Source organism: Camponotus floridanus, unplaced genomic scaffold (assembly GCF_003227725.1).
Source record: "Camponotus floridanus strain SB8 unplaced genomic scaffold, Cflo_v7.5 scaffold279, whole genome shotgun sequence".
In the NCBI taxonomy this organism is placed as follows: Eukaryota; Metazoa; Arthropoda; class Insecta; order Hymenoptera; family Formicidae; genus Camponotus; species Camponotus floridanus.
The window spans coordinates 190,782-253,306 of NW_020229413.1; the positions used below are offsets into that span (position 1 = coordinate 190,782).

The 62,525-nt window shown below is 27.9% G+C and overlaps 4 protein-coding genes and 2 pseudogenes across 7 annotated transcripts; 3 read left to right on the top strand and 3 right to left on the bottom strand.

Annotated features, from left to right (window-relative positions):
- The first annotated feature begins 11,890 nt into the window (after positions 1–11,890).
- On the top strand, positions 11,891–13,454 carry LOC112638271 (annotated as a pseudogene).
- Positions 13,455–32,285: 18,831 nt separating this feature from the next.
- Positions 32,286–33,716, bottom strand: LOC105254240 (annotated as a pseudogene).
- Positions 33,717–33,767: 51 nt separating this feature from the next.
- LOC112638277 (protein ALP1-like) lies at positions 33,768–35,462 on the top strand. Its single transcript, XM_025409662.1, has 4 exons — positions 33,768–33,792; positions 34,278–34,530; positions 34,661–35,220; positions 35,449–35,462. The coding sequence occupies exons 1-4, from the start codon at positions 33,768–33,770 to the stop codon at positions 35,460–35,462; spliced, it is 852 nt and encodes a 283-aa protein (XP_025265447.1).
- A 3,551-nt stretch (positions 35,463–39,013) lies between these two features.
- LOC112638272 lies at positions 39,014–42,612 on the top strand. Its single transcript, XM_025409657.1, has 6 exons — positions 39,014–39,750; positions 39,866–40,144; positions 40,728–40,874; positions 41,140–41,369; positions 42,033–42,192; positions 42,485–42,612. The coding sequence occupies exons 1-6, from the start codon at positions 39,546–39,548 to the stop codon at positions 42,607–42,609; spliced, it is 1,146 nt and encodes a 381-aa protein (XP_025265442.1). The 5' UTR covers positions 39,014–39,545; the 3' UTR covers positions 42,610–42,612.
- Positions 42,613–46,470: 3,858 nt separating this feature from the next.
- LOC105248602 lies at positions 46,471–48,712 on the bottom strand. Its single transcript, XM_025409663.1, has 6 exons — positions 48,126–48,712; positions 47,760–48,021; positions 47,230–47,392; positions 46,998–47,060; positions 46,766–46,914; positions 46,471–46,514 (listed from the first exon to the last, which is right to left on the bottom strand). The coding sequence occupies exons 2-6, from the start codon at positions 48,010–48,012 to the stop codon at positions 46,471–46,473; spliced, it is 672 nt and encodes a 223-aa protein (XP_025265448.1). The 5' UTR covers positions 48,013–48,021; positions 48,126–48,712.
- A 2,459-nt stretch (positions 48,713–51,171) lies between these two features.
- On the bottom strand, positions 51,172–57,203 carry LOC105253545. Of its 4 annotated transcripts, none has more exons than XM_025409654.1 (6): positions 57,183–57,203; positions 53,665–53,872; positions 52,693–53,304; positions 52,011–52,216; positions 51,750–51,909; positions 51,172–51,461 (listed from the first exon to the last, which is right to left on the bottom strand). In XM_025409654.1, exons 2-6 carry the CDS (start codon positions 53,867–53,869, stop codon positions 51,328–51,330), a joined length of 1,317 nt encoding a protein of 438 aa, XP_025265439.1. In that variant the 5' UTR covers positions 53,870–53,872; positions 57,183–57,203; the 3' UTR covers positions 51,172–51,327. The 4 variants fall into 4 exon arrangements, with proteins under 4 accessions (XP_025265439.1, XP_025265440.1, XP_025265441.1 ...); XM_025409655.1 differs by lacking the exon at positions 57,183–57,203 and adding an exon at positions 56,855–56,870; XM_025409656.1 differs by lacking the exon at positions 57,183–57,203 and adding an exon at positions 54,080–54,136 and having other exon boundaries at positions 51,750–51,867.
- Positions 57,204–62,525: the final 5,322 nt, after the last annotated feature.

Here is a 62,525-nt window from a genome sequence, read left to right on the forward strand (position 1 = left end):
ATTTACATTTATTTTAAAAGCATACAAATAAAATGCAAACAATAAAAAAAATATTCTACTTGTGAAATAAAATAATGTAAATGAAAAGAAAAGAAGAAAGAAAAGAAAAATATAAATAAAAATTAGGTTAAGTAAAGTTATATTCAACATTTGGAAAAGTACATTTCAAGCATCAGCATGTATACCCACTTTTTGTACTATTTTAACACTAAGTCCATCACCAGTAACATTCAAATTATAACGTTTGTTGTTTTGGAAAACACAAGAGACGTTGCAAAAATGCTGTTAGAGAAAGGAAAGACAGGCAATAGCGTGTTATAAAATGAAAAAACCATAAAATATGAAAGTATTGTAATGCAGGTCAAACAAAAACATTTGTGCAATAAATGTTTATAATTTTGTACGTACCAATTTCTGTATTAATTATAATTTTTATTCGATTATCAAAACCTAACCTAGTTACAAGTTAGAGTAGAGCAAGATTACACGTGTCACCAGTTTTGAGTGGTGGCACGTGTAATCTTGCTCTACTCTAACTTGTAACTAGGCTAGGTTTTGATAATCGAATCAGAGCTTCTGCCTTCTGCATACAAGATGCGTGGCGAGAGACGACGTGATACGTAATAGCCAATCAGATTGCCGCGACACAATTTTTTATTGGCTATCGCATCGCTTCTCGCTACGCGTCCTGTGTGCAGAAAGCATTAGATTGTGTATACTCTATATTCTCGATAGTATAAAATAAATAGTAGATGTCGATGGGTAACAAAAAAGAAAGAAAAAGAAATTTTTTAACAAATCGGTTATTCTTCGATTCTTAGGGTAAAGAATCGATTCGCAAGAAAATCGAATAGCAAAGAATCGATTCAAAAAATCGATTTTTTCGCCAAAAGAATCGATCTTTTAATGAATCGAATCGGAATCGAACATCCCTAGTGCGGTGAGACGAAAGTTGACGAGACGCAGATGCAGGCGCATTCAGGGCTACCACGCGATGTATCAGCAGGTCCGTCCAATGTTAATATGATGGCTTAGATATCCAGGAGATTGTGAAGGCGGTGGTGCAAGTGTTGGAAAAAAGACAGAAAAGGACGAGTGACGTCACGATAGCCATGTAAGCATCGAGAGAACAATGGGAAAGACCTCTTGGTGGAAGTACGACGAGTGCAGATGGTAACGCGGGTTTGCAAAACTGGCATTAAGTCAAAATTCGCTACCAAATTAATACCAGTCTTTGAGGGTAAAGAAGAAGAAAATGTCGCAAAATGGCTGGAAAGAATTTCGAGTGTCGCACATCTTTATCATTTCAGCGACAAAGTCTTGGTGATGGCAGCGATGAGTCAGTTGAACAATAGAGCGCTGGAATGATATAATCGACAGACACTGGAAGAGGTGGCTTCCTGGGAAGAGTTCAAGTTTCGCATAAGACGACATTTCGAAATTAAAGAGACATACACTGCAACTTTGGCAAAGGTGAGTCGGATAATATGGAAGTCGCACAGTGAGAGATTCATCGACTATGCCGAGGAAAAGCTAATAAGGGAAGTGTCACAACTGTCCGGAACTGATTTGATTCTCCTTCAAATATGTTGTTAAATACACAAATCTAAAAGACACGTATTTTTTATATGTGCGTATTTTGAGTTTTAAGGGGTAAAACATCCTTTTGAAAAAAAACGGTATTTTTCTTTAGAATCGAATATCTGCTAAACTATAAGAGTTAAAGAAAAAAAAGTGCAACAAATTTTAATGACTTGAAGAGTACTTTAAAGTTATATGAACAAAATTTTTTTATTTTTTATTTTTTATTTTTTTTTTAGAAATCCCCACCATTTAACTTCTTTTTTCAAAATTACAAAAAAAGGAATCGTCCTCTAAAAGTAGTACAAAGTAAATTTAGAAGAGTTTCATCTGAACGTCAGTTAAGGCGATGGGAAGAACAAATACAATCAGGTGGAAGTCGTATAGAAAAATTATCTTACATCTCCAAATTTACACATGATAAATTTACTGCAGCTGTTGAATCAGGATTTATGGTTCATGATATTGATCTAAAAAGATGGGCTTTACAAGAAGCTCTCTTAAGAAGAAATAAGAAATTTAAATCCTATATTTAAGGCATCTCACAGTTGGATAGCAAGATTTAAGAAGTCTCACCGAATTGTTTCAAGAAAAGTTACAAAGTTTGTCACTAGAAGAACATTAGAAGATTCTACTGATTTGTAACAATCAGCTAATGATTTTCTGGGAAGAGTAAAACCTCTTATTGAACAGTTTGGATCTGAAAATATTTACAATTCAGATCAAAGTGGTTTCCAATTGGAAATTCATTCTAGAAGATCATTGTCTAACCAGAGAGAAAAGAAAATAGAACGTGTAATCCATATCATCAACAACCCATTCATATACGATAACCAATAATATCCTATAATGGCAATTTGTTGTCACCTTTATTTATTGTATTAAAAGAAACTAATGATAAATTTGGATCAAGAATAAAAGAAAATTTGTTTAAACCAGAAAATGTTATTGAAAAAGTATTGAAATCTGATAAAATGACATCAGGTATTTTCCTTTTATAATTACTTCCTTTAACAAACTTATTTCATTTAATAATTTAATAAGAGTCATAAAAAACTATTAAATTAACATTTATATTTTTTACAGACTATTTTAGAATGTGGTTAGAAGAAGGCCTTCGGCACCCCCTCCCGCACCCCCCGCGTGCATGTGTGTGTGTGTACACATACATTTGATATTTTTTAATTGTATTAAATTGTATTAAACTCTTAGCGACATGGAAGTCACAACGAGCAAATGTAAACAAAAAAATATAAATACAGAACGAAAATATAATATCAAACCGTGTTGAGCAAATCTAAACAAAAAATGTGAGCACATAAATAGGATATAATGAAAAAATGACATGAAATTATGAAACCTCAAAATTGCATATCTCAGGAACGAAAAGAGAGCGTCACAAAATGCAAACGGTGTATTACTTAGAAATGTATCCTCTACAACATATATGAAAATAAAAATTTTTCGAACTGTGTGACGTAAAGTAAATATTTACCCACTTTAGTTTTGATGACACTTCAACAAAATGTAATATCGAAGATTGTAATAATATAGCTGTAGTAAGATGTTCTTGGTGCAAGAAGTCATTGCTTGAAACATTTTTTTGTCGAATATCATTATTGTAATGTGTATAATGAGTGAATAATATAAAATACAAATATATTTTCTTTTAAATCTAAATATGTACAATATATAGTTATAAATACATAGAAAACATAAATAAAAATTATACATAAACATTTTTTATATATCTCATTGTTCGACAGTAATTACTTACGCATATAGCACGAATGAGCGTATATACGGGAGCGTTTATAACTAATTTTCGAAAATGATATTTCGTAAAATAACTTTATTACACATGGTTGAATTCGGAAAAAAATAAGCTTTAAATTAGGTAGAAAAATTTTAATTTTGAAAAAAAAATTAAGTGGTGGGGGTTTCTAAAAAAAAATAAAAAATAAAAAAATTTTGTTCATATAACTTTAAAGTACTCTTCAAGCCATTAAAATTTATTGCACTTTTTTTCTTTAACTCTTATAGTTTAGCAAATATTCGATTCTAAAGAAAAATACCGTTTTTTCTTCAAAGGGATGTTTCACTCCTTAAAACTTAAAATCCGCACATATAAGAAAATACGTGTCTTTTAGATTTGTGTATTTAACAACATATTTGAAGGATAATCAAATCGGTGCCGGACAGTTATGACACTTCCCTTGTGAGTCTGATGCAGTCGCTTTCCCTTTCGGAGAAGAAGCTCGAGTTGCTGGCGGATGGTGTAAGAGATTCAATATTGAGAAAAATGATATTAAGTATGTGGATCACAAATATATCGGACTTTCTAGAACACGTAAGAGAAAAACGGAAGATACGGTAGGACATAAATACAATAACAATTCGCGTTTTGGAATCCAAGGTCGTCAAGTAGAGAACAATTACCATCAGTATCGGACAAAGTTTGTTTTCATTGTAATAAAGTTTGTTTTCATTGTAAGCGACCGGGGCATATTTCCAAGGAGTGTAAGCAGAAGAAGCTTACATGTTTTCATTGCGGCCAAGAAGGGCATATCAGTCTTCGTGTCCAAAGAGAGGAGCAAGCGGAAAAAACAACAATGAATCATCTGATCGAACTAAAGGACGAGGACAACGAAACATCAGTAATATAACCGAAGATATTTGTATGACAGAACTTGATGATAAAGACAATGAGTGCGTGCGAATATATAATACAGATAAACCAGAAATGGCTATAAAAGCGCTGATAGATACAGGCAGCCCAGTAAATATTGTTCGTTATTCTGTATATTTAAAATATTTTTCTTCTAAAGATTTATATAAAAGTAAAAGTAGCATAAAATTAAAAGGAGTAAACGATAATGATAATGGTTTTAGATAAAATAGACAGTCAAATAATGATTAAAGAAAATAATAAAACTTTTGACATTGCACTATGGATAGACGATAAGATTATGAGATATAATCTTTTATTAGATAGAGAATTTTTTAATAAATCAGGAGTAAAGCTAATATATGGAGACGGTAAATATTATTTGGAAAATAGAAAACCAAAGGATTATTGAAAAAATTATATTTGACCAAACTAGCCAGAAATTTCCTTTATTTAATATTAATACTAAAATAGAAAACCAATTAAAGATAATTTAATACATGAAATTTTCGCTACTATTGATGTGGCAGAAGAGCAAAATAAATATAATATAATTGAGGATATTGACAATATCCTCAATTATATCTTGGACAAATCGTAAAGATCTCTTGCAAATATTTCGGGAAGTAGAAGAACTAGAAACAGAACCTGTAAAAGATGATTATTGCGCTAGAGTTCACTTAAAAGATAACTGCATTTTTCGTAATGCCCCTAGAAGAATGTCTGTACTGGAAAAAAATGAGTTAGAGGAAATAATTAATGATTTGTTAAAAAGAAAAATAATTAAACATAGCGTTTCTTCGTACTGTGCGCGAGTGATCCTTGTATTAAAGCGTAAGGGGAAAAAAAGAATTTGTGTAGATTTGCGTCCATTGAATCAGCGTATACATGTGCAAAAGTATCCGTTTTCGATCATTGAGAATCAATTAGATAAATTATACAGTAAAACAGTATTCACGAAATTAGATTTGAAAGATGGATTTCACCAAATATCAATACATTCTAAGGATACTAAATGTTTTTCTTTTGCTACTCCATCGAGTCAATATTTTTAAAATTATCTTTTGGTTTTTCTGAAGCGCCAGTTGAATTTCAGAAGCGTATTCTTATTATTTTTAAAGATTTAATTCGTAACAATAAAATATTAATCTATATGAACGATTTATTGATAGCAATTGAAAATGTACAAGAAAATCTTCAGATTTTGAAGAAAGTATTAATTATTGTTAAAAAATATTTTCTTGAGCTTAATTTATCGAAATGTTTGTTTTTGAAATCGGAAATTGAATACTTAGGTTATTTAGTGACGGGAAAGGGTATCACTTTGTGTAAGCGGCATGTACAGGCAATACTCGATTACTCTTTGCCAAGGAAGGCTAAAGAATTGCAAAGTTTTTTGGGCTTAAGTAATTATTTTCGTAAATTTATACAAAATTATGCGTTAAAAACTAAACCGTTGCAGGGATTATTAAAGAAAGATACTACTTATAATTTTGATAACGAATGTAAGAAATATTTGCAAATTTGAAGAAAGAATTGTCTTCCCCCCGGTATTGTGTATTTATAATCTGATAGTATTAATAGAATTGCGTACCGACGCGAGCAGTCATGGATTCGGAGCAATATTGCTGCAAAGGCAAGCTGATAATTATTATGGGCCTGTAGCGTATTTTAGTAAGACTTCCACCGATGCGGAAAAAAATTATCATAGTTTTGAATTCGAAACATTGGCGATTGTTAGAGCGGTAGAACGATTTCATGTAGCATTTCATTTGCAGAGAATTCCATTTAAAGTAGTAATCGATTGCAATTCTTTGGTTTTGACTATGAAAAAAATAAATATTAAGCCGCGTATTGCTCGTTGGAGTTTAATTCTCCAAAATTAATCAATTTGAATTAGTACATCGCGCTTATAAAAGAATGCTTCATGTGGACTGTCTTAGCAGAAATATAATGATGGTTAACACAATTTCAGTAGAAGATGAATTAATATACAAACAGTTAATGGATACAAAACTTAAAGAAATTGCAATTAATTTAGAAACTAAAGAAAATAAGTATTTTACTTTAATTAATGGTATGGTTTTTCGAAATCATCATGATAAACAGTTATTTGTCGTACCGGAAAATATGATTAATAATGTCATTCGTATTTATCATGACGATATGGGTCACGTTGGTACGATAAAACTGTGTACGGCATAACAGAACATTACTGGTTTCTTTGTCTTAAAGGTCGTGTCCGACAATATATAGAAAATTGTGTTCAATGTTTGAGCTACTCTATTACTGCGGGTAAAACTGAGGGAAAAATGGAAATTTTTGACAGAGGTACTACTCCGATGTATAGTTTATACATATTGACTTTTTCGGATCTTTGGAAGAAATTGCGGATAAATTTAGACATATATTAGTTGCTGTGAATGACTACACAAAATATGTTTGGTTATATCCTTGTAAAACGACGGCTTCAGACGAAGCTATAGAATGTTTGACATCTCTTTTCAATTTGTTTGGTTTTCCCGAAAAATTAATTAGCGATCGAGGAACAGCGTTTACATCTAGAACTTCGAAAATGTTGGTAGAGAAAATGGAATTACACATAATCTGACTGCGGTAGCATCCCCTTGGGCGAATGGACAGGTGGAACATATAAATAGATTTTTTAAATCCACCGTAGCGAAAATATGCGAAGAACCGGCTAATTGGAAGGCAAAATTAGGAAAAGCGCAATTCGTTCTAAATAATACGCTGCATAAATCTGTAAATACTATATAATCTATACTACTACTAGTAAATTATTACTCGGCTATGAGCAAAAACATAAGAACGATAAGGAAACTATGTAAACTAATTGAGAATTTGACTGCGATAAATTGTAATATCGAACAGGAGCGTAAACAAATAAGAGACGCGGCACAGCTAGTGAATAGAACTGTGCAAGAATATAGACTGTGCAAGAATATAATAAAATTAAATACCATCAGTGTCATACCCGGTAAAAAATTTTTCATATACTCGTATAATTAAACAAAACTGATTATATCTAGTTATACAAACTTATATATCAATTTTGACCATATAAAAATAGATATGCTTATGTATAAATGGATATGAATATATTTATATATTATTATATAAAGATATATTTTTATAAGTCCGGGAAAAAAAGTCCATATAAAATTGACCATATATGGATTTTGTCAATATCATTTAATTATGTTTTGCCAAATATAGTCATATATGATATCATATATGAATAAATATTAAACCATATATAAATAAATATTCTGAACCCCAATAAGGAATCCAGCTTGGAAACTGATAAACAGTGATGTCAAAGAGGATGTGGCTCACATGCACATAGAGAACATATGTGTGAGCAGCGTCCTCTCTTTCGCACTAAGGGAAAAAAGACTAAGGGAAAGACTGCTAAGGGAAAAAAATATACTTTAAATCTTACGTTAATACAAGTTTTTTATATACATTTCATGATAAATATTGAATACGAGAAAAATTAAGAATGGTGTCGCCGCGTAGCGGCAAATGAAGAAACATGTCGCTCACACGAAAATCGAGTTGCGGCGTAGAAGTCGTCAATTCAGAATATATTCTTTAAGAATTTACAATTTTTTCAGTATATTTTTTCAGTGTACCACTTAGCTGCTTCTATAATAATATACATTTAACTGTTGTTTTTAAATACTGCATAATAATTAATTAAATATATAATGCAAGATATAATTTTTAGGAAAAATTATATTTGTCTATATAAAAAAAGATAAAATCATATATAATCTTAAATGATTATATATAATATCATATATGATTTATATCAAAGCGTACATGAAACTAATCTTTGCTTTGGTTTTATACATGCTTAGATATGATATCAGTATCTAATTATGTCTGATTGTACAAAAATAACGTGAAGTATCTAATATCATTTTTTATGATCAGAAATGGTCAGAGATGGACATTATATTTAAGCATATACAAAAACGTATGCTCTGATAAAATCATATGTGATATTATATATAATTATATAAGACTATATATAATTTTACTTTTTTTATATAAATAGACATGGACTTTTTTTCCCGGGGATCATTAAACACGAAACAAAATGTTTCACCTATCCGTTGTTCATGAGTGCATTGAGGGAAAGATACATATACATTTCGATCAAAATTTCTCGTTTATATAGAATCGAAATTATATAATACAATTATGTATCTGAATGTATCTGATTGTATCTGAACTATATTTGTTACTTATACAGTCTTGCGTCATATATATTTATATATGACGCAAGACTTACATATAATTATATATTAAACTAACAGAAATCCGTGTATAATTATACATAAAACATTGTGAATATTATATACAAGTAAAATGCGCACTTATATATAATTATATGTAAGAGTTATTGCACTTATATATAAATATAATGTCCTGTACTCTATTATTTATAATTATACATATTTTTGCACAATTATATATGGTTTTGTACAATTATATTCAATTCTGCATGAATATACATGAAAAATTTTTTACCGGATAAGAACCGACAACATATGCAGAAGGAGATTTCGTTCTAATTAAAGTTCTATAGTAAAAGCCAGGTGTAAATTTAAAATTAATAACGGCCCAAGTTTAAAGGGCCATATCAAATTAAAAAAATATTTAAAAAAACCGATTTATAGTTATCGATATTCCTGGATAGAATCCCAAACAGCACACAGATATCTATAAAATATTCTACAAATATCCTTCAAGAATATTGAAAATATCCATAAAATGTCCGTTTTATGTTCCTCAAATATACAGTGAATATCCATAGCATATCCAAATATGAAATTGGTGGACATAATTTAATCCCTGATGTGTCTAAAAGATATCCAATAGACGTCTAATGGATATAAATTAGTAATAACAGATATACAAAACGGACTTTATATGGACATAATAAGGAGATGAAAAATTACATACAAAATTTGAATTTACATATTAAAAAGATGAAATATATTTTTTTTTAAGCAATACATTTATTAAAGAAAATTTATATCACATACATATACATTAATGCAATATCACATATTATTTAAATGTACTTTTATTGCACAAAACGATTATAAAACAGATAATTAAAAAAATGTGTACTATATGTGTGAAAGAAAAACAATCTTTATGATCTAAACATACCATAATTTTTAAACGAAACATATATATTTCAATCCCTAAATAATAATATAATTTATCTATTTCATATAAAATTTTACATAAAAATTTTGTATAAAAATTTTATTTATAATTTATACTTGCATATTGCACTTTACATCTTAAATAGATAATGAAAAATTATTTTCGTTTATTCGCCGGACATTTACTTGTCCGACTTATAAAATCAATTTAATATCCGAAACCTGTGCTTTTAGATCAGAAATTAAATTGAACAACAAATTTTTAATCTTATTTGTTACCTTTTGCAAACTTTATATAATTCTCATAACTGAAACTTAAATACGAGAAAGATAGCGCATCGCACGTCGCGTAGCGCTACACGAACGAACTAATACATGTTTGTGTGCTCGCGAAAAACTTTGACCTTCAAGACCGGACATCTTGTGAACGTCCAATATTGACCGTTAATGGATATCTTAAATCGGATATACGATGGACGTTTATTTTGTCCATGGACGTGCGGACATAAAAATGGACATAAAATGGACATAAAATGAATGTCCATAGAATGTCTTGTGCTGGATAGTAACGAAGCGATACAGTGCGATTTTGATTTATATAGATAAATTGTTAAATAAAAGTCTGTCAATTAGTGGTCATTCTATGATTAAAATTCGGAGCGCCTTTACAAAATTTTAAAAGTTTTTTTATGGTATCGATGTACTAACTAATCACATTAATAATAAAATAATCAGTTCACGACTGAAATATGACGTCAAAATAATGTTATATCAAGACGTCAATATAAAGTTATGTAACAAATCAGTCATTTTGACGACAGATGACTAAAAATGACTAGTTTGGAACGTCAAAATGACGTGTGCTTGCTACCTGAGTATGTATAATTTTTATTTTAAAAATATATAAATATATTTTTTAACTTTGAAACAATAAAATATTTATTTATACAGGGTGTCAGGGAATTTTTTATCTTTACGAAGTAAGGAGGTAGATTGGCTCAAATTAAGAAGGAAGAGAGGACCTCTATTGTTTTGTGATTGTCGCAATAATTAACGAAAAATTAAATAAAGAAGATCGGCCAATGCGCGTGGCTAGAAGCACACGACGGCGAAGGTGGTCTGACTGTAACATAATGGCGACGCGCGGCGAAGCGGTGATTGGAGAAGGGAGGAGCCTTCGCCACGCACTTACTCATCGCTCCTGTACAAAATAATGAAAGGAATCAATTGGTGTAAAGAAAACACAATTGTTTCCAAGAAAAAATATGTAATTGTTAATTGCAAATTAAATATGTACATAAAAATATTAAGGTAAGATAATAGAAAAATGAATATTTTATTAGATCTTTTATGATTTATGTAAAATTAAGAATTAAGAAATTACTTAAAGTCTCGTAACTCGAAAAGTATTCAATGAAGAAATACTTTATTATAATGTTTTGGAAAGCTTTCGAAGTAAGCTACAAATATGCAATGAAAAATAAGGGATTCTATTTAAAAAAGTTGATCTTGCCCTGACCTTGGCGACGCCATTCAATGTCAAAAGGATGTTAAGATGGACAGTTAAATATCTTTTTAATCCTTACAACTTTTGTCTAAAGCGTTATGTTCCAAATGCATTCTATACGAGATATTCGACTGTATCCAGACTTTTTACCCTGTATATGTATACTATATTATTACACATACACCACAGAATATTGCAGCAATATTATTAATATTGTTGTAATATTGCAGTAACATTGCCGTAATATCACTGTAATATCGCCGTACTACTGCAATGTTCTGTTCTGTATGGGTATAATTGTAATTAGTATATAAATTGTACTTTAATTACATATATTAATTATATAAACCACGTAGCAAGCACATGTCATTTTGACGTTTCAAATTGGTCATTAAATGATTATTCTTGACGTCACGAATTGACGTTTTTCCGACGTAAAAGTGACGGTCTAGAGTGCGTTCGGGGAACGCACTTTTGATGTTATGAGGGCGCTAAAGCCGTTCGTGGAACCGCTTTGTAGCGCTAACAAAATGGTGATGACGTCATTGTTTGTACGTTATGACGTCATCATTTCCGCAACTCATGCTCATGATCTTGAGGTGAGGCACGGTATGCTTATAGCGTTCATAGCATTTAAATACGTTTCTCGAATGCTATGTACTATGCTGTGCACCAGGTTCCTCTGCACCAATATTAAATAGAAAATAAAAATGGATAATTTAATCCCTTTACGGGTGCGTTCGAGGAAACGTTATTAGCGCTACGAAACGCCAATGCTAATAGTGCCGTTCTGGGAGTTATTGTGGAGCTCACGGCTATAAGCTCCTAGAACGTACTTTTTATGTTTTGTGAGCGTTAACATAACATGGATAACAACGGATAAGTAAATATTGACGAAAACATGAATATTGACCTACCTAAAGCGCAACGGATTGCAATTTTACGTGGAATTACAACAATTTTAATGGACATTATTGATTTTTCTTCATCATTAGAAAATGAAGAAAGTGAAGATGAAGTAGAACATGTCATGCAATTAATGGAAAAAAGAAAGAAGTTGCCAAGATTGGAAAATTATGTTGAAAACGTTGTGTTTGCTTATAATAATCAACAGTTTAAGTCACATTTCAGGTTATTTAAAAATTTTGTGAATTGTACATTTTCTATTACATAAATTATGCACAACACACACACACACACACACACACACACACACACACACACACAATCTCAATTGTTTTGTATGCATTTATAAATTTGTTAAGGTTTATTTGTCTTGTGTTTTTATTTTATGATGCAGAATATCTAGAGGCACATTCGAGTATGTACTTGGTATTATTGCCCTAAAATTAAAAAAACACGTATAGGGCTGCCAATGATTTCTCCTGAAAAGCAATTTTTAATTGCAATATGGCGCATGGCAACTCCTGATTCTTATAGGTAAATGTTGTTCATAAAATTAATATTTTTGAGTATTTATATTAAAGTAGTTTTTGTCTACAGTCGCCAATTTGTCTTTTAGATCCATATGTGAAAAATTTGACGTCGGTCGAGCTACTGCTCTCAGTGCTACACGAAGAGTTATAAAAGCATCATTATATGATTTAGCACCAAATATCATCAAATGGCTATCAGGCAATAATATCAATGAAGTTTGGACTGAATTCGAAGCTGTTAGGTTGGTTTCTCAAAAGTTATCGGTGCTATAGACGGCACTCACATTAATATTCCAGCTCCTCGTATTTACCCAGCATCATATGTGAATCGTAAAGGACATCATTCCATTCAACTGTAGGTATGTCATGTTTGTTGCGACATGCAAATATTACTACTTATTACAAATTTAAACAAATGTAAGTTTTATCTGCATTAAAATATAATGATTAATGTAAGTTTTTCTGATTTTCAGGCAGTGTGTAATCATAAAACACACTTTCTTCATTGTTTCGCAGGTCATCCAGGATCTGTTCATGACCAACGAGTTTTCCGTTTATCAGAATTGCAAGAATGGTTAGGAAATCCAGAAAAATTTCCGGATGATTATCACATTCTCGGAGATGCTGCGTATAAATTACATCAAAATCTCATTGTTCCTTATCGTGACAATGGGCATCTCACTCCTAGACAAAAAAATTTTAATTTCTGTCATTCCTCTGCCAGAGTAGCGATAGAAAGGGCCTTTGGATTTATGAAGACAAGTTTTCGTAGTCTACGGACTGTTCTTGCAATGGATAGAGTTGATTTGATCCCAATGTTTATAATAGCATGTTGTGTCATGCATAATATTTGTTTGTTAAGAGGGGATGAAATTGAGCTTAATGAAATAAATGAAACAAAAAACAATAATCTGCATCAAAATGTTGCATCATTCGAACAAGCAGGTGTTGCTAAAAGAAATTTAATATGTGAAAGACTTCCTATGCGATGCGTTTAGAAAATAAGTGCAACTTTGTGATAAATGGTTTATATACAGATAATTATAAATGTATGTAGCGGTTATGAATTGTTTTGGAAATAATTATTCTATTAAATGTTTATAAAATATATTTATTTACTTCTTCGTTCTAGTATTTACAGGAATAAAGATATTGTATCTTATTAGCTACTTTCTATAACAGAAATAAAAATATTATTTTATTTTTCATAACAAATAAAAATACCTAATCTTTTATTATAAGTCTTATTTCACTTATTTTACTTTTCATAACAAATATATCTTAACTTTTTTCATAAAAATAAGAGTCATATTTTACTTATCTTACTTTTTGTAACAAACATTAAATTTTTTTATTAGAACAACATTTTATTTGTCTTATCTGTTTCATTATAAAAATAAAATTATTTGCTTATTTTTCATTACAGAACACAAACATTACATTACTTTTCATCACAGAAATAAAATTATCTTACTTTTAATCATTTAATAAAAATAAAGATATTATCTTAAGATCTTATCTTATTTTAATTTTCATAAAAAAATATCTTTTTTTATCAAAAAAGCATCTTGCATTTTTAAAGTACTCATTTCTATCACAGCATTGATTCCTTACATCACAGAATTAACTTCATAGTGTGCTTCCATTTTTCTACTAACAAAATCAAATTCATTGTATAAAATTTAATTTTAGAACAATCAGTCCGAAAGTAAAAATTAATAATTTAAGAGAACCTTACTTGCAATTTATCAATTGCTTATTTAAAGCTTTTAATACTCGCTGATCCATTGTTTGTTGATGACGCCTTGATTTATTTTCTTCAGTCATTTTTCGACCATCTTCAGCCATCTTTCGACTTTTTAATATAACTTCCGCAATTTCAGTATTTTTTCTTTTGCGTGAGTTTAAAGAGCCAACAGCGGTGTCATAATTATCGAGCGAAGAGGCGTCGCTTTCACTTTCTGTACAAGCTCGATTTGTGGATGAAGCCAGAGCAACGGGATTCATAAACGGTTTCTCTCCTAATAAAGATTCCATCATCTCAGTGTAAAGCCAAGATGGTGGATTATTGCCTGATTTGGAATTATGGTCTTTGATGGATTTGAATGTTCTCTTCATGCTATTAAATTTGCTTTGGCACTGCGGACCAGTAACATTGTGTCCATGGTTACAAAGAATATCACTTATTGCATTCCACACTCGTTTTTGCGACATCTTGCCTGTAAAAAAAACAATAAATCTGTGAGAAAGCTAAAGATCATGCACAAATCATTATAACAAATAATCTAATATAATTTTCTTATCTGATATAACATCTTCTTCTCGCTTTCTATATTCCTCAATGAGGAGGAGAATGGCCCGGTGTGACCATTTAAAAGCTGAATCTTCTGATTCAGGAGTTTCGGCATCAGGAGCATTTCCTAACTGAGCAACTCCTGTTGATGTCATTGAGACTATGGATGCCAAATTTGATGGTTCTGGTTCCCTTTTGCTTTTTTTTAATGAAGACAAAATTTTATAAGCAAAAACACTATCTAAAAAATGTAAAAAAATGAAAGTATTAGTGAAAAAATAGAAACACAATGTATTTTATAAGACTGTACTTGCATCACTCTTATTTTATATAAATTTCTATTTCTACATTAGGTTTGTTGTTTATAGCTGAACTAGTATAGCTATGAAAAACCGACTTATTATATTAATATTATTTTATTAATAATAATATGAATTTTCAATAATATAATTTATAATGTAATTATAAATATAATTATATAATTATAAATAACACTGATAACCTCTCATTACTTACCGATTTTTATTTTTCGCGCATCTTCTTCTGAAACATACGTTTCATATATTTCACCTGTGCACCAGGTTTCTCTGCACCAATATTAAATAAAAAATAATATTGCCTGTTTCGGCATCTCGGTGTTTTTTCTTTCACAGCATGCTTCTATACTCTAAAATGTTTATTGAAAAGGCAGAAGATGTAACAATCAAAAAATCATTTTTCTTCTATATTTTTACTTTCTTCATGAAACGAAATTTCGATTGATGTTTAAATTATACTCTCCCCATTCTTTAAAGCACACTCATTTAAAAATTACTAATATAAAAATAAAGATAAAGTAAGCAAAATTTAATAAGAAAAATAATTAAATCTTTTTTTTATTTTAAGTGAATAAACTTCTATCTATTATTTTTGGCTTTTTTCCAGCCTGAAAGAGCTGGTATGTTTTTGCGAGGAAATTTACCGGATATGACTCTTCGCACGTTTACGAGATTGCAAAGTCGCTTTGGCCTTTTTACGGGCGACAAGTTGTCCCTGAAATCTCGGGCGGCATCACCAAGAGATTCGCTGAAAGACTTCACGCACGAATGTTCGATTATGTTTCTTCCGCCGGACCACCGATCCGGATTTTCGGTTCCCGTGAAGTTTCTCGCGTGCAGCGACACGGATCAAAGCGTGAAACTGGGATTACAAGCGGGAATCGAGCCGACTCACGAAGATCGCGTCGCGACAGGTGCTTCTTGGGAGCCGCCACAGGTGAACTTGCATGATAATGTACCGGAAGCCGAGGAATCGATGCTCATCAGTAATCTTCATTAAGCAACTAATAACATTGTACGCGAATGCGTGCGTACCTCTATACATCAATCTGTGCGAATCTTACACGCGTCTGAGAGTTCCCTATACACATTTTATTCCGTTAACTCTTGATAAAGTTACTATTGTGTACAATTTTTTTTTATAATTATAATTCGACGAATTATCTGAATACATGGAAAATGATAATAAAATATTTTACGCAAGCTTCATCACTTCCTTTTGACTGCTAGGGTCCGCGGCCAATTAACGCTAATTACACACGTTTTATCGCAGATTATTTCAAAACTGTGTACAATTTAATTATCAACCGTATCCTTGCATTTATGTGTTAAGAGAGTTCGTACAATTTGCAGCATCTTCTTCTCTTTCAAGAGCCAAAAACTAAATAAAACATCGATTAAATACACCAATTACATAAAATCGATTTAATAAACATCGGACTGATTTGATTTGTTCAATCCACTCCGCATATAAACGATTATACAAATGCATCCCTAAGAGCGTTTTAATTGTCACGTGCATGAGAAAATCGCGGCATGCATACGCGTATACGCATTCTGCACGCGACGTACATTCTTGCACGACGCAGTGACCTATTGTTCTCGCGTTGTTACGCAAGCTTCATCACTTCCTTTTGACTGCTAGGGTCCGCGGCCAATTAACGCTAATTATTGAGAACTATTAATTCGCGGACGCGCGAGTACGCCGAACTTAACCCTCCTTCCTCCCTCCGGAGGTCGTATTATAATTTATTTGTTTGATAAACCGGAAGCTTGCAAATTCCTCGAGTATACCGCCTACATAAGAATGCAAGTGCTCATTAATTTGCCTCGATCCAATGTGCGTTATAATCTGATATACATATGCTTTATAATATTTTTCTTCAGTAAAAGAAAGCATGTAAAAATAAAATGGACGTGATTTATGATAAATTTCAGAAAAATATAAATCAAGTTCAAAATCAAGTTACATAAAAAAACTTTTTAATTAAAAAAAATATTAAAAATATCTTATTTTATTTATATTATATAATTTTATTTACTCTATTCTTTGAGTTTATCAGAAATAATATTAGCATTAAATAAAACATCGCTTTAATAAATCTTATCTCTTATTGTCTAGTATTCAAATGCCTTTCTATGCGTGTTCTATATCCGCTTCATTTCTTCGGCTGTAAGCGAAATAAACTTCACAATCGCTTAAGAAAAACCGCAGTTTGCTCGACAGATATAAAAACTCGCATTAATTCACATTAGCAATAATTTAACCAGTTGTAGCCGTGAGAAAAAGCAGTTATTGTGACAGATCGTCACAAATATATTTTTGTTTTATATATTTATTTATATATTTATTATTTTATAATTTCTTATTTGTTCCTTCGTACATATTTGTGTTTAAAATTTAAATATTAAATTTCAAGAGTTTGTTTTTAAATTTTATTAATAATAAATTAACTAATAATATTGTTTTACTGAAGGATGATGTATTTATATTTATCTTTTTATACATAAATGTGCATTTAAAATTTAAAAATTAAATCTCAATAATTTATTTGTTTTAATACATGAAAAAGTAATAAATACATAAAAATATATTTGTTTTAATAAAAACACATACATATATAAATATATATATTATTTTAATAATTTGTTTTTAAAAGAAGCAAAACAATACTCTTTGAATCTTTCGAGTATCGATTTATATTAATTAAAATATCTATTAGTATATTAATATATTGGTAAAATGCCAAGACGCAAAAAACAACGTACTTTAGAAGAAGTAGAGGAATTTCAACAACGAAGTTGTGAAAGGAAGGCAGAGAATCAACATCGTCGTCGTCAAATTGCAAAAGTAATAAATAATGTACCAAAATCTGTCGATTATAATAATCACACTATTTATGTTACTGGTACAATACATAATAATCGTGTAATAGAATTAGACGAAGAAATAATTGGACAAAATTCTGGAAATACAATATCAGTGTGCCAACAAGGCGCAGAATGTCAATCTCGTTATCGATCACGACAGAAAAATCAACCTCGTTTAATTGTTGATACTTTATTAATTAATAATGTCAGTGAATATTATATTGGTTCTATGAACATCTCTTGTGTTCATTGCAATGCAAAGCATTTTGCAGCTGAAAAAATATCTAATAGAGGAAGTTCATTTCACGATTGTTGCAATCACGGAGCAGTATATTTGCAACCATTACCTGAACATCCTCAATTTATTCGTAGTTTATTTGATGGTAGTCATATAAAATCTAATGATTTTTTCAAACATATTCGAAGTTATAATAGTTCATTTTCGTTTGCATCATTTAATGCTAATTTAATTAACTTTCAAGATAGACGACCTGGTCCATATTGTTTCAAAATACAAGGTCAAATTTATTATCAAATTAATACAGCATTATATGCTGCACAAAATGAAAGTCCCACTAATGGTCAACTTTTTATTGTTGATTCAAATGAAGCGATAGATCATCGTCTAAATCAAAATTCAAATTTAGATTTCGAAATTATACAAAATCTTGAACATATAATGCGAGAATATAATATATTTGCTCAGTCTTATCAAATGATGAGTGAAGAATTAGAAAATCAACGACGTTTAGAAATGGAATCTGGTGAATTATTACCGGAATTACAATTGTTATTTACTTTAAGACGTGGTATGGATCGACGTCGATATAATGCTCAAAGAATTAATGAAGTTGCTGCTGTTTTTCGTACAAATGCTGATGGAGAAATTCCTGAATCATATGTAACAATACGTAATAGAAATACTAAAATTTTACAAAATGTTAGTACTATGGATCCAAATGTTGAACCATGGATATATCCATTATTTTATCCATATGGAACTAGAGGCTGGCATTGTAATTTAACAAAAGTTAATAGTAATAAACGAGTAACTAGAAGTCAGTATATTAAATATCGCATGGCTATTCGTGATAAATTTAATGTCTTTTTATTAGGTCGTCGTTTATTTCAACAATGGCTTGTGGACAGTTATGTAAAAATTGAAAAAGACAGAATAAATTATTGTAAAGAGCATCAAAAAGAACTACGTACTGAAACATATCAAGGTTTAAGAGATTACATGCAAACTATGGCAAATAATTTAAATGGACGTATTGGAAAGATGGTTATACTTCCATCGACATTTGTTGGATCACCACGTAATATGTTACAAAATTATCAAGATGCAATGGCAATTGTTAGTAAATTTGGTAAACCAGATCTTTTCATTACAATGACTTGCAATCCTAAATGGCGTGAAATTGAAGAAAATCTTTTGTCTGGTCAACAAGCTTCTGATAGACCTGATATTTGTGCTCGTGTTTTTAATATTAAAAAAGATTATTTAATTGATTTGATTGTTAAACAAAAATTTTTCGGTGAAGTAACAGCTTTTGTATATGTTATTGAATTTCAAAAACGTGGTTTGCCACATGTTCATATGTTGATTACCTTAAAATATAATTTTAAAATAACAACTCCACAAATCGTTGATAAATATATTTCTGCTGAAATTCCTGATCCATGTGAAAATCGTACTTTACATGATATAGTTATGAGACATATGATTCATGGACCCTGTGGTGATTGGTGTTTAGTAGATGGAAAATGTTCGAAACATTATCCTAAACCTTATCTTGAAGAAACCAGAATGGATGAAGATGCTTATCCTTATTATCGTCGACGAAATAATGGTAAAAGTTTTGAACGTCCTGGTGGATATATTGTTGATAATCGTTATGTAGTTCCACATTGTCCTATTTTATCGATTATATTTAATTGTCATATTAATGTTGAAGTTGTTTCAAGTATAAAATCGGTTAAATATCTGTATAAATATATTTATAAAGGACATGATGCTGCTGCTATAACAATTGAACCAATAACAGAAAATATAATTGTAGATCATGATGAAATACGCAATTTTATAGAAGCTCGTTATGTTGGACCTGTGGAAGCCAGCTGGCGTATTTTAGAAAAGAAGCTACAAGATAAAAGTCATACTATTGTGCGTTTGCCTGTGCATCTTCCTAATGAACAAAATGTTATAGTTGAAAATGAAACCATTGAAGAAGCAATGACTTCTGCTTTAAATCAAGTTACAATGTTAATTGATTATTTTTTATTAAATTCTCGTGATGAAGAAGCAAGACAGTATTTATATGTAGAAATTCCACGTTATTATACATTTAAAAAAGAGAAAATTAATGGGAGAAATTTATCGCATTGGGTCAAACGCCAAAGTCATTATAATTGTATAGGACGAATGTATTCCGTTAGTCCATCACAAACAGAATTATTTCATTTGCGACTATTATTACTTACTGTAAAGGGAGCTACAAGTTTTAATGATTTAAGAATTGTAAATGGAGAAATATGTGAATCATTTTCAGCAGCATGTTTAGCTTTAGGATTGATTGAAGATGATGATGAATGGAGACGAGCTATGAACGAAGCTGTTTGCTGGATGATGCCAAGACAACTTCGTAGATTATTTATGCGTATATTGTTACATTGTCAGCCGTTGCATCCTGAAGAACTTTGGAAAAATTTTAAAATAGCAATGTCGGAAGATTATGTTCGACACTTTGGAATGTTACAAGGACAAAAGAAAGCATATGCACAAATCAATGCTATGCTTTGTGCTGAAGGTAAGAGTCTTACCGATTTTCCAAAAATGGAACAATTGATAGAAAATGATGAAGAGAATGATTATATGTTACTTGAAGAAGTTATGGAAGTTGGTATTAGACAATATGAACAGTTAAATAATAAACAGAAAGAAATAGTAGATCTCATTTTAAATAGAATAGATAATAAGCAGAATAATAATTGTTTTTATATCGATGGCCCAGGTGGTTCAGGTAAAACGTTTATATATACAACTATATATCATTTAGTCACAATTCGTAATAAACATGTATGTACTATGGCTTTTACGGGCATTGCAGCAACATTATTGCCAGCAGGGAAAACGGTTCATAAGACATTTGGATTGCCAGTTCCTTTATTTGCTGATTCATCATCTAGCATTAAAATTCAATCAAAGGAAGCTGAATATTTGAGAAAAACAGATATTTTTATTTGGGATGAAGCGCCAATGACACCACGATATGCTCTAGAGATTATGGATCGAACGTTACGTGATATTATGAATAATGATTTACCTTTTGGTGGAAAAATTATCGTATTAGGTGGTGATTTCAGGCAACTTCTTCCTATTAAGATACATGCTACTCGATGTGAAATTGTGAATCTCTCGATCAAGTTTAGTTCTATTTGGAGACATTTTATAAGTTTCTCTTTAACGGAAAACATGCGAGTTCTTCCGGAGGAAACTGAATTTGCAAAATTTCTATTAGATGTGGGAGATGGCATATTGAATGATTCTAATGATAATATACAACTTCCAGATTGTTGTATCGCTCCCATTAATGCTGATATTGTAGAAGATATATATGGTGATCTAATAAGAAATAAAGAATTTAATAAAATAGCTAAATGTGCGATACTTTCTGCAAGAAATGTTGATGTAGATGAAATTAATAAACGAGTTGTTGAATTATTAGATACGTTCGAGGAACGAATTTATACAAGTATAGATAGTACTGAAAATTGTGGTGATAATGGTAACATTGATGAAATTTTATTACCAGAATATTTAAATACTTTGTCTCCGTCATCTTTTCCTCCTTATGAATTGCGTTTAAGACCGAATTGTGTCATTATGTTGATTAGAAATCTCAGTATCAATGAAGGTCTTTGCAACGGCACTAGATTAATGATTATAGAACTTGCAGATCACTTATTGAAATGTAAAATCTTAACAGGTGATAAAATAGGAGATATTGTTTTCTTGAATCGTGTGACGCTGTATTGTGAAAATGTATATCCTTTTACTTTTAAAAGAAGACAATTTCCGATAAAATTAGCTTTTGCTATGACAATTAACAAATCACAAGGACAAACATTTGACAAAATAGGAATAGATCTTCGTAAAAATGTTTTTAATCATGGGCAACTGTATGTTGCCTTTTCACGAGTACGTTCTTGGCAAGCATTAAAAGTCTATCTTGGTAGTCAGCGCGACGATAGAAAAGTTAAAAACTATGTATATAAAGAAATATATATATAATTTTTCTCCTTTTAAATTTTTATGTGATGATAGTTTTTGATATAATTCTAGATATGTGTATTATATGTATACGTATGGATTTATATTGTGAAATAAAACTGATGTATTTGATCTTGATATAGATATATTAAAATTTTTTATAGTAATTTTTTAATGATATTGATTTATTTAACGATATAATTAAACAAATATGTAAAACATGTATTAAAACATTAATTTATAAACATTATTTAAATGAATTTAATTAAATTAATATTATTTAAATTAATACAATTAAGAATTATAGTTTTTAATAATATTTACAATTTATTGTTTAATTTAACATACAATTCATTTATAATATTAACAAATAATATTACAATTATTTTAACATATTAATTTAACATAAAATTGAACAATTTAATTAATATTATTTATATAATTATTTAAACAATATAATAATTTATATAATTACTTAGAAAATATAAAAAGAATTTCTTCTTATATATTTTATGAAATTTGAGAACTGCAATTCTTCTTATTCTGCAACTAAATGAAAGCATTTTAATATTTAATATTTTTAATATTTAATTTTAATAATTTAATCAATTTAGAGAGTCTGTCTAAATATATATGTATATACAACGGATTTGTAGCAAATTTAGCTTAAAAATTTCATAATATATTCTAAGAAAATGAAAAAATTAATAAAATTAAAAATTAAAAGAATAAAAAATAAAATAAAATAAATATCTTAAATGATTCTATTTTTGAGAGATTGTTCAAAATTAATGAAATTCTTCTGCAACTAAATGAAAGCATTTTAATATTTAATTTTAATAATTTAATCAATTTAGAAAGTTTGTTTAAATATATATGTATATACAACGGATTTGTAGCAAATTTAGATTAAAAATTTCATAATATATTCTAAGAAAATGAAAAAATTAATAAAATTAATAATTAAAAGAATAAAAAATAAAATAAAATAAATATTTTAAAAGATTCTGTTTTTGAGAGAATGTTTAAAATTAAAAATGTTTTATATTAAATGAAAGGATATTTATATTTATTTTATTTAGTAAATTTATATTTAATTTTATTATATTTATTTTGTTTTATTTATTAAAATAAAAGAAATATAATTTTTTTTAAATGAAGGAAATGAGGGCTAATGAGAGATTTATGTTTGAGATTTGTTTGATTTTTTTATAATTTTGACAAAAATTTTTTATACGTTTACCTCTTGTGAATTTTCTTGTAAAAGTCTTTTTTTAGGTGTACGTATTCCTTTTAATAATTGAGACAGAGCCATATGTCCTTCTATTTTTTTAATATCCTTTAAATTATTTACGATCAAATATGGTGGATCAACTATTTTTGGAAAAAAAGGAATATATAACAATATATATGGTATATACACCGTGGCCCATTTTAATCGACGTACTTGAATATTTCGTAAAGTTCAAAAGATACGAAAAAATGTTTCAGACAAAAGTTGTATGGTTTCAAGGGGGACATAAGATGGTGTCATTAGTTTGATCTTGAAGAGCCACCTGAAAGTCACGCGAAGGTCAGCTCCAACTTTTTAAATGGGACACCCTAGATGCTTTAGCATATTCTTGTAGCTCATCTCAAGAGCTTTCCAAAACACTATAATTAAGTTAGTTTTCATTAAGTACTTTCTAAGTTATGAGGCTTAAAATTATTTTTTAATTTTACATAAACCGTAAATATCTTGTAAAATATTCATTTTTCGATTATTTTACCTTAATACTTTTATGTACAAAATAATGAGAAGAATCAATTGGTATAAAAAAAACTCATAGTTGTTTCGAAAAAAAATGTAATTTGCAATTAACAATTATATATTTTTTCTTAAAAATAACTATGTCTTTTCTTTACATCAATTGATTCTTCTCATTATTTTGTACATAAAAGTATTAAGGTAAAATAATAGAAAAATAAATATTTTACAAGATATTTTACGGTTTATGTAAAATTAAAAAATGATTTCAAGCCTCCTAACTTGGAAAGTACTTAATGAAAACTAACTTAATTATAGTGTTTTGGAAAGCTCTTGAGATGAGCTACAAGAATATGCAAAAGCATATAGGATGTCCCATTTAAAAAGTTGGAGCTGGCCTTCGCATGTCCTTCAGATGGCTCTTTAAGATCAAACTAATGACACCATCTTATGTCCTCCTTGAAACCATACAACTTTTGGCTGAAACATTTCTTCGTATCTTTTGAACTTTACGAGATATTCAGGTGCGTCGATTAAAATGGGCTACGGTGTATATATATATATATATATATATATACAAGGTGATCCAAAACAAATGTTGATTCTTAAAATGGAGAATTCTGGAGTCTATTTTGGGATGATTTTATCTTTAGTAAAACTTTGTCCGAAATTTAATTTTTATTATAAAAGAAAATAGAAACTGGGTGAATTATGAAACGAATACAAGAGAGATTATGCAATTTATATTTATAATTATATATTTATATTTATATAATAGATATTTTTATACCTGCATTATAAATGGTTCCAATAATTTCCACTTTATCTCCTTTTATTATATTTAAATCGATATAATCTACGTTTGTAAAATTTATAATGTGTACTTCTATTTTATATGTTCCATCAGTTAATGAGCCGTATCCAATAATTTTATTTAATTTATTATTATACATTTCAGCGAAATTAGATTTAATATATGCTTTCAATACTGTAAGATAAATATAAAATTATCAAATTAATATTAGAAATATTATACATATATTACATATATTATATATATATATATATATATATATATATATATATATGTATGATATGTATAATATTGCCTTGTATATATATACATATATATATACATATACAGGGTGAGGCATCTAAAACAGGCCACCTGAATAACTCCGTTGGTAAGCCGAATACAAAAAAATTGTTCAGACAAAAGTTGTATGGTTTCAAGGGGGACATATGATGGTGTCATTAGTTTAATCTTGAAGAGCCACCCGAAGGTCACGTGAAGATCAGCTCCAACTTTTTAAATGGGACACCTTATATGCTTTTGCATATTCTTGTAGCTCATCTCAAGAGCTTTCCAAAACACTACAATTATGTTAGTTTTCATTGAGTACTTTCCAAGTTATGAGGCTTGAAATCATTTTTTAATTTTACATAAACCGTAAAATATCTTGTAAAATATTCATTTTTCGATTATCTTACCTTGATACTTTTATGTACAAAATAATGAGAGAAATCAATTGGTGTAAAGAAAACACATAGTTGTTTCTAAGAAAAAATATGGAATTTGCAATTAACAATTCCATATTTTTTGTTAAAAACAACTGTATGTTTTCTTTACACCGATTGATTCCTCTCATTATTTTGTACATAAAAGTATTAAGGTAAAATAATCGAAAAATGAATATTTTATAAGATATTTTACGGTTTATGTAAAATTAAAAAATGATTTCAAGCCTCATAACTTGGAAAGTACTTAATGAAAACTAACTTAATTATAGTGTTTTGGAAAGCTCTTGAGATGAGCTACAAGAATATGCAAAAGCATATAAGGTGTCCCATTTAAAAAGTTGGAGCTGATCTTCACGTGACCTTCGGGTGGCTCTTCAAGATTAAACTAATGACACCATCATATGTCCCCCTTGAAACCATACAACTTTTGTCTGAACAATTTTTTTGTATTCGGCTTACCAACGGAGTTATTCAGGTGGCCTGTTTTAGATGCCTCACCCTGTATATATATATATATGTATATATATATATATATATATATATATACATATATATACATATACAGGGTGTTTCAGCTATCAATGTCTATTGTGCCAAAGAAAAACCATAAGTAGATCTCGCTGAACTGAACTAAATAGTCTTATATCATTTCACGAACAATCACGTAAACCGATTTATCATGATTTACAGATTTTAAAAACTTAGATCTTGAATTATATAGATTTGAAAGCCTTTCAAATTTGAACAGCTTTTCAATTTGAAGTTAGTTTCCAAATCTTGATTGCATAGATAGAGTAGAGAGTATAATAATTTTAAAATTTTAAATGAGAATTTCGACTTGCTATATATGAAAAAGTTGTGACTTAGCTATATATGAAAAAGTTGTGAATAATCACACGAAAGTCAAATTACAAGACTCTTCTATGATTTATTTAATTTAATAATCAAAGTATCCATCATAAATTTGTAAACATTTATTTATTAGAATTAACAAATTATTTATAACGTTTGATAACATTTTCTAATTTTCAAAAGATTCCACTCAAATTTGAAAAACTCTTCAGATTCCATACAATTTAAAACCTAAACTTTAAAATCGATAACATAGATTCCAAGATATCAAGCAAATAGTGATTGCCTTATGTAAGATGTATCTTATATAATATTTATTATTGTTAAAATAGTAATGTAAAATAATAATGTAAAATTATATAATATTAAATGAGAAAAGTATATAGTAATCAATTATTATAATAATTTTATTATGTTTTTATTATTATTTAATTTTTATTATTATTTAATAGTAATGTAAAATTATCATATTGTAAAAATGTATAAATAATAACCCAGGCAACAGAAAGATGTCGAATAATATCTTAATAATATTTTAATAGCAATTAAGACATTTTAAACATCATCTTGCTACCTGTAAATGTAAATAATATAATAATTTTGTTATATAGGAAATTATAGAACTTACTTATAGTTTTTTGTGGGATATTTAAAATTTCAATCAAATCAATATATTCCGGATTAATATTTGATGTGTTTATAGGCTCATATCTCCCTAAGGTAGAAATTATGCTGTTGCTTTTTATATGCAGTTCAAACGGTACATTACCATTATTGAAAGCAGCAATTTTTGGTGCTCTTGCTTGCACACCATCTAGATGTATTATCTATTAAAATTATATATTTTTTTAATAAAATAATAATTATATATATTTATTTGGCATATTTATTTGTTAGATTTATATTTATATTTATATTAACATAATACATAGAGGATATCACATTTTAATTATCGTATTTAAATTCCTTCAAAAACATTCGAGATATTGAAATTCTGTTTTTACTGTTATGTAATATAAAAAGAGATATATTTTGATAAAGAAATTTGACTTTGATTATTGACGGTTAAATTTTTAAAAGATGTCTCTTTTGTTTCAATATAACCTTGTGATATTATTGCATATTGCATTTGTAATAGCAAATATAATTTATACATTATATGTTACAAAAGAAAATATGAAAATAAAATAAAATATAAGATATTAGAAAAAAATAAAATAAATAACATAATAAAATAATCAGAAATAGAAAATAGAAAAAATAATAAAATAAAATAATGAATTAATAATAAAAAATACTAATAAAATTAATAAAATTAGGAAAATAATAAGAGTAAATTTTTTTTAATTCATGTACACATATATAAATTGTGCATATACTCATATATATGAACACATCAATTACAATATGTACATATCTTATAAATGAATGTAATATAATATATTTTAGTTAATATTAATAAATTATGTTTAGTATATTATTAATAAATGATATATTTATAAATAATGGCACTTACGCAATTAGTGCTTATTAGATGTTCTACATTTTCAATGTCGTCATTCCATGCCACAATTTGGACACGTCGACCACTTCCGTTATTTATATAAAATTTAAATATTTTATATTGATTATTATTACCTACGTAACGCGATGAATCGATTCCATCGACATATCCGATTATTTCACTATAATGCATTTAATAAAAATAATTAAGAATTATGTATTAAATAAACAATATTATATTTTGAAAAAAATGAGGTTTAAATTTTGTGATAAATTTATTTTTAAAATAATTTCTAACAATTAAGACTTCTAAACTTTGAAAAATTTGACTTCGAAATTAGACTTCAAAACTGACATATAATATTAATTATACATAAATTATTATGTGTAAAAATGTCAGTAAATGCATTGCAAAAATATTATAAAGACATTAATGATTTTATTTCGAATGTCAAGATCAAGAACGTAATAAATTTAAATTTTAAATTAATTTTAAGTTAATTAATTTAAATAGACAATTGAGTTATTAGAAAAAATAAGAAAAAATAAGAAAAAAGAAATAAAATTTTAAAAAAGAATCAATAGAACAGATTATTTAATTATAATGCATTTAATAAAAATAAACAATGATTATATATCATATAAACAATATTATATTTTATGGAAAGTGTAATATAAATTTTCTCAGAAAATTAATTTTTAATATAATTTTTAATTTTTAATTAATAATTTCAAACTTTGCAAAGGTCGATTTTGACATTAAAACTACAAAAATGATATATAATATTAGTTTTTACATATAATATTATATTAATTATAAAAAATAATTATAAAAAATTTTTAGAAAAATCGAAAAATATTAAACTAAAACAGAAAAAATATTAAATACATGTCTATGAAAAGAAAATTAGAAGAGAATTTTATTATATATTATATATTATATTTTATTATAGTATATTTTATTATATTATATTTTATTATATATTTTATTATATATTATTTATTTATATAGTTTCTTATTTTTAAATTATTCATGATTTTATTTGAATTTAGTTTTTCGAAAAATACGAATAATGTATAATAATTTTTAAAATTGAAAATTAATTTCACAGTTATAAAAAATAAATATAAAAATTGTATTTTTTACAAATAACAAATTTAAAATGAAATTTAAAGAAAAGTTAAACTAGAAAACATAAATATAAAAAGGATTTGAAAATATTTCAGGAAAGGATTGTAAAAATATTTCAGACAACTAGACAATATACTCTAAAATATATTTGATAAATTGAAAATAATATATTCTTTTAATAAAATAGAAAAACTGTTTCTAAATCTGTTAAAAATGTTATGATTTGTTAAATCTATATTTTATTTAAGTTATAATCTCTATATTATTGAAATTATTATGCATAAAAATGTCACTAAATGCAATGTAAAAATATTATAAAGACATTAATAATTTTCTTAAATTAATTTATTTAAATATTCAATTTATTTCTTAGAAAAGATAATAAGAAAAAGAAAAAAGAATTAAAATAAAATCTAAAAAAAAACCAATTATAGAGACATAACCAATTATTTCACTATACGTCTAATAAAATAATCAATGATTATGTATCAAATGAACAATATTATATATTAAAGAAAAATGAAATTTAAATTTTATCATAAATTTATTTTTAAAATAATTTTTTTAAATTATTAAAAAAATAATTTTGCCGGGAAGATTAAGATTTCGAAATGAAGACTGTAAAACTGACATATATTATGAAGTTTTACGTATAACTTTATATAATTTTTATTATAAAAATCGAAAAATATTAAACTAAAAAAACAAAAAATAATAAATAAATGCATATGAAAGTAAGAAAATTAAAAGATAATTTTACCATATATTTTAGTAAATTTTATTTTATTTATATATTATTTTTATATTTTATTTTATTAAATTTATATTAGACTTACACAGTTGAGTCGAAAACTTTAATAGTATCTATTGCATCATTTGTAGAAAATAAATTTACTGGATTCTCATTTTCGATGGATTCATTGAATTCATTTAAATTTTCATTAGAACTATATTTTTCGGTCATTTTTCAGTATGTTCTGCAAGGAAAAATTGTAATTTATTGTTATTATTGATATTGTTATTATTATTCCTATTATTTATTATTATTATTATTAAAAATATGCAACAATGCAATCGTTAATATATATATATATATAAATATAAACAAAAAATATTAATACGTAAAATGTATTTATAAAATATTACTATATTATGAAAATGAATTATGTATATAATAAATGTATATAATAAATTAACAAAATTTAACAGAACAAAGAATTGATAAAATAGGAAAGCTAGAAATGGATAGAATAGAAAAGATAGAAATAATTTAAACGATAAAATGAGAAGTAAATGAAACGATAGAATTCAATTTCAAAAGTAATAGAGCTAAACAGCAAAAGACCGAGCGCGAAAATGAAAGAATGATAAGAAACATTAATGAGTAAATGAATAAAGATATTTAAAAATACTAAGTTTTCTTACAAACCTTTATCAAAGCCGTATTATGTCGTATTAGATCTCAAATTTAATCGACGTTTGGTCTTTTATCCGCTCACGATTTGATGTTTAATCAATAAACAAAAAACTAATTTAAAAACAAAAATATATCGTAGATGAATTTACATGCATATCAAGATGCATGTAAATAGAATGTAATTACAATCATATGTATATATAAATAATGTAACATTAGTATTATATATATATATATATATGTATATATATGTATATATATATATATATGTATATATATTAGTTATTTGTATATTTAAATATATATAATTATATATACATTTTTTTAATTATATGGTAAAGTAGAAGGAAATAAATGGCGCGCGCGAAGCGCGCGCAATGTTGTATACTAGTATAAAATAAGAGTGATGCAAGTACAGTCTTATAAAATACATTGTGTTTCTATTTTTTCACTAATACTTTCATTTTTTTACATTTTTTAGATAGTGTTTTTGCTTATAAAATTTTGTCTTCATTAAAAAAAAGCAAAAGGGAACCAGAACCATCAAATTTGGCATCCATAGTCTCAATGACATCAACAGGAGTTGCTCAGTTAGGAAATGCTCCTGATGCCGAAACTCCTGAATCAGAAGATTCAGCTTTTAAATGGTCACACCGGGCCATTCTCCTCCTCATTGAGGAATATAGAAAGCGAGAAGAAGATGTTATATCAGATAAGAAAATTATATTAGATTATTTGTTATAATGATTTGTGCATGATCTTTAGCTTTCTCACAGATTTATTGTTTTTTTTACAGGCAAGATGTCGCAAAAACGAGTGTGGAATGCAATAAGTGATATTCTTTGTAACCATGGACACAATGTTACTGGTCCGCAGTGCCAAAGCAAATTTAATAGCATGAAGAGAACATTCAAATCCATCAAAGACCATAATTCCAAATCAGGCAATAATCCACCATCTTGGCTTTACACTGAGATGATGGAATCTTTATTAGGAGAGAAACCGTTTATGAATCCCGTTGCTCTGGCTTCATCCACAAATCGAGCTTGTACAGAAAGTGAAAGCGACGCCTCTTCGCTCGATAATTATGACACCGCTGTTGGCTCTTTAAACTCACGCAAAAGAAAAAATACTGAAATTGCGGAAGTTATATTAAAAAGTCGAAAGATGGCTGAAGATGGTCGAAAAATGACTGAAGAAAATAAATCAAGGCGTCATCAACAAACAATGGATCAGCGAGTATTAAAAGCTTTAAATAAGCAATTGATAAATTGCAAGTAAGGTTCTCTTAAATTATTAATTTTTACTTTCGGACTGATTGTTCTAAAATTAAATTTTATACAATGAATTTGATTTTGTTAGTAGAAAAATGGAAGCACACTATGAAGTTAATTCTGTGATGTAAGGAATCAATGCTGTGATAGAAATGAGTACTTTAAAAATGCAAGATGCTTTTTTGATAAAAAAAGATATTTTTTTATGAAAATTAAAATAAGATAAGATCTTAAGATAATATCTTTATTTTTATTAAATGATTAAAAGTAAGATAATTTTATTTCTGTGATGAAAAGTAATGTAATGTTTGTGTTCTGTAATGAAAAATAAGCAAATAATTTTATTTTTATAATGAAACAGATAAGACAAATAAAATGTTGTTCTAATAAAAAAATTTAATGTTTGTTACAAAAAGTAAGATAAGTAAAATATGACTCTTATTTTTATGAAAAAAGTTAAGATATATTTGTTATGAAAAGTAAAATAAGTGAAATAAGACTTATAATAAAAGATTAGGTATTTTTATTTGTTATGAAAAATAAAATAATATTTTTATTTCTGTTATAGAAAGTAGCTAATAAGATACAATATCTTTATTCCTGTAAATACTAGAACGAAGAAGTAAATAAATATATTTTATAAACATTTAATAGAATAATTATTTCCAAAACAATTCATAACCGCTACATACATTTATAATTATCTGTATATAAACCATTTATCACAAAGTTGCACTTATTTTCTAAACGCATCGCATAGGAAGTCTTTCACATATTAAATTTCTTTTAGCAACACCTGCTTGTTCGAATGATGCAACATTTTGATGCAGATTATTGTTTTTTGTTTCATTTATTTCATTAAGCTCAATTTCATCCCCTCTTAACAAACAAATATTATGCATGACACAACATGCTATTATAAACATTGGGATCAAATCAACTCTATCCATTGCAAGAACAGTCCGTAGACTACGAAAACTTGTCTTCATAAATCCAAAGGCCCTTTCTATCGCTACTCTGGCAGAGGAATGACAGAAATTAAAATTTTTTTGTCTAGGAGTGAGATGCCCATTGTCACGATAAGGAACAATGAGATTTTGATGTAATTTATACGCAGCATCTCCGAGAATGTGATAATCATCCGGAAATTTTTCTGGATTTCCTAACCATTCTTGCAATTCTGATAAACGGAAAACTCGTTGGTCATGAACAGATCCTGGATGACCTGCGAAACAATGAAGAAAGTGTGTTTTATGATTACACACTGCCTGAAAATCAGAAAAACTTACATTAATCATTATATTTTAATGCAGATAAAACTTACATTTGTTTAAATTTGTAATAAGTAGTAATATTTGCATGTCGCAACAAACATGACATACCTACAGTTGAATGGAATGATGTCCTTTACGATTCACATATGATGCTGGGTAAATACGAGGAGCTGGAATATTAATGTGAGTGCCGTCTATAGCACCGATAACTTTTGAGAAACCAACCTAACAGCTTCGAATTCAGTCCAAACTTCATTGATATTATTGCCTGATAGCCATTTGATGATATTTGGTGCTAAATCATATAATGATGCTTTTATAACTCTTCGTGTAGCACTGAGAGCAGTAGCTCGACCGACGTCAAATTTTTCACATATGGATCTAAAAGACAAATTGGCGACTGTAGACAAAAACTACTTTAATATAAATACTCAAAAATATTAATTTTATGAACAACATTTACCTATAAGAATCAGGAGTTGCCATGCGCCATATTGCAATTAAAAATTGCTTTTCAGGAGAAATCATTGGCAGCCCTATACGTGTTTTTTTAATTTTAGGGCAATAATACCAAGTACATACTCGAATGTGCCTCTAGATATTCTGCATCATAAAATAAAAACACAAGACAAATAAACCTTAACAAATTTATAAATGCATACAAAACAATTGAGATTGTGTGTGTGTGTGTGTGTGTGTGTGTGTGTTGTGCATAATTTATGTAATAGAAAATGTACAATTCACAAAATTTTTAAATAACCTGAAATGTGACTTAAACTGTTGATTATTATAAGCAAACACAACGTTTTCAACATAATTTTCCAATCTTCTTTCTTTTTTCCATTAATTGCATGACATGTTCTACTTCATCTTCACTTTCTTCATTTTCTAATGATGAAGCAATCCGTTGCGCTTTTAGGTCAATATTCATGTTTTCGTCAATATTTACCTATCCGTTGTCATGCATGTTAAAGGCCGCAGCACACACTTTTGCATAATGCATTATGCATAAAGCATAAGCCATAACGTAATACACAGCAACGCACAAGCTTGTGCATAAGACATAAAGTTTTAACCTCAAAGTTACGACACGGAATGTGCAAAATCGTATGAAAAGTGATATTTTGTGGCGTAAAGAGTAAAATATTTTGTCTGGAATTATATTTAAAGGTAAATATTTTTTAAATAAAGCAATTAAATTTATTTTAATAAAAACACACTATATAAATATGTTTCATTAAATATGTTCTACTAAATATGTATTTACATCGTAATTTAATTAAATATATATTTATATTTTTTCATTTTTAGGTCTGTTCTCTCTTACACATAATGAGACAGGATCATACATGGATAATGAAGATTTTTTAATTTTGTCTCTTTTTTATTTGTGCTTATTAGCATTATTAAAAAAGAGGAAAAAAAGATGGTTAAATCGGAGATGGTGGGTGAGACCTATCTATTTAGAACGTCCTTGGTATGGTGATTATGAACATCTATTTCACGAATTAAAATATGATGATCCTGATATGTTTTTTCGATACGTACGAATGACAAAGGAAACTTTCCACTTTTTATTAAATATGACAAAGCCTTTTTTGACGAAAGCAAACAAAAGAGCTTTTAGTCCAGAACAACGATTGGCCATTACTCTGAGGTACTTATTTATTTTGTCATGCAGTATTAAATATAAGAATAAAACAAATGTAGCATGATATTATTTTTGCACATATTTTATGGTAATATCTTGTTTTATAATATTCATATATTTTAATTATTTTTTGTAGATTCTTAGCAACTGGAGACCAAATATTGTCCATTGCATTGGCTTTTAGATGTGGAGAGTCAACCGTACGGAACATTATTCATGAAACTTGTTCAGTCATAGTCAAGGTATTACAATTGATTTACCTTCGTTTACCAACAGAAGAAGAATGGAAAAATATTTGTACTGGTTTTCTGGAAAATTGGAATTTCCCTCACTGTGTTGGGGCTTTCGACGGAAAGCATGTGGAGATACAAGCTCCGCCAAATTCCGGGAGCTTATTTTACAACTACAAAAAGACACATAGCATTGTGTTGATGGCTGCATGTGATTACAAATATATGTTTACACTAGTTGATATTGGCTCGTATGGTGGCAATAGCGATGGTGGTATTTTTACTTCTTCTAACATTCATTTGGCACTGCAAGAAAAAACATTAAATCTTCCCAAAGGGATTACAAATCTTCCTGAAAGTAATGTTAAAATGCCATATTTTTTTCTTGGAGATAGTGGTTTTCCAATAAGTCCTACTATGATGCGACCTTACGCCGGAAAAGTACTTGATGAAAGAAAAAAAATATTTAATTACAGGTAAGCAATTTATGTATTTATTATTACTATTAGTATCGTTATAAGATTATAATGCTAATGACAATGAGAGCTTTTCTGCAAGACACTGTGCAATTAATGTGAAAGAGAATATATCAGTGTATCTCACTCACACTAGTGGACACTGTGTTACCCCTAACAGCACATGATATCATTCGAATATTCTATTCGAATATTCATACTGTGAATATACGTTACAGATGTAATATACTGAGAACATTCTCATAACATCTCTTGTAGTATATTATTTCTCGTATATTCTCAGAATATATTTTGAATATCTTTTATTAAAATATTATTTTTTGTATATATTCAGGATGTATTTTTACTATCTTTTACCAGCTTTACAGTAGTCTATTATTTGTCGTATGTTCTGAGGATATACAAAATATAAAAATTAAGTTTCATATTTATTCTATGATTAAATCTAACATACTGAAAATATCCTTATACCATCTCTATGATATATCGTTCATACATATTTTTCGTATGTTCTTAGAATATACTTGGAATATATAAATTAAATCATTATAGCGGATATGATTACATACGCCATATTGTATACATAATTACAGCCACTCATCGCCGCCGAGCGCCACACGTACACGGTTCTTTCTTTGTGTGCGTAGCGTGCAGCGGGCCGAAACTGGCATCTATGTTGCTGGTTGCTGGTGTCGAACTCTTACGGCGTCTTTCAACTCTTCTCATGCTCCTTGCATATTCTTTGTGCCATGTGTCGCAAATGTGATTTTAATCCGAGGTAATTATTTATTTTTCTATAATAATCTTATAAACATATAAAATATAATTTCTAAAGATACCTTATTTGGATATATTTTTACAATATTTTTTATAAATATTCTCTATTTAACGAAAAAATTGTGTTATTAACAAATTTAAGGTTATCTTTTGCCAATAGACATATTCTTATGTCCTACTCATTAGATTAATCCAAAGTAATTCTTTTAAAATTATATAGTAAAAAGACATAATATAATAATTATTTCTATAATTATAATTTCTAAAACAATTTCTAAAAATATATTCAGATATATCTTTTTATTTCTTTTTGCATATTGAATAATTTATGAGAAAAGTATTTATGATTGGTGTATTGTTTTTTTTACAGGCTAATAGATTATAAGAGTAGCGTATTGATCGCATTACTGACACAGCAGACCTGCTGTAATAAAGTCACAGACGTGTTATACGTCTTAATATATTGGAAAGGAATTCTCCGATTCCATCAATTCAGGTAATTATTTTTTTAAGAGGTTATTTATTTAACTTTCTAACAAATAATAATAACAATAAAACAATTTTTGAAAATATGTTTAGACGTATTTTTTATTTCTGTTTGCACATTAAATAATTTATGAGAAAAGTATTTATGATTGGTATATTCTTTTTTTTACAGGCTTATAGATTATAAGAGCAGCTTATCATTCGCATTACTGACACAGCAGCCCTGCTGTAATAAATTTACAGACGTGTTATACGTCTTAACATATTGAAAAGGAATTCTCCGATTCCACCGATTCAGGTAATTACTTTCTTAATGTTATTTATTTAATTTTTTCATAAAATGACATTTTATCTGTATTTTATCTGATATTATCTATTTTATCTTATATTTATTATATATACAATTTTTACTTTAATATGTTTTATAATATCAAAACATAATTCTAATTTGCTGATATTTTATATTATAATTTAAAATAAAAGTTATTACTTGATAAACATTGTAACTATAAAAAAAGAATTTTATTTCAAAGAAATTATTAAACTATGAAAAGATATTAATTGAAGTTAGTTCCTTCAATAATTAGTACATTTTTCATTATATTTTGTTACTTGCACTTGCTTATCTCGCACATCGGATACTTTATAACCGATCCGGAACACGAACAATCTTATCTTATTTAAAATATTATTTAAAATTTGTGTCCATATTATCATGATTCTGTTTTTATGTAATATTTTCGATTGATAATTTTTCTTTATTACAAACTTTTTATATTAGACAACTTTTTGCAAGTTTTAAGAATCAAATCATTTTGAGTTAAATTTAAAACTCTTTGGTCTGTTTATAATTATAACTATATTGTAATCATAACTATATACAGATAAAACATTTATAGTACAGATAAAACATTTATTAAAATGGAAACATATGGAAAACGTAAAAAAAAAGATACATCGTGTGTATCAAATCGGCACTTAAAAAGATTAGCTGCACAAGAATCCGAAATTATTTCTGATATTTTGTTATGTTTCGACGAAAGCTCGTCATCATGTGTTAATATGAATAATGAGTGTACAACAGATTTGAACAACGATTGTACAACAAAATTTAAAATTAATATCGAACAAAATACGGAATCGAATGAAAATAATGAAATACTTGTACATTGTGAAAATGATAACACGCTCAGACAATCGGATGAATACGATATATCAGATTCAGAAGAATCTCCTGTTAATTTTTCTTATAATGAACCAAATGATATAAGATTTGAAATTACAAGTAGCAATTTGCAACATAATCTTGCTATCTGGGCTGTTGAACATCAAATTACACATACTGCTTTAAAAGCATTGCTGCAGAAATTAAAGAAACACTCTTGTTTTTCAAGATTATCATTAGATGCACGATCGCTTTTAAAAACACCAAGACAACAAGAAATACGTACAGTTGTACCAGGATCATATTATCATTTTGGACTATCAAATTCTATAAAAGAAATATTAACATTTGTAAAGGATAATATTAGTTGCGTTAAAATAGCTGTGAACATTGATGGGCTGCCATTATCAAAATCGTCCCAACAACAATTTTGGCCTATATTAGGTTCAGTTTTTTCATATGATAACGTATTTATAATTGGAATTTATCATGGCAATGAAAAACCGATGGATGCCAATGAATTTTTACAAGATTTTGTTAACGAAGCTACAGAAATATGTACAAATGGAATTTTCGTCAACGGTCGAAACATACAGTGTAGAATTGCAGCTTTGATTTGTGATACACCAGCGAAAGCATTTGTTTTGGGTGTAAAAGGGCATTCTGGGTATTCAAGTTGTACGAAGGAAGGAGAATATATAGGAACCCGACTGTGTTTTCCACAAATTGATGCACCACTTAGATCAGATGATAACTTCATACAAAAAATAGATGATAATTATCACAAGCCAAATATAACGTGCAGCCTCTTAAATATACCTCACTTCAAACCTGTTACACATGTTCCATTGGATTATATGCACTTAATATGTTTGGGAATCATGCGTAAATTATTATATTTATGGCTTGATGGAGAATTACATTTTCGATTACAACATAGAATCGTTGACAACATTTCTACACATTTAATAACTCAATTAAAACCATCAATACCTATGGAATTTGCACGAAAACCACGAAAATTGGATTGTCTAAAATTATGGAAAGCAACGGAATATAGATTAATATTATTATATACAGGTCCATTGGCATTTAAATCAGCATTAAAAAAAAATGTGTATATACATTTTATTACATTACACGTGATTATGAGAATCTTATCTTCAGAAGATTTACATGAATATCTAACATATGCACAAGATCTTATTCATTTTTTTATCAAAACATTTATAAAACTGTACGGAATTCAAAACATATCACATAATGTTCACAGCCTTATTCATCTTGTGGATGATGTCAAGAGATTTGGACCTGTTGATAACTTTAGTGCCTTTAAATTTGAAAATTACATGCAGATATTAAAAAAATATTTGAGAAAAGCAGAGAAACCTTTGCAACAAGTTGTGCGAAGATACGTTGAGAAAAAAGTGAATTTATGCACATCATCTGCTTTATCAGATTCTGTTCGAATATATCCATTTTTGACATCGTTGCATTATGATGGTCCTCTTATATTGAATTGCCGCAATCCACAATATAAAATTGTGAAATATAATGGATTTACATTTAAAGTTGGAACACTTGCAGATAGTTGTTGCGGCTTAAATTGTGGTGCAATTGTTTGTATTAAAAATGTGGCATACTGCACACGGCGAAATATTCCTATAATTATTGGCTACAAATTTTTGGAAAAAGAAGACTTATTTACTGTTCCTTGTGCATCTTCTATGCTTGACATTTATTCTGTACATTTACGCTCTGATTTAAGATCATGGCCATTAAAAAATATAGTTAAAAAATATGTACAGTTGCCTTGCGGAGATGATAAATATGCAGTTTTTCCACTCATACATTGCAAAATGTAAATGACTTTTCTAATTATGCAGAATGACAGAAAGAAAGTATTACGCAGTTGTTGAGTTTGAAGATGGTTTGCAAGTGATACCTGATAATTGGTTGAATGAAGATTTAACAAAGGCTGTTTGGCCAACCTTCACAAATAATAAACGATATTACAAGGCTGTAAAATTTATGGAAGAACCATTATCTACTTGGTTAGAGCATCCAATCTGTAAAATATATGGAAAGTTTTGTAAGTGTCTTGTCAAATATTTAATTTATCATTATATATATATGTATGTATAGATATTTTTGAATTATACAGTAAAATAACATTTCTATTAAAATATATATTATTTCTTTTTCAGTAAATTATGCAGTAGCAAGGAAAAAATTAAAAGATGCTGAAGCGTTATCTGATATAAATTCTGATACTGATAGAAATGAATCTTTAAAAAAATCTAGAAAAGTCAGAGCTGCTAAAATTTTTGATAAAGATACGAGTAGCGATGAACAATCGGATTCTTCACTTATTTCGGAACTCCCAAAAGTCCCTGAAAAACGTGCAATAACTGCATTGAAAAATAACTGTATTGAAAAACAAACATGTACTACTAAAACAAAAAATGCAACATTTTCACAAACAGGTAAAAATATAATAAAGTAATATTAATGGAGTAAATAGTAATAAATTATGAAAAAAAAAAGGTTAATAATAAAACACTGTGGTTTCTAAATTATGGATGTAATTATATAAACAACTCCACAAAAGAATACATAGAACGAGATAAATTAAATATAAAATCATAGGAAAATTTTTCTAAGTATATGTTTTTATCTAAAAATATAAAATAAAACGTATCTCGTTTGAATTACAATATAAAAACAAAAAAAATTAACATTAGCTTACGTATTGCACTAACTCAAAAGATATGTATATGTATGTATATGTACATCTAATTAAAAATATTTTTTATACCTTTATATAAAATAACTATAACTTAATATAATTTGGAATATTAATAAAGTGGAATATTAATAAAACAGATTAATATAATGTATCTAATATAAATATTTGGTTTATATTAATTGAGTCTGTTTTGTGATATTATTGCATATTATGTTTGATTATAAATAATAATACAAAACTTAAAAGTGCCTATATATTGATGCTAATTAATATTAAAAGTGTATTAAAATGTTATAATAAAAAAAATTATTTTGTTCTAGATGTACAAAATGACACTGAAGATTTACTTTATGCATCAGACACAGAACAATCATTTACAAAGGATTTTGAATCCGCTAACTTTACTGAAACAGCAAGTATGCCAATCCAACAAGCAAAGCTTGATTCGAGTTTCAATTGTAATCAAGGTAATATATTAATTGTATTTAATGTTTAATTTTACAATTTACTTTATAGAATATAATCCATTACAGAAGACTTCATATTGTATCCAATGTACATTTGATTGCATATATTGAACATTAAACAGTGAATTCTGTAATGAATTAAATTTCTTTAATTTTCATTAAAGAGCTTCTGCACACAGGACGCGTCAACGCGTTACAAGTGTCGAGATACAAAATTATATACAAATATAGTATATGAATACAACAAATTTTTAATATTTTACAGAAACTAAAAATTTTCGACGTTTTGTTGTTGGAAAGTTGATAAGTTTGGAATTAAAAAATAATTCTATTGAAAGACATCTAAAGCTTATTATAGAAAAACTTCCAATTACTAATTTTGAAGAAAAAGAAAATGTTGTAGACATTTTTCAAGACTTGCCATTGCAAAATAAAAATGATCTTGACGTAATCGAAGCAAAACTAATTAATGATAAAAGTTATCGAAGTCAAATGGTAAGCCCATATTATTATTTTGATCTTTTTCTGAACAAAAAAAATATTTTTGAAAAAAGTAACAATCTGATGGAAAATACAATTTTTAGTAAAAATATTAGTTTAAATTGTCGTTAGAAAATTTTATGTATTGTATTATATTTTTTGAATGTTACATAAATTCTCGTTATAATAAAATTACTAAATTTATTATCTGCTACATTATTTAACATAAACTAATCTATTTAATGTACATAATTTTTTGAGAACAGTAGATATATATTCAACAAGCTTTTTTAATGATTTTATAAAGAAGTTTTTACATTAATTTATTATTGAATGTTGATCGAATATTTTCATACAATTTATTAAACGTTTATATTTATTAAAAATTTTACAATTGCTTTTCAAATTTTAAATTGACATCTTTGTTGAGGATTACTTTATATAAAGAATTTTAAAAAATAATTATATAAAAATATTAAATTATATAGATGTAGCTAATATGTTTCAAAAATAATTATTGATAGATAAGTTTTATACCAATATGTACAGTAATTTTATGTAGAATAGTACTTGAGAGCATATTATTTTTGTACATATTATCAAACAAATATGATAGTTTAATAAAATTTTTATAATGCCTTTTTATAACAATATAATAACTTTTTATAACAATTTCAGATTAAACAATTGACTCGTGTTACATGTAAAGATATAAAGACTTCGTGTACACATTTGATGAGAAAAATTTTTTCCAACGATTTGGCAGTACATTACAGCTGGTATGGGGCAAAAAAAAAAGAAAAATTTTCGCAGCTACAAATCTGCATAGTGATCATGTGTAAGTAAAGTAAATTCAAAAACAATCTATTTTATTATTATTCTATTAATAAAATAATGATTTCTTAAAAATTAAAAATTATTTCACAAGTATCCAGTAATTTTATCAAATAACAAGAAAGTAGTTATACAAATGTTGATGTTTTAAACATTCTCTTTTCATATAGTACAAAGAAAGTGTACAAGCATTTCTTAATTATTTTAACTTATATATTCTAAATTAGAGTTATTAAATGAAATTTGTTTTAAAATTTATTAATAAACAGATAATTTTTAAAAATATATTTTTTTAGGTGTAATAAGAAAAATATATGAAAATGCAACAGATGAACAAATTTCCTCTCCAATAAAAATATGGCTGGCCCACGCAAAAGAACGTATGGAAAGAGAGAAAGAACATCAAAATACAATAGATTAAGAAGCTGGAATTGTTTCTTCTTGAAGATTGTTTTTTAATATATTTTTAGTTTTATAAACCAAATTAATATTTTGTGCAATACTTTCTTTTGATTTGCAATACTTTCTTTCTTTGGAATAAATAATAATTTTTTTAAATGTATTTTTAGTTCTAAATAATTTTTAGTTCTAAATATGATAAATGATTAATAATAATTAATAATAATAAATATGCAAAATGTAAATGCATTGTTATACACATACTCTGCGACAATGGATCGTTTGTAATAAGTGTGTTGTGATTTTTCATTGCTGACAAAACGTCTATCATAAGTTATGTTGACACATTTGTTACTTAGATTAACAAATATATAACATATATTTGTTCTTGTTGTTACATATGTAATGAATATTAATTTGAGTTATCTTAATATAAATATTTATATTAATTTTTAAATTCCTTTAATATTAAGCATTTTTTAATTTTGCGAAATGATAGTAATTAATAAGAAAATTCAAATAATTTAAAAAAAATAAATCACTAAATCACATAATCTATAAAAATTTATTACAGTGATTATACGGATAAAAACTATTTAAATGAAATATTATAAAATGCCAAATGTACAATGTGTGATAAAGCATTATTTAATAAATTTAATACATTTTAATTAATTCCTATCTCACTTTATTTTAAAATGTATCATAATTATAAGTACAATCGCTAGCTTTTGTGTAAAAACGGTATGTCTTTATTTACTATAATGAAAATAATATGTTTGTAATTAATTGTCTCACGAATGATATATATATATATATATATATATATATATATATATATCTCATTCGTAGGACAATTAATTACAAACATATTATTTTCATTATAGTAAATTAAGACAAACTGTTTATATATATATATATATATACAGGGTGAGGCATCTAAAACAGGCCACCTGAATAACTCCGTTGGTAAGCCGAATACAAAAAAATTGTTCAGACAAAAGTTGTATGGTTTCAAGGGGGACATATGATGGTGTCATTAGTTTAATCTTGAAGAGCCACTCGAAGGTCACGTGAAGGTCAGCTCCAACTTTTTAAATGGGACACCTTATATGCTTTTGCATATTCTTGTAGCTCATCTCAAGAGCTTTCCAAAACACTACAATTATGTTAGTTTTCATTGAGTACTTTCCAAGTTATGAGGCTTGAAATCATTTTTTAATTTTACATAAACCGTAAAATATCTAGTAAACCATTCATTTTTCGATTATCTTACCTTGATACTTTTATGTACAAAATAATGAGAGGAATCAATTGGTGTAAAGAAAACACATAGTTGTTTCTAAGAAAAAATATGGAATTTGCAATTAACAATTCCATATTTTTTGTTAAAAACAACTGTATGTTTTCTTTACACCGATTGATTTCTCTCATTATTTTGTACATAAAAGTATTAAGGTAAAATAATCGAAAAATGAATATTTTACAAGATATTTTACGGTTTATGTAAAATTAAAAAATGATTTCAAGCCTCATAACTTGGAAAGTACTCAATGAAAACTAACATAATTGTAGTGTTTTGGAAAGCTCTTGAGATGAGCTACAAGAATATGCAAAAGCATATAAGGTGTCCCATTTAAAAAGTTGGAGCTGACCTTCACGTGACCTTCGAGTGGCTCTTCAAGATTAAACTAATGACACCATCATATGTCCCCCTTGAAACCATACAACTTTTGTCTGAACAATTTTTTTGTATTCGGCTTACCAACGGAGTTATTCAGGTGGCCTGTTTTAGATGCCTCACCCTGTATATATATATATATATATATATATATATATATATATATATATATATAATACATACATGAGATATACCGTTAACATTCTATAGATATCTCTAGTATACACTACAAGATATTCTCAGTATTTGCTATGAATCAAAATAGGCGGACATTAGAGAATTCTTAGTATATACTTAGTATATCATAGTATGTATCTCGAATGTTCTAAGAATATATGCATTGTACTTTTGCGATATTCTTCGAACATTCTCAGTATCTACATGTACTGTTAGGGACATAATGTTTTACATAATGTTTTGCTGGAAAACTTCCAAAGATGTATGTATGTTACTCGTATTTATCTTAATTTTATTACACATTTTATTAATTTTCAGATTATCTAGAGCAAGACGTACTATCGAAAATACTTTTGGCATTTTGGCTTCACGTTGGAGAATATATCGAAAACCAATTAATATGCATCCTAAATATGTGGATACAGTTGTCATGGCAACAGTATGCCTGCACAACTTCATAAAATCCGAGGAAAATCTTATTGAAGTAGGGAAAAGAATATATTGTCCTGCTAATTTTGTGGACTCTGAAAATGTGACAGGAAATATCATTCCCGGAGAATGGCGACGAAACGTTCAAGGTGCATTCACAGACATTCTTCCCACTTCAACGCATCATAGTACAATAGTTGCATATCAACAACGAGATAAACTTGCTAATTATTTCATGGCACCACCTGGTGAAATTCCATGGCAGTATGAAGTTGTAAGAAGAGGGATACATCACGATAATTCATGGTAATTTCAATTAAAGTTGTATACGTATATATTGCGCTTATTTTAAATATATTTTTTCCTGGAACTTTTTTCTATATTGTTGCTATCTTTTGAAGATTGTGGAATCGAAATACATTAATATTACATTAATTAATTGTAATTATACAAATTAAAGCCTATAACAGTAAGCTAATGTTAATATTTAGAAAAAAAAAATAAATTGAAGAAATTGAAAAATAATAAATGTATTATATAATATATAAAAATATATAAAAATATTGTTTTTATTTATTACAGATGAAAAAAATGGCTTTTGCTGTCAATGTATAATGTATATTATATATTTAAAATATATAATATACCTTTTGCCGACTGACAGCCGACTAATAGTCGACTCGGTGCTGTTTGGATATACAAAAAAATGTGTTCATCAAGATAACAAAATTATAAAAATGTTGTAAAATATTGTTTTATTTTGTACTTTTAATATCATTATAATAAAAGAAAAAGTAACATATAATAAACTTTTACAAAGAAGCAAAAAATTGCAGTGAAAGTAAAGCTTAATTCCCGGATATACTTATCTATATGTAATTAAGCTCATAATATAAATAAAAATATGAATAATACATTAATGTCGATTCTTTTTAACATTTAATGTATGAAAAAAGAAAATTATAAGTAGTACATTTTAAAATTTGTAACTGGCAGTATTATTAAAGAATATAATTTTTTTATAATAAAAATACTAATAAATAAAAGTATTAATTCTTTTTTATAATAAAAAATATAGTGTATTTTAAATATCACAGTGTGTAGTAATACATCACAGCGTCATCAGTATTACATCAGTATCACAGTGATATACAGAACACCGATTATCCGAAAAATAGAACGTCCTGAAATAAATTATATATGTATTTACTATTTATTATATCATAATCATAACAAGAAAAAAATCGTAAACAAAATCTTTTGCAGCAAACTTGGATAACTAATCGTCTGAATAATCGGGGTTCTATTAAGATTTTAGATTTTAAATATCGTATATAATACGTAGCATTTCTTTTTTTTTCTCTGCATTTTTTTGTGGAGACATCGCGTTAAGTGAAGATAATATTAATTGGCAAAAAGCCATATTTTCTGTTATTTCTAGATTTAATATTGATGATGATGATGCAGCTGTTGGAATGAATTTGTTCTCTAATAGAGATGAAACTTTACAAATAGCATTTTCTATGACGTCCGGTGATTTTCCTTTGATTTTTCGTTGTACAGTAAAATTTTTCTTCCTCAAATCATTAGAAATATTTAATACTGATGAAGAGGTATTATTTGAGCAATCATCTGAATCTCTAAAAAATATAAAGCGTTTTAAACATATAAATCTTTGTCTGTATGCGCATGTATATAATTTGCGCCAAATAATATTAATAATATTAGGATAAATGAAAGTTATGGCAAACTAACAAAATAAATGGAAATATTTACTTTATATTATGTGTCAAATCTGTATCTTTTGTTAAAGATTGCTGAACTAAACTATTAGGTATAGGAGATTTATTGATTTGTTTTTCATTAAATCTATTTTCAGTTAAATCTATTTTAATTATATTTTTTTCTGAATCTGTTTTTTCACTGCTATCTTTTGAAGATAGATTTGTTTTTTCACTGCTATCTTTTGAAGATGGTAAAATGAAAGTAGACTCGATCATTGAAGAAGTTGAGTTTTCTCCGCCACGTGAACCAAAATTTCTATAATAGAAAATTGTAATGTTATTCCTGATATAGAAGCGCTTTGCATTTTAAATAAATATTAGAATTAATATTTTACACACTTTTGAAGATTGATACATTTTGTTGATGGAGGTATGTTTTTCTTATACACATTGGATATTGTTCTAAAAAAGGAAAAAGTAATCAAAAATCGCTTATATTATACAAAAAATGCTATTGTAAGAAGAATATAAAATATAGTCATAAAGTATTTTTTTGTCTTACAATTAAACTAAAAATACTTTTTATTATTTATTCAATATAGATTTTTTCAAATTTTATTATTATTATTACCTTCTTCTCTTAACAAATCGTTCTAAGAATTGCATATTTTCAAAAAATTCGAAAGACTTCCTCTTTGAAGCACCACTTCCAGTAGTTGTTTCTTCCTGTTTTTGCTTTTTCTCTCTTGCATATCGTTCTCTTAATCGTGTCCACCTAGATTGACACTCGTCCGCTAGCAATGAAAATGACATTAAATTGCTTATAATCTATAAAACCTTAGTAAAATTAGTAAGGTCTCAAGTTTTGATACTCAAACATGGAACATGTTTTTAATTTTATAATAATGTTTTTTTCAATATTTATTTCTTATTATTAATCTATTATTACTAATTGTAGCAGATACTTTTATGTGTTTTTATATATTATTTCTTGCAAATTGTTTCCGTAACAATTTTTATTTAAGATTTGAAACACAAGATTTATTACAGAAGACAAAACTACCACTGAACAAAAAACATCTTAAAATTATATATCATTCATTCTGTTAAAAGACTTATAAATTTATAAAAATAAAACAAATGTAAAAAAATATTATGTACCTGTCATATTTAATATATTTCCTATTTCTGTCCAGGCATTCTGCTTTTTAATAATATCTTTGAAGTCAGTTAACTCTTTATTATATAAATAGGGATAGTTGCGCACTAAAGATATGAGCAAAGCATCTCCATCTATTCCATTTTGATCTATTCCATAAGAATTCTCCTTTTCATTTTGTGAATCATCTTCATTATTTAATTCATTAAAATCATTTTGATATTGAGAATCATAAAAATAAAAACTATGATCCATTTCAATAACCTAATGGTATATAAAATATTCATAATTAATTTGATTTAAAATAAATATCAAAATATATATAAATATGAAAAATATTTATAAAATTAAGACTTTGTAATACTAACCAATATTATTTTTCTTTTTAGATTTGCTAAATGAAATCTCCTTTGCTAGATGAAATCTTCTAAAATAGGTTAGAAAAATTAGCACATAAGACAGTAGTTTCTTGAAATCTGCTTGCACGTAAGAATTCATCTTTACGGATTTTTCGACTATTTATGCATTATGCTTTGTGCATTATGTGAGATCCGCAGAATGAGAAGGAAGGATGGAAATGAAGGACTCTGATTGGTTGATTTCCTTATGCTTTATGCATTATGCGTTATGTAAAAGTGTGTGCTGCGGCCTTAACGCTCACAAAACATAAAAAGTACGTTCTAGCAGCTTATAGCCGTGAGCGCCACAATAACTCTCAGAACGGCACTATTAGCATTGGCGTTTCGTAGCACTAATAACGTTTCCTCGAACACACCTCTAATGTCACAGATTCTTGACGTCATAACATGTACCGCATTTTGATATCATAAAATGTACCATATTTTGACGTCTTTTTCTTAGCATAATAATATATTTAACAATGTTGTCGAATAAAGCATTGTCTGAAAGTGAATCAGTGCATTATCACTAAAAAACAGTAAATGATTAGTCACTGATTACAGCAGTTATAACTACAGCACTCTAATGCCCGATTTCATCAACAGCGTTTAACTTTAATCTTAGTTTAACTCACTCTTTATCTCCTTTTAATTCTTCCTTTAGAAAGAGACAAAGAGTGAATTGAACTAAGATTAAAATTAAACGCGGTTGGTGAAATCGGGCCTAAATCAGTGATATTTTATTGAAAGAATCAGTTAATAATTTTGACTATTCCAATCAGTAATATCTCAGTAATATTTCTTTCGTTATTGCCACTAATATTAAAATACAATTCATCTCTCTATCTATTTCATAAATATAATATAAATATAATAAATATAGAAATAAATAAATAAATATAAATATAAATAAATATATATATATGAAATTAAAAATTTTATTTATATTTACTAAATATTTATTATATTAAAAATTTTATTTTATTTATATCCCCAATAGCCAAGTCTGCTAATGCAGATCTTGTCAGGGAATTTTACAAATTGTTGTCGACAGAAAGATTACAGAATCGATGCAGGTTCTGATATATCATGTGATGTCAGCAGAATGTCAACAGAAATATAACAAAGCTTGTTAACATAATCATTTATCAGATTGGCAGCAAAAATCGAACAGATTCTGCCGGCATAACTTAGTGGCAGATTGATGGCAGAAATTGAACAGGATCTGTGCGATGCAATTTGACAACAGATTGTCGGCAAAAATCGAGCAGGATCTGCGCATATAATCTCTGATAGCAGATTGATGGCAGAAATGGAACAGGGTTTGCATGATTCGATAGTTTCTTCACTTACCGCTACGTGAGCTGTACTTTCTCGTAATTGAATTTCTGTCAGAAATATAATGTCGTGCCCGGCGGGGCACGGGGTGTGGGGTAGCCGGGAGTATAAAATAGAACCGTATTATCCTTTAGCGTTTTTATTGTATTTTTAGTTTACAAATATATATTCGCTTAATATCTTCTATTCTTATCAGTTTCTTTCGAGCCTTCTCTTCGTTGTCCTTTCCTCGAATCGTTCGTAAATAGATTTAGAGCGTTTACAATTTCTTTGGGTGTCTTCGTTGCACAATTTTAACGGTTTAGCACTCGGCACTACTTTAGTGATTGATTTATTGCTTGTGACTGTCCGCCGCGGATTTGCGGTGGACGGCTTTTATTCCCTCTGTTTTGAAGGGTTTTTTGGAGGGGATCGCCTGGCAACATGACCATATATGGTCATGGGGTTTTCTGTGGCGTTCATAATCAAAATGCAAGCGAAGGAAGTTCAAAGTCGAATTCCTTCGTTAGCGTCTTTCGCGTTTCCGGTGAGCGACGGTAGTTCGCTGAGTTAGCGGTTCTTGGCGCGGCTCGCGAATGTTCTTTACGATATTCGCGAATGTTTTATATAATTACTAAAATAAGTTATAGTCTCTCGGGCTATAACATCCGTCCCCCGTTAAAAAAGAAAAACGGAGGTTGTGAACGAAGTTTTTCTATCTCTTAAATGTACGTATACTTATCCATATTTTAATTACAATATATTTCCCGTGTACAATGTTTATTATAATCGTTTTTATTTCTAGTTTATTCCCAGGTAGCACATAATCGTTTCAAAAACGTTTCTCAAATGTTTCTTCGAAACGTTTCATAACCGACTCTTGCAAACGTTTTTGATTGGTTAAAATGTCCACTCAAGAAACGTTAAGAGATACGTTTCTTGTTTGGCAAAAAAAAACGTTTAAAAAACGGTTAAAATACGTTCTCTTCTTTTATTCATGAAAAGTTTGTTTTCTCATGGAATTAATAAAATAATGCATTAATACACACATACACACACATTTTTTAAATGAAATTAAATAAATCATTAATATACATACACACACACATATATATATTAATGATTTATATAATTTCATTAAACAAATGTGTATGTATATGTGTGTATATAAATGCATTATTTTATTAATTCCATAAAAAAAAAACTTTTCACGAATAAAAGAAAAAAATGTTTCTTTTTCCTTTATATATATATATATATATATATATATATATATATATATATATATATATAGTCATATAAATGCAATAATTTATTTGACTTTAATTTGAAATTAAATAATATATTTTCTGCAACGTTATAATAAAAAGTGTTACAATTGAATATCACATAAAGTATTTAAATAAATTTTTAATAAGTAATTTTCATTAATGGAATTCTTAGATTTATGTGACTAAATTAAATTCTAAAAAAAAACTAAACATTATAATTATATTTATCAACAAATTAAAATGTGTGTAAAATTGTGTATAAAAAAATTAATTAATTAAGATATTTAATGATATAAAATTAAATTAAAAAATTAAAACAAATAAAATTTTATAAAATTAACATAAATATTTTAGTTTTTTCATAAATATAAATTATTTTTTCTGTACTTATAATTAAATCTCAACATAACATAAATTACTTTTTCTGTACTTATAATTAAATCTCAACATAACATAAATTATTTTTTCTGTACTTATAATTAAATCTCAACATAACATAGCTAGGATATTATGAGGTTATTATGAGTATTTTGAGATCTGATGAATCTTTTTTTCAGTCCATTATTGTTGCTTTTTTCAGTTCATTATTGTTGCTGAAATGTCTTTAATGCCCTAATTTCTGCTAAAGCGACACGAGTAGATGACAACTTCAACCAATCTTTGATAGAATTTTCAATTGTGTTTATTGCAGCATTTGGTTCAACATGTCTTACGGTAGCTGAAAATTATACAAAATATATAATAGTATTATTATAGTATATTATAATTATTTATTATATAGTATTTATTTATTATATAGTATATAGTATCTTATAATTACACAGTAGTTATACAATATTATATATTATAGAATATTATAGAATATTGGCAGCAGTATTGTGGCAATATTGCAGCGTTGTAACAATATTAATAATATTGCTACAATATTCTATGCTGTATAGGCATATAATAAACACATTTAGTAAATATTATTAATGCTGACTGAATGCTTAAAACAAGTACAAACCTATAATCAAATCTTTTATTTTTAAAGCTTTGAACGCTTTTTTAGGTGCTCTTCCTGCCCAATTAAATTTCTTAGCATAATTATTTGTTATTACTTTTTCTAATGTTCTTCTTGTTATCTGTACAATCGTTGTACCACCAGATACAGATAAAATATTCATCTTAAAAAGAACAATGATAATCTTAATTTAATAAAAAAATAGATTAAAAGAGAAAAAAAAATGAGAAAATTTATAAAAGCGACTTAATGAGTTATATTTACCATATATTCAAAATTTTGTTTTGTATCTAAAAATCTTTCCATATTTTCCAAATGTTCATCGGTGTCAACTGGTAGTTCAGGAACATTTTCCATATGGGGTATTTTTGATTTTTGAAAATGTGATACAAGTTGTTTGACCATCGGAAGAAGCAAGTTCATAGAATTTTCTAAGCTCATTAATTTTGTTAGAATGAGATAAGGGAAGTCTAGAAATAACATTTTATATTAGAGCTTTTAAAAAATAGAAAAATTAATTTATTTTTTCACTGTTATTATTCTCTTTATCGGTCAAATTATTTTTATTTTAATATATTTCGAAAGTGTGTGTGTGTGTATGAATTGTAAACTAGTTTTTAATTTCATAAGAGTAGCTCCTGACTGTAGAAGTATAAAAAAATGTAATATAAAAAATATATAATATAGAGAAATTGAATGGTAAGTATTGCACAGTACGTGGGAATAGTATATAAATATTCAACCAATACGTAAAATTGATACTTAATTAATTTAAGCACAATTATTGAAGAGAACCGACTTTTATATAGATCCAAGTGCAGATTATTCAGGATATTATTTTATACATTATTTCAAGAGCAAAGTTATTGTTAAACTATAGATAATTTTAATAATTACTAATATTATTGCAATAATTTTGTACATACAAAAAAGTTTAATATCTTACCTGATTTGTGGAATTCTGAAGTGGTCAATGTAGTTCTGAATTCTTTTTTTTGTGGAGAATTAACTGCTCTTTCTGAAAATCTTGGAGGACTAATTGCAACATTAGATGTACATTTTGAAGAATTGTCAATATCGGCTGTCGATGTTGATGGTTTGTATGAAGCAATTGTAGGTTTTTTCGATAAAATATTATTTTTTGTAGATGTTATTTTAAATGTAGGAGGAGAGATAGTTCTGAATTCTATATTCTGTGGAAAACTAATTATTCTTTCTAAAGATCTTGAAGGACTAATTGTAATATTAGATGTATATTGTGAAGAATTGTTAATATCGGCTGTCGATGTTGATGGTTTGTATGAAGTAATTATAGATTTTTTCGATAAAATATTACTATTTTCTGTAGGTGTTATTTTTAATGTAGGAAGAGATGGGATTTTGCATGATGTTTCTTCAATTTCTGAAGAATCTGAAGAATCCGAACAAAGTCGGAAAGGTCTTTTCACGTTTCTTTTTGGCCGTTGGTATTCAATAGTTGGTTGCAATTCTACATCAGTTTCTAAAGTAGATGTAAATTCAGCATCTACTAATTTTTTCCTCGCATCATCGTAAGAAGCTAAAATAATAATGAAATAGTAAATTATAAATTTTTTAAATAATGTAAAATCCAATATCATCAATTCAAAAATTGAAAGCATGTATAATAAAAAATGAAAATTATACTCGTAAATATTTTATAAAAAAATTGTATATTGCAAATATACACAATACTAATCTCCGACAGTACATAATAAAATTACATTATAAAAAAAAAGAGGAATATGTAGTATATATTGAGAAAAAAAACAAGAGATTTAATAAATACGTAGATGAAATTTCCGATATATGTTAAATATTGATATAATAAACAGTATAAATGAAGAAAAAGTATAAATATTTTTACTTTTTCATAAAAAAATAAAGTCAAAAAATTTACCATATGTATGCAATATTCTGCATTTATACTTTATCCAATTTTTGTCCGGTAAGTAACATTTTTCGATAGCCTTACGAATTTGTTTGGTGGAAATTGTTTGAGGCCAAAAACAATACCATATTTCCTTCTCTTTTTCTAACCAAATATTAGGGACCACTTCAACTTCAGGTTTTTGTTCATTTGCAAATTCTATTAGTGAATACATAATCTGAAAAAATAATAAAATGTAAAAAAATAAATGAGTCCATTTCGTCAAGTCAAAATTCTTAAATATAAAATCAATATTGCACAGAAATATTTTTTTATAAAAACTAACTTTAAATTTCAATAAAATAAAATAAAACATATAAGCTTTTATATGATTATAAATCTCTCTCTAGCTTGAAAATCTTTTTAAACAAATTTATAAACTTACATTGTTTAAAAAATTAACACTGCTTTTCGCCCAAAAATAATATATAATATATACATATACATAGTACAAATATATACAATAATATATATAATAAAATAAAAAGATTAATTAATTAAGATTAATAAATGTATTATAATTCATGAAGAAGAGGAAAGGCAATATAAGTTCCTTTTTCATTTCCGGGCAATAACATGTTTTTATATTTTACTGATGTAAAAGGAAATTCTTCTATATTAGATGATATGTGAGACACTTTAATAATGTTCAATAATTTCGATGAACATGGATAATCATAAAACTCAGAAACTTTTAGGAATCGACGACAAATTAAGGAATAAAATTGATCTTTCAAGCACAGAATGTTTACTATCTGAACAATGATATCTCCTTCCATTGAAACACAATTATCAGGTGAAAAAACTGTCAAAATATATGTCGGCGTTTTCAATTTCTTGTACTGTAAAATCAAATCAGTTGTACCTCTAAGTGTAGGTCCTTTAAAATGTTTTTGCTTAGGCTCTAATTTAGTTATTGATAATTCAGTTTTTGAACAATAAAATAATTCGAATATACGTCTACAAAGTTGTGCATGAGGATTTGCGGATGATCTTACAAGTGTTTTTAATTTTCCTAAATAATTTTCGAAGGGAAAGCAACTAATTGTATTTAAATTACCAAAATTCCTCACATCTGTTACTAAGTGAATTAAACTGTGAACATTATATGTTACTACTTCTTTCCCATAAGATTTTTCAAAATACTTTACAAAATTATACAAAACTTCTTCTGCAAAATTAATATATTTAGAAATATGATTATCATTACTCAAAATTGTAATACCAACATGAAACATTAAAAAATGATTATAAAGTTGTTTAGGCAAAATATTTATTAAAGAAATTGGACCAATATATAATAAAAATAATCTAAACTCATTTGCTTTCCATCGATTTAAGTCCGATATAGGTCTAGGTTTTCGAGAAAATTCACGAACTATATAAGGACGTAACGAAATTAATTTATCCGATAAATTATTAATGATTCTTCCAGATAATTTGAAAGGAGGTTTCCCCTTTAATGTCCATAATATCAGCAATTTTTTCATTATTCCTAAATATACTAAATGCATAGGATCTAATGGAAATTGACTCACTAAATCTACATTTAGATCCAATAATGGAGATCTTCCCTTATGATGTTCTTCATGTATTTGTTCAATAAAAGTTTCTTTTGATTTAAGTTGTCCGCTTTTATATGAAAAAATTATTTTATGATTAATATATTCTCCCTCAATATTGCATTTTTCACATCCATGCCTAGAATTATGACCTACACAGCATTTTAGAAAAGCTCGTGCAGGAGCATCACAAATCAAAGATCTAATTCTAATTTGAAATAATTTATGACTTATTTCAATACCATTCTTTAATATATTATTAAGTTCGTGTATCAAATTTTGTAAATAAAGGTCAATAGGTTCTGGCTTTCCTCGGCCAGTGAATAAACCTACAATAAATAGTTTATTTGATGAAATTAAAGTTAATGATCTACAAAGAATAGGCCAGACAACCGTGCTATTACTTTTAAACAAGGGTAAACCGTCAATATTAAAATCTAAATCAATTATTTTTGAGCATGGTTCTTTCTCTAATAGAAGATGCAACTGATCATATATACCAAAATAAGTAAATTTTCCATTTTGCAAATCAATTGAATTTGTAGTTCTTGGAGTGTATAACAAAGACCTTCCAGATAATGGTAAAGGTATATTATAGTGATATGGACTTAGTAATGACAATAAGTCATCTAATGCTGATAGTGTAATGTTATGTGTTAGAGCCCACTTCCTCAATTTATTTAGGAAATCATCAGATAATGATTCACACTCTGAAGAATCATGTTCTTCACTGACATATAGTTCTTGAAATGTCTCACATGTAATATTAGAGGTTTCATTAAATAATTTCTTGTTTTTTAATTCATTATTATGAGTTAATTCCTTGTCTTCGAATTCATTATTCTGTTGATTATATCTTTGATCTAAATTCAATTCCGAATCTTGATCTACGTTTGATTCAAAATGTGCATCGATAACTGAATGTGATGTTGATGGTTCATCGGTAATTGAATATGATATTGATTTTGCCTGATTAAATTCATTTAATAATTCCTGGACTTGGTTTTGTATATTTCTTTTTGTTTGCTTTTTACTAAGAAATTTAGTTTCTTTTATTATATTCATATTTAAAAACAATTGAGAATTTTTTCTATTATTTTTTAAATGAGTTAAAATATAATATATATGTATATAATGTATATAATATTATATAATGTATCTAATAATATGTATATATGTATAATATACGGCCAAATACTTATATTCTGGATATATTATTTCCTGGAAACATTAATTACAAGCATTATAATTAAGGAACAAAAGAATAATATATAATTTTGTAAAATAATTTGAATAATATATAATATTAAAATATAATATTCATATATAATATTACATATATAATATTAATAATATATAATATTGTAAAAGTTTTTAATATATCCCTACATAGTAGAAAATGTGAAATGTCAATCAGATATTACACGCAAATTGATATTTTCTTATTAAATGTAAAATATATTACATGTAAAATGATATTTAATTCACATCTCATTGTCATTAAAAAATGTGTTTTTTGTATGTATATAGAAATATATCATGAAATTACGTAATTTAACTCATTCATCAAATATATTATTAAATCATATATAACTTACCTTATTTGTTACAGAAGTGTAATAAAATATATATATATATATATATATATATATATGTATATATATATATATATCCGTGTGTATGTTATATTAATTAATACTTTGTACTTTCTACGGATTTCACTGTGTAGTCGGTGTTTTCTAATCAACATAACCTATATGTGTTATGATCTAACACGTGAATCGATTATAACCTCACTGCTCTTTTTAACACTTTTCCGTATTTCACTCAAAGTATTCCATAGTTTACTTACTATTTACAATGTTTACAAGCACTATATATTCTTTAAACAGCAACGAAGATTTTATGATCGTTGCAAACACTTACTATAAGCGGAAGATAGTGGAATATCTTGCAATAAGACAACGAGGAAAGTGAAAAAGAGAGAGAATGAGTGTGAGAGAGAGAAAGAGAAAGAGAGTGAGAGAGAGAGAGAGAGAGAGAGGGAGAGAGAGAGAGAGAGAGTTGCTGTTACCATAAAATCTGAAATATGAATGTATATATTTTAATCTAATTAAAATAATTGAATTATAATTAATATAATTAATAAATAATATATTTAAAAAAAGGAATATTCATATATTTGGAAATAGAAATTAATATATAGTTTTCATAATTATTGTATATATATATATATATATATATATATATATATATATATATATACATAATTTAAAATTAATTTGAAATGAATTAAAAATTAGTTTTTATTATGTCCATAGAAACGTGAAACATACGTTTCTTTAACTATGATTTTAAAAACGTTTCTATAGAAACGTTTCTTATTTATACATTACGGTTAAAAAATATTGAATACGTTTAAGAAACGTATATAAAACGAACATGTGCTACCTGGGTTATCATACCCTTTTATTTTTAAAATCGTGTGCTTTTATTTCTTTTTAATATTGGTTTGGGCATTCCGTATGATTTATCAATTTCATCTACTAATGTAATAACAGCTGGTTGTTGAGGTTTCTTTTTTCTATGTTGGATAATTATCCATGCTATTAATCCTATAATGGTTAAAATAGATCCGCTGAAGGTTGTTGTATAGATGAATTGTTTTTGTTTAAAAAAGTTACTGTCGTCATTATTTAAGTCATTATTAATTTCTTCTAATTTGTTTTTTAATCCTTTTAATTCTAGTGGATTATTAATTATTTTTTTGAATTCGTATTCGTGGTTCTGTGTGTCGTTAATTTCTGAGGTTGTTATATTAAACTCTGGTAAAAATGTTTCTATACTTGTATTATAAGTAATCGTTTCTGTTTCTATTGTCATGTCTGTAGTCGTTAGTTTACAGTTATCATGTAGTGTGATCCGGCCTGTGTGTTTGATTATTCTTTTATATTCAGGATGATTATTACATTTTATCGTAACATGTTGTTCGACCGGTGTCGAATATAGCCAGGAGTGCGGCTGTTGTAATGTGATCCATATTGCGCTGGTCACTTTCTTATGACCTATGTTACATTGATTGCGATAGTTTTGTACATAAATTTTCGTTTCACACGGTGTATTTTCATTTACATGGTATACTGGTTGAATTTTTTCGCATATAAATAAATCATTATTATTCGTACATTTGTTTAAATCTTGTTCCTTTAGAATTATATAGGTACGTGTTTCTTTGTTTACAGCAATCAACTTATTAACTACTTCTGTATATATAAAATTATTTTCGTAGTTAGGTATGGGTAATGGAATTACGTTTAAGACGTTAAATACTGGTTGTTTGATCAATGGAAATTTCAGAATTGTGTATATGTTTGTTTTTTCGCAATACGCGCTTACTTTCATGAATTTTTCGATTGTTTGCCATTCGTCGATTTTTATTTGGAAAGGAAAATATGTTCCTTGCGGTAACTGTAGTACTGCTTCTTCTAAATATAGAATAATTTCATTTATTGGAGTTAACAAAGGATGTATTGTTCCCTTACGTATATATGTAAGATATTCTAGAATATCTTTCGCATCCCTAATTAAATCGTTTATCATTGCTATGATTATGGTAAAGTGTTCGTCTATTTCTTCGCGCGTGGTATATTCCCTAATGAAATGGTTCATTAGTTTACCGTTATAATCTAATATATTTTCTAATTTATTTAGATGAATTATTGTTGTGTTCAAAACTTTAATTTGATTTTTTGCTGGCGTGTTCCAGCGTTTGTTGGTTATTTCGTAATAGCTGTATCTGTTCATTTATTAATTTTCTATCGTTCGCGTCCATAATTCCGAATAATGTTTTTGTTATCGAACCTATTCCATCGATAAGACCTCTACGTTTATTCGTTCGAGTCTTGTATAATGTATTTATTAACTTTATTATTTTGGCTAAAGTTTTGGAATCGTTATTAATTAATTTTTTAAGATTATCGCAAGTTCGTTGGGTGCTCGTATCGAATTTTATCTCGGTGCACATCTTACTTGTTTGTTCGATATATTAGTTTATCTGCCATGTTCTATCGTTTAGTTCTGTTATATCTAATTTAATTACTAGTTTCCACATCCGGTTTGTTTGATGCAGGTCCAATTTTTTCATAATATATTCCTGGCGTATTATCAAATTCCGCCACTTCAAATGGAAGATGTGTTTCATTTTTCTGAGTGCGGACAGGGTTGGTTCCCAGCGTCAGTGTTCTGTAATTACATATTGTAGGTATTATATTTATATATATATATATATATATATATATATATATATATGTATAAATGTATGCACTCTATGGGTGTCATGTTGTTTCTTGCCTGCTAACTTTATCAGTGTGGGATTAGTTTTTAATCTTTTTCGATTTAGCTTTGCTATGCATTATGTCGTTTTGCGAGCTTCAGTCTCTCGCTAGTCGCTGGACTGTTTGTTATAAAAAATGTCGAGCTATCCATCATCGTCTGGTGAATTTATTTGTGGTGACGATGATCTTTGTGAGGCGGATGTTCCGCGAGTGCGGGACGTGTCATGTGGCCCGCCCTTGCCACCTGGCCGATTTGAGCAGGCCTGTGCAAGGGTTTATCTACGTGGACCTTTATCGCTGCGGGTTACCTATGACTTTGAATTGGAGGAGCGTATTATAGAGGAGGTAGTTCCTCTCTCTCTCAGTTTCCTCCACTGGGAGTGGGAGTTTTTAAACATTTTTCGGGCAGAGGAGGCTCGCCTCTTTGAAGAGATGCGGGCCCAACAGGGAGTTGGTCGTGCGGCGCGTCTTCGCCTCTTGTGCCGAGGTGGACCCGGCATTGGGAGGGCCCGTGGCCCGCTGCCTCCTGCCCACCTCTGGAGGGATTGCGAGGACCTGGTCGTGGACATGGTCGCCCGCATGGGTAAGTAGATTTTTATTATTTCTAATGTTCTACGAATAGTTTTAATTTGTTTGTATGTATCCGTATTGTTTTTCTCCCCTTTTTTATTGTATAGTTTACGTCGGAGTTCTTTTCTAAAATCGTATATGGTCCTGTCCATAGTGACTCTAGACTTTTTCGATCTTCCGCGTCGTAACGTTTCATCGTATACTAACACTTTGTCTCCTACTTTGAATTGTGTATCCTTTGTATTTTTATCATACTGTTTTTTGGCTTTATATTTTTCTTCTTTTATATGTTCTTTTGCGATTTGGTTTGTTGCGCGTAATCTTTCTTTTAATTCTTGCGCGTAATCGTCATAATTATATGTTAGTTTCGGCGGTTTTGTTAATGCGGTCGGCATCTCGGCTTGATGTCCGTACATTAGTTCAAACGGTGTATATCCCGTGGCGGTATGTGGCGTCGTATTATACGTGAACATCGCGAACGGTATCCATTCGTCCCAGTCTGTTTGGTCCTTATTTATGTAATGTCTTAGATATTCGGCTAGTGTTCGATGCGATCGTTCTAACGCGCCGTTGCTTTCCGGGTGATACGCGGTCGTTTGTATTTTATTTATTTTTAGTAATTTGCACGTGTTTTTAAATATCTCGCTCATAAAATTAGTTCCTTGATCTGTTAAGATTTTTTCCGGTATTCCGTGTTCGAGTATTATTTTCGTAACGAATTCTTTACTAATAGTATTCGCTTCTTGGTTTGGAATCGGAATAGCTTTACTAAATTTTGTTAAATTATCCTGGAAAGTCAGTAAATATTTATTTCCATTATTGGTAATTGTTAACGGTCCGACTATATCTAACGCGCATTTTTCAAATGGTTTGTCGGGCGTGTCAGTAATTATTAAAGGAACTTTATTTTTTCTCGATAGTTTATTCTTTTGACAAGATTCACATTTCGCGATATATTGTTCAACGTCTTTAGTTAATCCTTTCCAGTTATGTTGTAATCGGATTCTTTTAATTGTTCGTTCTACTCCTTGATACCCTCCTATAGGTGCATCATGATATTCTAATAATATCTGTTGCTTCTCTTCCTCTGTATATGTTTTCATATTATCAGCGTCTGTTTCTTCCTCTTCTTTTTCTATCTTCAAAATTTCTTTATCTTTTCCTCTTGACGTTTCTGGTATCGCGTTGCGACTTAGTGCGTCAGCGTTCGCGTTCGCTCGTCCGGCTTTATGGATGATTTCATATTCATATTCTTCTAATTTTAATCTCCATCGGATCAGTCTTGATCCGGGGTCGTTTACATTAAATAGCCATATTAGTGGTTTATGATCGGTAACAATTTTGAATTTTGTTCCATATACGTATGGCCTAAAATGTTTAACAGCCCATACAATTGCTAATAATTCTTTTTCTGTAGTATTATAATTTTGCTCCGCCTTTGCCAGTATTTCTGCTGGCGTAAGCAATCGGTCGGTCGTTGCCTACCTCTCCTTGTGATAACACTGCTCCGATCGCATAGTCGGATGCGTCGGTGTCACAATAAATTCTTCTGTAAAATCAGGATATTTTAGGACTGGTGCAGTCATTAATTTTTCTTTCAATAATTCAAACGCTGTTTGCTGCTCTGTTGTCCATAAAAATTTTTCTGATTTTTTGGTTAATTTTGTTAACGGTTTGCAATTTTTTGAAAAATCTTCAATGAATTTCCTGTAATATCCCAGCTAGTCCTATGAAGGATTGGATATCTTTCACTTTCTTCGGCGTCGGAAATTCTTTTATTGCCGTTAGTTTTGACGAGTCTGGAGATATTCCGTTTTCGGAAATAATATGACCCAGGTATATTACCTCCTTGCGTAAAAATTCGCATTTATCTGGCTGCAATTTTAAATGAGTTTTTCGCAATTTTTGCATTACCTCCTTTAATCGCTTGTTGTGCTCCTTTAGGCTTGATCCGTATATGACGATGTCATCAAGGTAGACTAAGCATCTAAGACCTTGCATTCCCATTAATTACTGAATTCATCAGCCTTTGGAAATCGCTGGTGCATTCTTTAATCCAAACGGCATTCGATTAAATTCGTAGTGTCCGTAGGGAGTTTGAAAAGGCAGTTTTATTTTTATCCTTTTCAGCCATTGGAATTTGATGATATCCTGACGCTAGATCTAGTGTGGTGAAATATTTTGCATTTCCCAGTTGATCTAGAATATCAGTAATATTAGGCAATGGGAATGGAGTCGCCTATAGTTTAATTCATTTAATTTTCCGGAAGTCTATGACTACTCGGAGTTTCGGTTTTCCTGATGCATCTGTTTTCTTTGGCACAACTAATAATTGGTGCGTTCCACTGACTCGTGCTTGTTTCTG

Coding starts and splice junctions, on each gene's coding strand:
- LOC112638277 (XM_025409662.1), top strand. CDS start 33,768: ATGAAGCAATCCGTTGCGCTTTTAG. Junction 33,793..34,277: donor GCAATCCGTTGCGCTTTTAG/GTCAATATTCAT, acceptor GCTTATTAGCAT/TATTAAAAAAGAGGAAAAAA. Junction 34,531..34,660: donor CGATTGGCCATTACTCTGAG/GTACTTATTTAT, acceptor TATTTTTTGTAG/ATTCTTAGCAACTGGAGACC.
- LOC112638272 (XM_025409657.1), top strand. CDS start 39,546: ATGACAGAAAGAAAGTATTACGCAGTTGTTGAGTTTGAAGATGGTTTG. Junction 40,875..41,139: donor GAGTTTCAATTGTAATCAAG/GTAATATATTAA, acceptor AATATTTTACAG/AAACTAAAAATTTTCGACGT. Junction 41,370..42,032: donor AAAGTTATCGAAGTCAAATG/GTAAGCCCATAT, acceptor TAACAATTTCAG/ATTAAACAATTGACTCGTGT.
- LOC105248602 (XM_025409663.1), bottom strand. CDS start 48,012: ATGGATCATAGTTTTTATTTTTATGATTCTCAATATCAAAATGATTTT. Junction 47,061..47,229: donor CGATTTGTTAAGAGAAGAAG/GTAATAATAATA, acceptor TTCCTTTTTTAG/AACAATATCCAATGTGTATA. Junction 46,915..46,997: donor AAATGTATCAATCTTCAAAA/GTGTGTAAAATA, acceptor TTTCTATTATAG/AAATTTTGGTTCACGTGGCG.
- LOC105253545 (XM_025409654.1), bottom strand. CDS start 53,869: ATGTATTCACTAATAGAATTTGCAAATGAACAAAAACCTGAAGTTGAA. Junction 53,305..53,664: donor CAGAATATTGCATACATATG/GTAAATTTTTTG, acceptor TTATTATTTTAG/CTTCTTACGATGATGCGAGG. Junction 52,217..52,692: donor TTCAGAATTCCACAAATCAG/GTAAGATATTAA, acceptor TGTTATTTCTAG/ACTTCCCTTATCTCATTCTA.